General features: G+C 42.9%; 4 protein-coding genes across 4 annotated transcripts; 1 reads left to right on the top strand and 3 right to left on the bottom strand.

The window, feature by feature from the left end:
- Positions 1 to 3,171: 3,171 nt before the first annotated feature.
- LOC311109038 (solute carrier family 22 member 17-like) lies at positions 3,172 to 13,443 on the top strand. The gene is made up of 10 exons (XM_084151821.1): positions 3,172 to 3,628; positions 4,518 to 5,045; positions 7,320 to 7,423; positions 7,839 to 7,993; positions 9,218 to 9,383; positions 10,806 to 10,921; positions 11,039 to 11,144; positions 11,769 to 11,992; positions 12,796 to 12,907; positions 13,098 to 13,443. Exons 2-10 carry the CDS (start codon positions 4,578 to 4,580, stop codon positions 13,372 to 13,374), a joined length of 1,728 nt encoding a protein of 575 aa, XP_084007947.1. The 5' UTR covers positions 3,172 to 3,628; positions 4,518 to 4,577; the 3' UTR covers positions 13,375 to 13,443.
- A 15,069-nt stretch (positions 13,444 to 28,512) lies between these two features.
- On the bottom strand, positions 28,513 to 39,555 carry LOC311109228 (sialic acid-binding Ig-like lectin 13; the record flags this gene model as incomplete). Its single annotated transcript, XM_084152071.1, has 7 exons — positions 28,513 to 28,761; positions 29,140 to 29,197; positions 29,310 to 29,403; positions 37,446 to 37,712; positions 37,849 to 38,154; positions 38,827 to 39,213; positions 39,549 to 39,555. The coding sequence occupies 7 exons, from the start codon at positions 39,553 to 39,555 to the stop codon at positions 28,513 to 28,515; spliced, it is 1,368 nt and encodes a 455-aa protein (XP_084008197.1).
- Positions 39,556 to 49,024: 9,469 nt separating this feature from the next.
- LOC311109080 (sialic acid-binding Ig-like lectin 13) lies at positions 49,025 to 53,064 on the bottom strand. Its single transcript, XM_084151885.1, has 7 exons — positions 52,979 to 53,064; positions 51,768 to 52,154; positions 51,334 to 51,639; positions 50,931 to 51,197; positions 49,867 to 49,960; positions 49,697 to 49,754; positions 49,025 to 49,318 (listed from the first exon to the last, which is right to left on the bottom strand). The coding sequence occupies exons 1-7, from the start codon at positions 53,025 to 53,027 to the stop codon at positions 49,040 to 49,042; spliced, it is 1,440 nt and encodes a 479-aa protein (XP_084008011.1). The 5' UTR covers positions 53,028 to 53,064; the 3' UTR covers positions 49,025 to 49,039.
- Positions 53,065 to 58,455: 5,391 nt separating this feature from the next.
- Positions 58,456 to 60,625, bottom strand: LOC311109229 (B-cell receptor CD22-like; the record flags this gene model as incomplete). The annotated part of the gene is made up of 4 exons (XM_084152072.1): positions 58,456 to 58,704; positions 59,083 to 59,140; positions 59,253 to 59,346; positions 60,340 to 60,625. The coding sequence occupies 4 exons, from the start codon at positions 60,623 to 60,625 to the stop codon at positions 58,456 to 58,458; spliced, it is 687 nt and encodes a 228-aa protein (XP_084008198.1).
- Between the last annotated feature and the right edge of the window lie 11,464 nt (positions 60,626 to 72,089).

The raw sequence follows: 72,089 nt of genomic DNA on the forward strand, positions 1-72,089 counted from the left end.
AAGATAATGTCTGTTCTAACCTCTTCTTCGCTTTTACCCAGTATATATAATCTTCCCAAGATAGGGGTGGCTCCCTCTACTGTCCAATCCCCTGTCTACAACACACACTTCCTGTCTGTTGTATGTGGCGTCACACTAAAACATTCCCTCTGACACTAAATAAACATCCTTTCAGTTCCACTTAAAAAAACATTAACAAAGTCATAATCTTAATACACTACAGTTACGTTACAGCCTTATTCTAAAATGGATGAAATCGTTTTTTTAGAAATATGACATTTACATAAGTATTCAGACTCTTTACTCAGTACTTTGTTGAAGCACCTTTGGCAGCAACTACAGCCTCGAGTTTTCTTGGGTATGACGCTACAAGCTTAGCACACCTGTATTTGGGGAGTTTCTCCCATTCTTCTCTGCAGATCCTCTCAAGCTCTGTCAGGTTGGATGGGGAGCGTCGCTGCACAGCTATTTTCAGATCTCTCCAGAGATGTTGGATCGGGTTCAAGTCCGGGCTCTGGCTGGGCCACTCAAGGACATTCAGAGACTTGTCTCGAAGCCACTCCTGAGTTGTCTTGGCTTTGTGCTTAGGGTCGTGGTCCTGTTGGAAGGTGAACCTTTGCCCCAGTCTGAGGTTCTGAGCGCTCTGGAGCAGGTTTTCATCAAGGATCTCTCTGTATTTTGCTCCGTTCATCTTTCCCTCGATCCTGACTAGTCTCCCAGTCCCTGCCGTTGAAAAACATCCCCACAGCATGATGCTGCCACCACCATGCTTCACCGTAGGGATGGTGCCAGGTCACCTCCCTGACCAAGGCCCTTCTCCCCTGATTGCTCAGTTTGTCCGGGTGGCCAGCTCTAAGAAGAGTCTTGGTGGTTCCAAACTTCTTCCATTTAAGAATGATGGAGGCCACTGTGTTCTTGGGGACCTTCAATGCTGCAGAATGATCAATGGAAACAGGATGCACCTGAGCTCCATTTTGAGTCTCATAGCAAAGGGTCTGAATACTTATGTAAAAATTGTATTTCTGTTTTATATTTTTTATAAATTACCAAAAATGTCTAAAGACCTGTTTTTGATTTGTCATTATGGGGTATTGTGTAGATTGATGGGAAAAAATAATTGAATACATTTTAGAATAAGGCTGTAACATAACAAAATGTGGAAAAATGGAAGGGGTTATATTATATTATATATTATTATTATTATATAAGGGGTCTGAATACTTTCTGAATGCACTGTAAATCTACCCAAAACACTGACCATTTCTCTCAACCAGTGGCATATGGGCATTTTTGTTGAGCGCTGATGATGCCTTTTTATAAGCAGTGCCCACTTTTTCAAAGGCAGGGGCGCAAAATATTTTGCTTGTCCATTCCCAGCATGCCTCTCCAGGGTGCTGCTGGAGAGATGCATCTCTGCAGCGCTCCACCAACGTTCAGTCAGTAAACGTATCTAATATAAATTATGCAGCAGATATAGGATATGGTAGAAAGAGTATGTGGCCTTTTCTGTAGCCTACAGACTGGAGATAAAATGTATGACAATGTAATGAGACTGACACTTTTTACATCATGCAGGTTTCTCCAATCAAATAGCCTAACCTAAATGGCGCTCAATCAAATAAGAAATGCGCTGTCATGTTAACAAACAACATACCCTAAAAACAGGACAGGACAAAGTAAAATGGACAATAACAACTGCGGTCCAGGAGTTTCACCCCGTTGTCATGATCAGTGGTTTCAAGTTTGTATCAGTCAATTTTTGACAAGCTGATCATAGTGAAAAAGAAACTACTTTGGCATTTCCCTCTGTGTAAACATTTTAGTCGTTTAGCAGACACTCTTATCCAGAGCGACTTACAGTTAGTGAGTGCATACATTTTTCATACTGGCCCCCCGTGGGAATCGAACACACAACCCTGGCGTTGCAAGCGCCATGCTCTACCAACTGCGCTACAGGAGGGTCAGATAACTCCAAATAAAGTTGGGTAGCTGATATTCAGAGCTTAAGTAGCCAAATTGATTAGTCACAGGAATCAGGACTAATAAAGCCAATGTAACGTACTGTTTTACAAACGGTGGGCCCACCACATGGATGGGCATTCATAAAACTCAATTGCGGGCCGACATAGTAGGCTACACCCCAGTAAGCACGAGCCAACACCTTTGAAAAAAATTATACTTCTACCCCTTTTTTCTCCCCAATTGGTAGTTACTGTCTTGTCCCATCGCTGCAACTCCCCTGCAGACTCGGGAGAGGCGAAGGTCGAGAGCCATGCGTCCTCCGAAACACGACCCTGCCAAGCCGCACTGCCTCTTGACACACTGCTCGCTTAACCCGGGATCCAGCCGCACAAATGTGTCGGAGGAAACACCATCCAGCTGGCGACCAAAGTCTACTTGCAGGCCAACACAAGGAGTCGCTAGAGCGCGATGGGACAAGGAAATCCCGGCTGGCCAAACCCTCCACTAACCCGGACGACGCTGGGCCAATTGCGCGCTGCCTCGTGGGTCTCCGTGACCACTGCGCCACTCCGGAGGCCACGAGCTGATGTGTTTTGGACTTTTTTTGGTACAGTTCCGGACCGGCCTTGATTTCCACATCCAAGGACATTGGTTTTTGGTCCGGTCTGGGCCAAATCTGAACCAATCATAGATGTCTGTGTTTGGTTCAGATTTTGTCCGGTGTGGACCAGCCTTGATTTGGGCCAAACATAGACGTCTATAAATTACTTGTTTTTAAATTTCATTCAGAGCCAAAAATGAGCCTGATTTCAACATCCAGAAGATATTCGTTTTGCGGGGGGGGGAGGGGGGGGGCAGAAGGCAGAAGTAGAATGCCACAGTATGCCCAAGGGTAGAGGCACGAAGGGAATATCTACAATATGCTCTCCATGCAAATTACAAAAGAATCTGGACAGTCCTCCCATTATACAACGCATAATGCGCGCTCTTTCAACCTTGACAATAATCTATGATTTATGGCCCCACCAGGCGGCAGATGGCTCAATGTGCAGTGAAAGAGGGGGACGTCTCAACGATTACACCCGATTTCTCACGAGTCTGGAGATCGCTTCTCCCATTGCAGTTTTCCCACCCCCTCTTTCTCCCAGAGACAGAAATGGTCGGTTCGCCATGTTCAGCCAGACAGCCAGCAGTTCTGTGACCCGTCCCCTTTAAGATGATGTCAGAAATAATCATTTATTATTTAATGACTTTGTTTAATGTCGGCGGACATTACGTTAGCAACAACGTTAGAAATCAGGGACCGGTAGAAGTCGAGCATCAACCTTTCTGCCACAGCAAAACGGATTGCTTCCTAAAGTAGGCTTCAGTGGGTGTCAATGTTGAAGCCCTACGTTGTCTTCTCTGACAGGACTTTAGTTTCCAGTGCTTCATATAACACTACCCTGGGACAGCAGCCTATATGTCACAGGTTGGAATAATAGACAAAGCCGACAGAGAGAAGACGCATAGGAAGAGTAAGGGAATGCGGTGAAATCTCAACTCAATTCCGAACACTGTAATCTTTATCCCCTTCAATGTTCTGGCTTGACCAATGGACAATGGGCAATCGTTAACCCAGTGGATTTATTATCATATCCGACGACTATAATAATACTGGAAAGGGGTACGTCATTCATTTTACTGCAACTGTCCCCATGCCACGCAGCCTGTGACCATATTGTGTATTTACAAAATCATGTGTTTTGCTGTCTGCCCCGGGCAGATGCGTGCGTGCGTTTGTTTCAGGGACCGAATATGTCACCACCATGCCAGTTTTATTCATGTTACAATGTTACACAGTAATGTTACGAATTTTTTTATTTTCTGGTGATTCGTGTGTTGCTCTGTGTTACCTCTTAAAATATGCGTTAGTTATTTTCCTTCCGTGTAGTACTTTCCCCTGTCTGAAAAACCTCATGTAACATTCCTTTAGCAGTAGCCTAGTTCCTGGCCTTTCCAATATAATGGACCATGCACATATTGGCTGATACTGGGCCTTTATGGCTGATAGTATAGACGTGTCCAAATACCTTCCTTGATCTTGGGCGATACGATACAGCGGTACAACGTATTTCCTACACGTGTATAGTCATCCTACACGTGTATAGTCATCCTACACGTATATAGTCATGCTAAACTTGTGTGTTTTTACCCAGCAATAGAATGGTTATATCCACCATTTGAATAATAGGCTAAACATTATTTAATGCGGTTGGCATTGCTCCCTCTAGGCTCTTTTATGGGATTGATTGGAGATGTCATTTGCCAGGCTTTATGATTAATAAAGTATGCACAATGAAAGTTGTAAAACTGACTGTTCAAGTCTGTAAATAAATAAAAAAGAAGCTCCATTCACTGAGCTAATTCTGCAGGTGCACTGTATACTGTAGCTAATAATATATACAGTTGAAGTCGGTCTATTTCTTACTTACTGTAGCTAATAATATATATGGGAGGAAGTAGTCATGGTGAATCCAGGCATGTCAATATTTGTGTATGTTTTCCCTCCACAGATATTTCCCATATTTCCCAGTCCATCTAAGAAGTGACCACAGCCTCTCTGGTCCTCAGTCATGACATCACCTGAGTCTACCCTCCCCTCCCCTTCCCCCTGTCCGCCTCCCCCTTCCTCCCTCCCCTCCTCTCCCACTCCCTCCTCTCCCACTCCGTCCTCCTCCCTCCCGCCTCCCCCCTCCCTGCCTCCCACGGGGGAGGTGATGGTCCTGGCCCTAGGGAGGAAGAAACAGAGGATGCTGATCTGTCTCTCCATCCTCCCCAATCTCTTCCTGGCCTTCCTTCTCTCCTCGGACGCCCTGCTTACCTTCACCTCACCGCACCACTGCCGCCTCCCGGGACCCTTGCCTGCCCCGCAGATCCTTAACGCCTCCCTGCCCTGGGAAAAAGGGGACAGAGTGGGGGACAGCGGGGGGCTGTCTCAGTGCAAGCAGTTTATCAACGGTACCCAGTCCGGGGTGGAAAACTGTGAAGCTGGCTGGAACTACAACGTCACAGAAGGATTGAGGATTAACGTTGTTACTGAGGTACCTCAAGGAACTTCGTCCGCTTCATTGTTTTCTTGATTAGTTTTGTAATTCCCGGTCTCAGCATCCAAGTGGCTCCTAGCGGAACAGGGAATGATTGTTTAACAACGGTATAATGAATTACTCAGTGAAGTCCTGATACCTTTACATGCAGTGTAACGTAAAACTGTAATTTATACAGTAATTTTGGGTATTACCATTAGTAAAATACTCTGAAACGTTTTACTGTAGCATACTGTCAATTATGGTGCATTGTGGGAAAATGTTGTGGGTGGGGAAAGAATGGCTGTATTTCGAATGGTACTGTAATTCCATCCCACAGAATACAGTACCATACTGTATCTTTGGAGCGCCTAAAACCTTTTGACCAAAACTGGGTTTCTGGCTCATTAACATATTTTGAGGCATGCCTTGTAAGGCTATATTTGTAGCACCCGTTAGTGAGAATGCTGTACCAATTTAACTCCTATGTGTTATAGTGCCCCCATCAATTTGTATAGGGGACATGATTGGAGTGGCAGCAAGTCTTAAGCATTAAATGGTTGAGCGTTTTGCCATGTTCTTTTGGTCTGATTTGCCCTGTAGTCACTGTCAGCTTGGAAGCCTTTGTTCAGGCCTCTAGAAGTGCAAGGGATATCAAACACCACATATTTATAGATATGCTGTACTGTGTATCCCTTGTAATTACATTAAAATACTGTGAAATACAAACCACTCCCCTCAATGAAATTCATCCATTGATCCATTCATTATGATTACAGTAGCATTTACTTTTTTACAGTATAATACAATAAATGTTACAGTATTGTACTGTGTCATTACACAGTACTTGCTTTGATACCGTAATTAGATTACAGTAGGTGTACTGTAATATGAAAAACAGAAAATGTACTTGCCAATGAGCTGCCTGTAAGTAACTGTCAAATTCACGGCAACCCATTTAAAGTGTGGTAAAAAAAATGCTTTCACCATTTAACACAGCTTTGATGAAGTAGGCCTATGTTATAAACAGTCACGGCACCCACAGGGTCAGAAACAGTAGTAGAGGGAGGTCATGGGAAATGTACAACCAAACTCCTCCTGCCTTTATTCATTTAATGATGTGTTCTACATTGCCTTATGACGCTCCAGGCCTAATGTCTTTAGCAGAACTCTTGTTCAATGTCCACCACACCCAATATTTCCATGGAGGTCTTAAGCTCTCGATTGGTCCACTGTGTTTTCCATGAAGGTCTTAACCTCTCGATTGGCCCACTGTGTTTTCCATGAAGGTCTTAACCTCTCGATTGGCCCACTGTGGACTCACATTCTATTTGTTTTGAATTCCATGCATGGTGACGCGGGTGGCATACTCAACGTTTCTGTAAGCTTTTCTGTGGGCCTGTTGCCCTCTGTGGTTAACTGAACATACACTGGTCTCAAGGAGTCCTTCTAACTGAAGAGACAGACTACTGCAGTGGTTTTTCCATGTGCCTATAGACGGCAGGGACAGACTACTGCAGTGGTTTTTCCATGTGCCTATAGACTGAAGAGACAGACTACTGCAGTGGTTTTTCCATGTGCCTATAGACGGCAGGGACAGACTACTGCAGTGGTTTTTCCATGTGCCTATAGACGGCAGGGACAGACTACTGCAGTGGTTTTTCCATGTGCCTATAGACTGAAGAGACAGACTACTGCAGTGGTTTTTCCATGTGCCTATAGACTGAAGAGACAGACTACTGCAGTGGGTTTTCCATGTGCCTATAGACGGCAGGAATATAATTCAGTCACTCTTTTCATAGACACAAGGCCAGATTCAGTGGTTGGTTTCAGAGTATATTTTTACCTTGTCATGATCCACCAGTATAACACCACTGTGCTTTCCATGGAGGTCTTAACCTCTCGATTGGTCCACTGTGTTTTCCATGGAGGTCTTAAGCTCTCGATTGGTCCACTGTGTTTTCCATGGAGGTCTTAACCTCTCGATTGGTCCACTGTGTTTTCCATGGAGGTCTTAACCTCTCGATTGGTCCACTGTGTTTTCCATGAAGGTCTTAAGCTCTCGATTGGTCCACTGTGTTTTCCATGAAGGTCTTAAGCTCTCGATTGGTCCACTGAAAGGAAATGATTTAAATCACATTTCAATATACTGTAGTTTGGTTGTAATTACTTTTTCTGTATGATCTGGAACAATGTCCTATTGATGGAGTGATTGTGCATAACATGTTTAACTCTCTCTTCCCTTTCTGTAATCTTCTGTTGATTTCCCACCTCTTTGCTTTCCTCTACCAGTGGGATTTGGTGTGTGGTCAGTACTGGCTGGTCCCAGTCGAGGAGGTGTCCTTCATACTGGGCGTTCTGACAGGATGCCTGGGACTGGGCTTTGCAGCTGACAGGTGAGACGAGCTGAGAAATACAAAGGAAAATACAAGGGTTAGACTGGGGGGAGACCTCTTGAGGATTTAAAGTGAGATGAACAAATTTAATTAGACAATATTCTGTTCATTAAAGGTCGTTGAATGAATGAGGCTTTCGGCGACTGAGCTGAGCTGCACCTGAATCCAGAAATGTGGTTGAATTAAAATTGTTTAAGTATATTTCTAGATGTCCCTAAAAAGCTATGTATTTACATGGAAATTACCTTTGTTATTTAGTAGCTTAATCCAGGACTTTTAACTGTGTTTTTAAACCTCTGTTTTTACAAGGCCTTTTCCTGGATTCAATTTCCATGAAACCGGCCCATAGCGTTCAGAGGCCATTGCTTATGCATGACTTAAACAGAGCTTTGTCTCTTCTCTATGTTTTCCTCAGACTGGGCAGGTTGAAGACACTGCTCATTTCGCTGACCCTCTCAGTGGTATTTGGGGTGCTTGTGTGCGTCTCTACCTCCCCCCCTTTTTTTATTGTCATGCGCTTTTGCCTGGCTGCTGCTAGCGCTGGTGTCTACCTCACGCTTTACATCACACGTGAGTAGTCTCCAGATACTGGTGCTATAGTTAGGGCCTTTACATCACACGTGAGTAGTCTCCAGATACTGGTTCTATAGTTAGGGCCTTTACATCACACGTGAGTAGTCTCCAGATACTGGTTCCATAGTTAGGGCCTTTACATCACACGTGAGTAGTCTCCAGATACTGGTGCTATAGTTAGGGCCTTTACATCACACGTGAGTAGTCTCCAGATACTGGTTCTATAGGTAGGGCCTTTACATCACACGTGAGTAGTCTCCAAATACTGGTTCTATAGTTAGGGCCTTTACATCACACGTGAGTAGTCTCCAGATACTGGTTCTATAGTTAGGGCCTTTACATTACACGTGAGTAGTCTCCAGATACTGGTTCTATAGTTAGGACCCTGTGTATTGCGCAATCACGTGACATAGCATGATTCTATTCTATATTTCAAGCCTTATCCAGAAATGAGATTTACTCCAAAAATGAAAGCAATTTTCGGAGGATGGTGCTGGACCATCTGCCATAAGGAGAAAAAAGGACTGTTTGATACATTTAAAGTTCAAATCCAGGCATGTCACATGATTGCTCAAAACACAGGACCCTTGCCACAGTTCCAAAGGCTGTCACGTTCGTTCATAGACGGGTCAGACCAAGGCGCAGCGTGATATGCATACATGTTTATTTTAACCGAATAAACAACGACAAAACAACAAACTAAACGAAACGTGAAGTCCCAAGGTACACAAACAACATACCTCACACGGAACAAGATCCCACAACCCACTAGTGCCAATAGGCTGCCTAAGTGTGGTCCCCAATCAGAGACAACGAGCCACAGCTGCCTCTGACAGATATACACCACATAGAAAATCATACCCTGACTCAACAAATAAGAGTCCCCAGAGTCAGGGCGTGACAAAGGCTCTAGAGTCAGGGCGTGACAAAGGCTCTAGAGTCAGGGCGTGACAAAGGCTCTAGAGTCAGGGCGTGACAAAGGCTCTAGAGTCAGGGCGTGACAAAGGCTCTAGAGTCAGGGCGTGACAAAGGCTCTATCAATAGCATCAAAACACTACTGCCATGATGACCACTGCTGATCTTTTCAAACCTGACACCACACAGAAAATAGCATCTTAAAACCATTTTGAGGATACTTTAAAGACCAAACTTGTTTATTAATCGTTCAGCACTGTTGTGTCTGTAATCATTCATTGTTTTGTCTGTGTGTTTGATTGACAGGTCTTGAACTCTGTGACCCCTCACTACGTCTGCTGGTCACCATGGTAGCAGGACTAACTACGGTTGCTGGAGAGCTGCTGTTGCTGGGTGTTGCTCTGGGTTGCCAGTCCTGGAGGGGCTTACTTGGAACTGGGGCTGCACCGCTCTCTCTGTTCCTCACCTATGGGTGAGTGTGTGTGTGTGTGTGTGTGTGTGTGTGTGTTTGTTTGGGGGGATAGTAGCTTATTGACAAGGGAAAGAGGAATATGGTATTCATTTGATTAAAGACCTAAGTGCAAACTGACTTGCTGACTCCAGCATTGTATTGATTTCAATCCCCCTGTTTCATTCAGCCATTAACTGAAGTCAGAATACATTAGCATTTGGCTTCAAGGTGCAGTGTCCCTCCCAGAGTCCTCATTACCTTTTATTTTAAATAGCAAATTTAACACAGAGCAAATGAAATAACAACTTTGACGTTCCAGGGGAGAAAATAGCTTGGTATGGATCCTAGGTTGAAGAACCTAATAATTCCATGTGGATGCTAACTAGCTGTTACGAACCCCGTGGCTCTAAACATCTAGGGTGGATGGACATGAGACCCGTAACATAAATTCATGTAAATTATAAGTGTGGCATGGAACAGTGAGAACAAAAATGACACAACAACCATGAACTACCGTCAAACATAAAGTGTTTATTTCTGAACACACGGTAAAGGTTTGGGAAAAAGGGCTGAGCCGGACCCAAGAAATGAAACAATAGTGTAAAACACCCCTGAACTGATCTTGCCTGCCTCAAGAACCGCTAGGCTACTGCTACCATACAAAAATACAGTGGGTGGTCCGCTCAGGTCTAACTAGTGTTTATAGACAGATTTCTTCCTACGGGTAATGTACGCCCAAGGGCAACTAGCTTAAACTCCCCTTTTCCCAGAAACACACAACGCTACCAAACAGGGTAATCAGCAATTAAATAAGTACGCAGGATACAACAGTATCCACACTCAGGTAAAGAAATATATTCTAATAAAGTTACCAATAGGGTAACCAACAACTTAGTGCGTACACAACACACAGGACACCACCGTGTCCATACTCACATAAAGAAATAATTTCTAATAAAGTTACCAACAGGGTAACCAACAACTAAGTGCGTACACAACACACAGGACACCACCGTGTCCATACTCACATATGGCAAAAATCTCTCTCTATTGCAACACACACAAGTTTGGTTTTTATAAAATGGGATGTGTGATTGAACAAACGAGTAACAGGTGGTGCAATTCACAGGAATGTTCTCTGATTGGTCCAATCAGCAGACACCTCAACGACCACCAATCAGGAACATACAGGACACCTGTGATTAGGGCAGAAAGAGTAGAAACACACAAAAACACAGGATACCTGTATCCGTAACACTAGCATAGCTGGTCCCATTGTTTAGAATTCTTTCTAAGAACAGCCCTTAATCAGGAGTCATCACACGGTAATCCCTGGGTTCTCATGCCTTATGGCTTCATTACAATCCTATTTTAACCGTTGTTATCCTCAACCTAGAAGGAAAGCTAGGGGGAAATGACATTCAAATGTTTGTTTTGTTTCAGTATTCCAGGGGTATTCCCTGAGTCTCCTCGCTGGCTTCTTCTCTCTGAGAGATCAGCTGATCTGAATTCCTTCAGTGAAAGAAGACATAGAGAGAGGGATGAAGAGAGCTTCACAGGTGTGTGGCAACCATTTTGTCTTTTCATGAGATGTATGACTTTTGATTGGGGGGGAAAAAAATGTCTCTGCTGATGCCTCCAGTGTGACATTTGTGGTGTTGTTGTCATGATATCAGAGCTGGACTCGGAGCTATCTCCCTCTACTCGCCCACACCTGTCCTTCCCAGAGCTCGTACACAGCAGGAACATCTGGAAAAACATCTGTGTGCTCGGCTTCACCTCGTAAGTCACCTAACTGTGCTGTTTGAAGCTCCCCTCACACTTTTAAATAGCTGCACACGTAGTAGTAGTAGTAGTAGTAGTAGTAGTAGTAGTAGTAGTAGTAGTAGTAGTAGTAGTAGTAGTAGTAGTAGTAGTAGTAGTTAGTAGTTAGTAGTAGTAGTAGTAGTAGTAGTAGTAGTAGTAGTAGTAGTAGTTAGTAGTAGTAGTAGTAGTAGTAGTAGTAGTAGTAGTAGTAGTAGAATAAGATATTTAGGGATGTAATAATGTTATATGATGTACTGTTTTATCTTTTATTTTATTTCTAATGTAAGTGCCTTAATGTGTTTGGACCCCAGGAAGAGTAGCTGTTGCCAATGGGGATCCCTAATAAATACAATTACAAATACAGTACATTAAAGTTTTTAACTTCTTTGTGTAACTACACAGTAACTACACCGGTTACTAGTGAGAAGTAATGACATTTTGGTAACCAAACATATTACCATGTATGCTACCTATAGTGTAATATAAAGGTTTGCCCTTGCTTCTATCAACATTTTACTGGTAGGAACCCAGAGGATTCATATAGTAGTTGCCAATCAGACCATGATTCTCCCTCTCCATCACTCTCCTGTTGTCTGTCAGGTTCATTTCCCATGGCATTAGTCACTGTTACAGCTCGTTCCGCGGTGATGTCAGAGGCACTGCCCCCAGCTTCTATTGGACCTATCTGCTGTCTGTCTGTGCGGGAGGAGGGGCCTGGCTGTTGTTATGGGCAACCGTGAACAGGTGTGGTCGCCGTGGTATCCTGCTCCTCGCCATGACGATGACAGGGCTGGCATCTCTGATTCTCCTCGGACTGATGGAGTGTAAGTTGGCGTTCAAGGTAGAAGTTGCCCTTAAAGCTAGAATCCTTAGTTACTACACCCATTTTTTGACTTATAAATTAATGATTAATACCAATTGATTCTTTAAGAATATAACTAAAATGCCTCATGAGCTTAGTTCAACTGTCGTACCCCATCAGAACCCAAAATATAAGCTTGTTTTACTCCAATGTTTGTAAACAATGTAAACAAACACTGTATAGCCTTAAAACATGGTTCAAACTATAATTCCGATAATGGTCAGTCCTTGCATCCATAGCTTTGTCTATGCATTTGAGTGGTTCCATTTCTCCAGGTCCATCCCTCTGCTTTTTACCGAAACAGAGATGGGGTGGCTGGCCGCTTTGTTATTGTTTCAAATGCGAATTGGCCCTTTAAGCAACATAATGCTTTGGAGAAAGTAGATATGGTCCCTTCACCGCTGATACAGGATCAGGTATGTTTTCATCCACTAAAACATATAATCCTGTGTCAGTGCTTAAGGGCCAAATTCTACCTACTCCTAACCTTGAATACACAGAGAGTAAATGTAATTCAGTTCATAGGAGAACATATGTCATGACGTAGTTACGACTCCATCATTTTCTCAATTGACATTGAAAACAGGAAGCACAGGTTCTCTTTTCATGGCCCCACCTTGTGGCTGAATGGTGGTATATCAGTTCCTGTAGGACACTGCCGTGGCAGGAAAGTCAAAGTCGCGTCTCAGTTTCAGCTGTAATCAGCAGTCGGTCAGTCTGTGGAGTTAAGTAATAAGTTAACTCTCCCTCCTGTTCCTCTCTCAGATCTAAGTGAGGCGGCCATCACTGTGTTCTCTGTGATGGGTCTGTTCTCCTCCCAGGCCGCTGCCTCTCTCTGTGTCCTCTTTACAGCAGAGATCATGCCCACCGTCATCAGGTAAGGACCAGCAACTCATAGGCTGTCACACCAGTCTTCCCCATCTAGGCTTGTTCCTTGTATTAGACATATTATTAGGCCTGATATTCATATTAATGGGTGTCATTTTTGGCTTCATCCTCATGATATCTCTCTTCCCTGATCTTTCCTCTTGGAGATCACTGACCTTTGAACTTTCCCTCTTGATCAGGGGCATTGGCGTGGGCACGGTGTTGGCCCTGGGCTGTGTTGGCCAGCTCACCTCGCCGCTCATGGACCTGCGCAACCACTACGGCTACTTCCTTCACCACGTGGTGTACTCCTCCCTGGCTCTGCTGGCTGTGCTCTCCATCCTGCTGCTGCCCGAGAGCAAGAGGAAACCGCTGCCCCAGACGCTGGCCGACGGGGAGCGGTACCGACGGCCCCCGCTGGGCCGGAGGAGGAGGGACAACGTGCCCCTGCTGGCCACCCCCAACCCAGAGACCTAGCACGTCACACACCAGTCATAACGCCAGCCCAGAGTGTCAGCAGGTCGCGGAGAGGTAGATGGAGAGGGAGAAGAGGGTCAGCTGTCTGCTGAAGATGGTTATGCAGAGCCCCCCCCCCCCCCCCCCCCACACCTTTCCCATAAGGCCTGTGTGTCAGGAAAGGGAGCAGCTGCTTTCTGCCCATGCTCCAGACAACCACCATCAGAGAGCCTTTTGATTTGTGTAGTATGGCATCACCCACAGCTCACAGAGGTAGAGGCAGGTATGCTATGGAAACTGTCCTGTAAATACCTACAACTTAGTTTCGTTAACTTTATGAATTCTGGGTTATCTGTTTATAAAAAACAGTAGGAGTTTTGTTTCTGGAAAGGTAATTTGTATTGCGCAAAAGCATGGTACTAAGCCAAGATGAGGGCACTTTCGACTACTGCTCTTAAAGGCATTGGGGGAAATTACATTGATTGATTGAAGATTTTTTTATGAGTAACGTTATACTTAACGGTAGTTTGGGGAAACTTTGTGAACTTGCATTAAATAAATACTAATAGGCTCCCTCCTCAAACCCAAGAGTCCTTACAATCAGTTGAATAAGAAAAGAGAGAAAATGACATTTGAATGTACTGTAGTTCCTCAGACTTGGTTGGATGTGATAAAATGATATGAATTCAATTTCCAGATGTGGCCTGGAGCCAGTACTGTTTATGGGTCATTCGTCTTGATGGTCTGGGCTCTCAGACCAGTCTTACTCTGGGCTGAAGACATAGGTAGAGAGTATAGGAAGAGTGCCTGTGCATTCAGAGTAGAAAACGTTGGGTAGATAGAAATGTATGGTAGAAAATGGACACACATTTATATATTGTATCAGTTCTATGCTAAATATTATTATTACAGTTTGCAGCATTGAATTATAGCCCCGTCCAGAAACCACCCCAAGCCCCCACCCCAACCACCCCAAGCCCCCACTCCCTAGGCACTGATCCAATAACAACCAACCGTGCTATTTTGTGTGTTTTTTCGCATTGTTTGTAACTTATTTTGTAAATAATGTTGCTGCAACTGTCTCTTATGACCGAAAAGAGCTTCTGGACATCAGAACAGCGATTACTTACCTTGAACATAGACAAATAATTTTTATTTTATGAGTCGGAGGAGAGGGATTTGCTCCAGACACCCGACAGGGCCCTCATCCCTGTCATTTGCAGTAGAAAGAAAGGGAGATATCTCGGAAGGAGATCGGGGTGCCTGGTAAGGAGCCGGCGATGAGTGGCTAATCTGCCTTTGCCATCGATACTATTGGCCAATTTACGATAGCTTGATAATAAAATGGACAAACTACAGGCACGAATATCCTACCAACGGGACATTAAAAACTGTAATATCTTATGTTTCACAGAGTCGTGGCTGAACGATGACATGAATAACATACAGCTGGCGGGTTACACTGTATCGGCAGGATAGAACGGCAGCCTCTGGTAAGACAAGGGGTGGCGGTCTATGTATATTTGTAAACAACAGCTGGTGCACAATATCTAAGGAAGTCTCGAGGTTTTGCTCGCCTGAGGTAGAGTATCTCATGATAAGCTGTAGACCACACTATCTACCAAGAGAGTTTTCATCTAGATTCTTCGTAGCTGTCTATTTACCACCACAAACCGATGCTGGCACTAAGACCGCACTCAATGAACTGTATATGGCCATAAGCAAACAGGAAAACGCTCATCCAGAGGCGGCGCTCCTAGTGGCCGGGGACTTTAATGCAGGGAAACTTAAATCCGTTTTACCTCATTTCTACCAGCATGTTAAATGTGCAACCAGAGGAAAAAAAACTCTAGAACACCTTTACTCCACACACAGAGACGCGTACAAAGCTCTCCCTCGCCCTCCATTTGGAAAATCTGACCATCATTCTATCCTCCTGATTCCTGCTTACAAACAAAAACTAAAGCAGGAGGCACCAATGACTCGGTCAATAGAAAAGTGGTCAGATGAAGCAGATGCTAAGCTACAGGACTGTTTTGCTAGCACAGACTGGAATATGTTCCGGGATTCTTCCGATGGCATTGAGGAGTACACCACATCAGTCACTGGCTTCATCAAGAAGTGCATCGATGATGTCGTCCCCACAGTAACTGTACGTACATACCACAACCAGAAGCCATGAATTACAGGAAACATCCACACTGAGCTAAAGGGTAGAGCTGCCGCTTTCAAGGAGCGGGACTCTAACCCGGACGCTTATCAGAAATTCCGCTATGCCCTCGGACGAACCATCAAACAGGCAAAGAGTCAATACAGGACTAAGATTGAATCGTACTACACCGGCTCCGACGCTCGTCGGATGTGGCAGGGCTTGAAAACTATTACAGACTACAAAGGGATGACTATGTGATCACACTCTCCGTAGCCGATGTGAGTAAGACCTTTAAACAGGTCAACATTCACAAGGCCGCGGGGCCAGACGGATTACCAGGACATGTACTCCGAGCATGCGCTGACCAACTGGCAAGCGTCTTCACTGACATTTTCAACCTCTCCCTGTCCGAGTCTGTAATACCAACATGTTTCAAGCTGACCACCATAGTCCCTGTGCCCAAGAACACTCAAATCAACACCATTATCATAGAAACCTTAGACCCACTCCAATTTGTATATCGCCCCAACAGATCCACAGATGATGCAATCTCTATTGCGCTCCACACTGCCCTTTCACACCTGGACAAAAGGAACACCTATGTGAGTATGCTATTCATTGACTACAGCTCAGCGTTCAACGCCATAGTGCCCTCAAAGCTCATCACTAAGCTAAGGACCCTGGGACTAAACACCTCCCTCTGCAACTGGATCCTGGACTTCCTGAAGGGCAGCCCCCAGGTGATAAGGGTAGGTAACAACACATCTGCCACGCTGATCCTCAACACGGGGGCCCCTCAGGTGTGCGTGCTCAGTCCCTTCCTGTCTTCCTGTTCATTCATGACTGCATGGCCAGGCACGACTCCAACACCATCATTAAGTTTGCAGATGACACAACAGTGGTAGGCCTGATCACCGACAATGACGAGACAGCCTATAGGGAGGAGGTCAGAGGCCTGGCCTTGTGGTGCCAGGACAACAACCTCTCCCTCAACGTGATCAAGACAAAGGAGATGATTGTGGACTACAGGAAACCGAGCACGCCCCCATTCTCATCGACAGGGCTGTAGTGGAGCAGGTTGAGAGCTTCAAGTTCCTTGGTGTCCACATCACCAACAAACTAACATGGTCCAAGCACACCAAGACAGTCGTGAAGAGGGCACGACAAAACATATTCCCCCTAAGGAGACTGAAAAGATTTGGCATGGATCCTCAGATCCTCAAAAGGTTCTACAGCTGCACCATCGAGAGCATCCTGACTGGTTGCATCACTGCCTGGTATGGCAACAGCTCAGCCTCCGACCGCAAGGCACTACAGAGGGCAGTGCGTACGGCCCAGTACATTACTGGGGCCAAGCTTCCTGCCATCCAGGACCTCTATATGAGGCGGTGTCAGAGGAAGGCCCTAAAAATAGTCAAAGACTCTAGCCACCCAAGTCAAAGACTGTTCTCTCTGCTACCACATGGCAAGCGGTACCGGAGCGCCAAGTCTAGGTCCAAGAGGCTTCTAAACAGCTTCTACCCCCCAAGCCATAAGACTCCTGAACATCTAATCAAATGGCTACCCAGACTATTTGCATTGCATTCTTTTTGTATTCTTTCTTAAAACTGCATTGTTGGTTAAGGGCTTGTAAGTAAGCATTTCACTGTAAGGTCTACACCTGTTGTATTCGGCGCATGTGACAAATAACATTTGATTTGATCTGAAAGGATTGGCTAGGTACAAGCAATCCACCCATCTAATCAGGCAGCATGGTGAAGCTATTACGATATTGCTTATACCTATCTGATCCATTCATATCCATTCAGATCCATTCAGATCCATTCAGATCTCCACACGGGTCTAGGGGGTAAGGCTAAGGGCTGATTCCAGACCTGGGCTCTGTATTTCTCTTTAACTATAATAGAGTGAAACCTGTTTTGTAGTGATGGTGACGTGCATAACAGGCGCCTTGTTGCCAGGATTTGGTACCGTATTATTTGAAACATTCAGGACCTAGCTGTTTGATGGGTTTTTTTAACAGGTTTTTGTCGCTCTTCCTGAGAGGGCCTTGACTGGATCTACTCCAGAACCTTCTCTAGGCAGAGGGCAGAGGTGTGGGTGGGGGGGTACTGAATGGGGCTTGAAGACAGGGAGTTAGGAAAGGGAAAATAAACACCTCCCCCTGCAGGTCTTTGGTAATTTCTAAACAAATCTAATAATAATATGGATATTACTGATGATGATAATAACTATGAATAACTTGACAACAGTAATAAGTTGTTAGACATTGCTGGTTCCTTAAGATTATCTATTAAGCAATAACAGCAATGTAATTATGTTAATAACTCTAACCTGATTGAATTGGAAAATAAAATGTTAAGTAAACAATGGGTTGTGGTGGGTCTTGTCTGTGTATTGATGGACGAAGAGGGTCCTGTCGTCAGGAAGCTAACAGATCATCATATTGATCTAGTATATTATTACCTTTAAGATTGTATCATTGACTTTTTTTTATGCACCCCCAGAAAACAACGTCGAGATTTTTCACAGTGTTTCTGATAAAGATGGTACGAGTTCCGTAAATCCATTAGGGACGCAAAAAAATGATACAAATCGATTTTCGACAACTCAGACTCGCAACGCATGTGGCAAGGACTACAGGCTATCATGGACTACAAAGGCAAATCCAGCTGTGTGGTTCCCACCGAAGCCTCCCTCCCAGACTACCTTAACACATTCTATGCTCTCTTTGAGGCAGACAATACCGAGCCATGCAGGAGAGCTCCCGCTGCTCCGGACGAACAGGTGCTTTCGCTCTTCAAGGCTGACGTAAGGAAAACTCTCAAAAGAGTGAATATAGTTCAGCATTCAACACTATTATTCCCTCCAAGCTTTTAGTTTTGTGTCTGAGCACTACCCTCTGCAACTGGATCCTGGACTTCCTGACGGGCAGACCACAGGCTGTGCAGATTGGCAACAACACCCCCTCCACACTGACTGTTAACACAGGGGACCCTCAGGGGTGTCCTCAGCCCTCTGCTGTACTCCCTGTTCACCCACGACTGTGTGGCTTTGCACAACACCAACTCCATTATCAAGTTTGCTGACGACACCACGGTTGTAGGCCTGATAACCAACAACGACGATTCAGCGTTTAGGGAGGAGGGAAGTGAACTGGCATTGTGTTGCCAGGCCAACAACCTCTCCCTCAAAGTCAGCAAAACAAAGGAATTGATTGTTGACTTCAGGAAGCAGAGGGAACACGCCCTGATCCACATAAACGGGACTGCAGTAGAGAGAGTCAGCAGTTTTAAGTTCCTCAGCATCCACATCACCGATGATTGACATGGACCAACAACACCACCGCTGTTGTCAAGAGGGCGCATCCCGCTCTAGCGACTCCTTGTGGCGGGCCGGGGGCATGCACACTGACTTCGGTCGCCAGTTGTACAGTGTTTCCTCCGACACATTGGTGCAGCTGGCTTCCGGGTTAAGCGAGCAGTGCGGCTTGGCAGGGTCATGTTTCGGAGGACGCATGTCTCTTGACCTTCGCCTCTCCCGAGTCCGTACGGGAGTTGCAGTGATGGGACAAGACTGTAACTACCACTTGGATATCATGAAATTGGGGAGAAAAGGGTGTAAAAAGTACAAAGAAAGAGGGCGCAACAGCGTCTCTACTTCCTAAGATGGCTGAAGAAATTTGGCATGCCATTCCGGGTCATCTCCAAACACTACTGCTGCACCATCGAGAGCTTCCTGAACAGCTGCATCACGGCCTGGTACGGGAATTGCTCCGTCCATGACCGAAAGGCCCTCCAGTGGGTGGTGAAGACGGCCCAGTACATCACTGGGGCCGTGTTCCCAACCATCCAGGACATCTACTTGAAACGGTGCCTGAGGAAGTCCAGCAGCACCATCAAGGACCCCACACACCCCAGCCACGATCTGTTTACTCCCTTACTGTTGGGCAGACAGTATTGAAGCATGATGTCTGATACAAACAGGCTTAGAGACAGTTTCTATCTACAAGCCATCAGACACACACATCACAACTGCTGTTACCAGACTCTAATTTACTATTGTTAATACTGCACAATTTAAACACTTGCCGCCCAATCCCCCCTTCCCTGATACACATGTAAATATTGTACTATAAATTGTGCCTTCCTGTATTATACTATGCTAAATATATATATATACAGTGAGGGAAAAAAGTATTTGATCCCCTGCTGATTTTGTACGTTTGCACACTGACAAAGACATGATCAGTCTATGATTTTAATGGTAGGTTTATTTGAACAGTGAGAGACAGAAAAACAACAACAAAATCCAGAAAAACGCATGTCAAAAATGTTATAAATTGATTTGCATTTTAATGAGGGAAATGAGTATATGACCCCTCTGCAAAACATGACTTAGTACTTGGTGGCAAAACCGTTGTTGGCCAGGTCAGACGTTTCTTGTAGTTGGCCACCAGGTTTGCACACATCTCAGGAGGGATTTTATCCCACTCCTCTTTGCAGATCTTCTCCAAGTCATTAAGGTTTCGAGGCTGACGTTTGGCAACTCGAACTTTCAGCTCACCTCCACAGACTTTCTATGGGATTAAGGTCTGGAGACTGGCTAGGCCACTCCAGGACCTTAATGTGCTTCTTCTTGAGCCACTCCTTTGTTGCCTTGGCCGTGTGTTTTGGGTCATTGTCATGCTGGAATACCCATCCACGACCCATTTTCAATGCCCTGGCTAAGGGAAGGAGGTTCTCACCCAAGATTTGACGGTACATGGCCCCGTCCATCGTCCCTTTGATGCGGTGAAGTTGTCCTGTCCCCTTAGCAGAAAAACACCCCCAAAGCATAATGTTTCCACCTCCATGTTTGACGGTGGGGATGGTGTTCTTGGGGTCATAGGCAGCATTCCTCCTCCTCCAAACACGGCGAGTTGAGTTGATGCCAAAGAGCTCCATTTTGGTCTCATCTGACCACAACACTTTCACCCAGTTCTCCTCTGAATCATTCAGATGTTCATTGGCAAACTTCAGATGGGCATGTACAGTGGGGAAAAAAAGTATTTAGTCAGCCACCAATTGTGCAAGTTCTCCCACTTAAAAAGATGAGAGAGGCCTGTAATTTTCATCATAGGTACACGTCAACTATGACAGACAAAATGAGAATTTTTTTTCCAGAAAATCACATTGTAGGATTTTTAATGAATTTATTGGCATATGATGGTGGAAAATAAGTATTTGGTCAATAACAAAAGTTTCTCAATACTTTGTTATATACCCTTTGTTGGCAATGACACAGGTCAAACGTTTTCTGTAAGTCTTCACAACACTGTTGCTGGTATTTTGGCCCATTCCTCCATGCAGATCTCCTCTAGAGCAGTGATGTTTTGGGGCTGTCGCTGGGCAACACAGACTTTCAACTCCCTCCAAAGATTTTCTATGGGGTTGAGATCTGGAGACTGGCTAGGCCACTCCAGGACCTTGAAATGCTTCTTACGAAGCCACTCCTTCGTTGCCCGGGCGGTGTGTTTGGGATCATTGTCATGCTGAAAGACCCAGCCACGTTTCATCTTCAATGCCCTTGCTGATGGAAGGAGGGTTTCACTCAAAATCTCACGATACATGGCCCCATTCATTCTTTCCTTTACACGGATCAGTCGTCCTGGTCCCTTTGCAGAAAAACAGCCCCAAAGCATGATGTTTCCAACCCCATGCTTCACAGTAGGTATGGTGTTCTTTGGATGCAACTCAGCATTCTTTGTCCTCCAAACATGACGAGTTGAGTTTTTACCAAAAAGTTATATTTTGGTTTCATCTGACCATATGACATTCTCCCAATCCTCTTCTGGATCATCCAAATGCACTTCAGACGGGCCTGGACATGTACTGGCTTAAGCAGGGGGACACGTCTCGCACTGCAGGATTTGAGTCCCTGGCGGCGTAGTGTGTTACTGATGGTTGGCTTTGTTACTTTGGTCCCAGCTCTCTGCAGGTCATTCACTAGGTCCCCCCGTGTGGTTCTGGGATTTTTGCTCACCGTTCTTGTGATCATTTTGACCCCACGGGGTGAGATCTTGCGTGGAGCCCCAGATCGAGGGAGATTATCAGTGGTCTTGTATGTCTTCCATTTCCTAATAATTGCTCCCACAGTTGATTTCTTCAAACCAAGCTGCTTACCTATTGCAGATTCAGTCTTCCCAGCCTGGTGCAGGTCTACAATTTTGTTTTTGGTGTCCTTTGACAGCTCTTTGGTCTTGGCCATTGTGAAGTTTGGAGTGTGACTGTTTGAGGTTGTGGACAGGTGTATTTTATACTGATAACAAGTTCAAACAGGTGCCATTAATACAGGTAACGAGTGGAGGACAGAGGAGCCTCTGAAAGAAGAAGTTACAGGTCTGTGAGAGCCAGAAATCTTGCTTGTTTGTAGGTGACCAAATACTTATTTTCCACCATAATTTGCAAATAAATTCATTAAAAATCCTACAATGGGATTTTCTGGATTTTTTTTCCTCAATTTGTCTGTCATAGTTGACGTGTACCTATGATGAAAATTACAGGCCTCTCTCATCTTTTTAAGTGGGAGAACTTGCACAATTGGTGGCTGACTAAATACTTTTTTTCCCCACTGTATATGTGCTTTCTTGAGCAGGGGGACCTTGCAGGCGCTGCAGGATTTCAGTCCTTCGCCGCGTAGTGTGTTACCAATTGTTTTCTTGGTGACTATGGTCCCAGCTGCCTTGAGATCATTGACAAGATCCTGCCGTGTAGTTCTGGGCTGATTCCTCACCATTCTCATGATCATTGCAACTCCACGAGGTGAGATCTTGCATGGAGCCCCAGGCCGAAGGAGATTGACAGTTATTTTGTGTTTCTTCCATTTGCGAATAATCGCACCAACTGTTGTCACCTTCTCACCAAGCTTGGCGCTGGTATTGTAGCCCATTCCAGCCTCTACAATCTTGTCCCTGACATCCTTGGAGAGCTCTTTGGTCTTGGCCATGGTGGAGAGTTTGGAATCTGATTGATTGATTGCTTCTGTGGACAGGTGTCTTTTATACAGGTAACAAACTGAGATTAGGAGCACTCCCTTTAAGAGTGTGCTCCTAATCTCAGCTCGTTACCTGTAATAAAGACACCAGGGAGCCAGAAATCTTTCTGATTGAGAGGGGGTCAAATACTTATTTCCCTCATCAAAATGCTAATCAATTTATAACATTTTTGACATGCATTTTTCTGGATTTTCTTTATTTTATTCTGTCTCTCACTGTTCAAATAAACCTACCATTAAAATTATAGACTGATCATTTCTTTGTCAGTGGGCAAACGTACAAAATCAGCAGGGGATCAAATACTTTTTTCCCTCACTGTATATTCAACTGAGCCATTTACTTTATGTTCGTATTCTTATCTTTTAGTATTTGTTATTGTTGTTGTATTGTCGAGAAGGAACCTGCAAGTAAGAATTTCGTTGGACAGTGTATACCATGTGTATCCTGTGCATATGACTAATAAAACGTGAAACTTGAGATGACATGACTGATGGCCAGATTGTGTTTGTGTGACACCAACGTCATTTCAGTGTTATTATTTGTCGGACTGGAATGGCGTTATCATATTTTCCTCTCAAAACATTGCTGAAACCAGCTCATAACTGCTCTTGTGAACCAATAAGAACAAAAGTGACACACAAAAAAGTTACAATATGTTAATGTGCCCAGAGACAAGCTGTTTACTTCAAATATATGCGGCATGATGAGACATGGGTCTACATTCAATGTGGGGCTAATTAGATGGACAAACCGGATAAGGCAGAAAATATCTTACATTCCTGGACACTAGTCACAGTGCACTTGATTCCGACCGGAGTTAAGCGCGCTTAAAACACTTTTCCCTCTATGTGTATTCTGACCTTGAATTTAAGCATGAGAATAGTGTGCTATTCACCTGCTATTCGTCATGGGTGGAGATTGAATAAATGAAGGTGTGGCGGTGTGTCTACAGATAGGCTGTATTCTGACATATACTTCATTTCCTAATAATTCCACCACCTTTACGCGCGAGGAAACCATGAATAAGGTCTAGCGAATCTACCGGTTCCAACTGGAAAAAGCATCTACTTTATTTTTTCCGATCGAAACAACACCATTCTCCATGCATTGTAATTTACAACATGATAAGAGCTATTGATAAGAGCTAGGTAAATGAGTAATCCGTTTGGATTAGGGAATTGTAAATATAAATGACACTTGTTTTGGATATATTTTACCTTATAATCACTGGAGAAAAATGTGAAACCAGTCATAAGGCAGCAAACTAAAGCATATTAACATATCAACTTTCCCACCGTAACATTTATGAAATGTGGTATTTTATTAGGATCCCCATTAGCTTTTGCAAAAGCAGCAGCTACTCTTCCTTGGCTCCACACAAAACATGAAACATTACATAATACAGAACATTAATAGTCAAGGACAGAAGTACATATTGTATTTATTTTTTAAAGGCACACATAGCCTACATATCAATACATACACACAAACTATCTAGGTCAAAAAGGGAGAGGTGTTGTGCCGTGAGGTGTTGCTGAGGTGAAATGCTGTGCCATTATGTGTAATTTAAATTGTACAGCCTTTTAATTTGCAGGGATGGTCACTCTCGAATGTTATTATTACAGGCTACCCCGACTTTCTCTGTTTCCTATTTCTATCATGTTAAATATTAGCCACGACCGTCAGTAGGCCTAATAACAACACATATTCAACAGCCAATTTATCGTTAGTTCCCTTCAGTTGGTATAGTCCACATTATCAATCCATTTAATTACATTGTTTTGTTAACCTTCATTTGCTTCCTGTGTAAACGTCGTCATGGCCGTTTGGTTGTTGCTGACAATCAGGGGCGGTGTGTTCAATAGGGCGATATGGGCGACGCACTGCCAAACGGGAAAAGGAAGGGATTTTTTTTCTAATTAATTATATCACGGCAACAGTAGTTATCAGTGTTGTAATCTAGACGTCTGATCTGCCACAGTGCCACACTGCCACTAAATGTCCAATCAGGCTAAAGTCGTGCTTCAAATGCCCCCCCCCCCCCTTTTGGGGCGATTTCAGTCAGGTTGAAAATCGCCCAGAAGTCTGTCATAGACTCCCATGTAAAATCTATTTTTTTCAAATTTCAGAGCTTTCAATACAATCTCTATGGGTTTCTGAGGGCTTGCACTTACGCGCTTTCGTCATACGTAACATAACCATGAACGTAACTAAGAAAAGAGCGGGTAGCAGCGTCTCTGTTGCGACCTGCAGTGTGTGTGACGTTTGGTGTGGCGTTATCTTATGTTTTTAATCTTATGTTTTTAATTTGTACACTTAGTGGCGTTATTTTATGTTTTTAATTTGTACACTTAGTTTACAAACATTCTGCCAACCATGGATTTCCAGTGGTGGGGTCACGGTGTTGGACTGATCTTGTTGATCGTGTACATACCCGCTACGAACGGACTAAATAATGAAAACGCTGCTGGCAGCGGAATCCAATACAGCAGGGAGTTTTTACTACAATGCAACTCAAATACGAACGCGATGGATATCCCAATGGCCCATCTAATACCTGATTGTCTGCGAGTGGATTACAAACCCAAATGCAAACGTGGAAAACGCGGGGGAATCAGACAACGACTTAAAAAAAATTAAGAACAAACTTCCCTTACCCACCACCTTGCTGATTAATGCCCAGTCACTGAGGGGGAAAGCGGATGAGTTGTCAGCGAATCTGCGCTTCCAACACGAATATCGGGAGGCCTGTTTGCTGGCATTTACTGAGACTTGGCTGGATGACAGAGTCCCGGACAGAGAAGTGGAGCCGGCCGGCTTCACCCTGGTCAGAGCGGACCGCGATCTGACAGTCACAGGGAAACTTCACGGCGGGGGCGTCTGCCTGCTTGTCAGCGACCAGTGGTGTAAATCGATCCTGGTAAGAGAGCGACTCTGTACCCCCGACATTGAACTGCTTTCTGTGTCACTGCGACCTTACTATCTGCCCCGTGAGTTCCCCCAATTGTTTGTTACCGTTGTGTACATTCAACCAAAAGCTAATATAACAAAGGCATCAGAGATTATTTATAATCTGTCACAGAAACTGGAATCCATCTCCCCCGACGCACCCACATTTATTTTAGGGGATTTTAACAACTGTACCTTGCACAAAGTCTTGCGCACATACCATCAGTATGTGAAATGTCACACTAGGAAAAATAGGACTCTTGATTTGTGCTATGGGACAATACCAAAGGCGTTCTCTGCCACCACCAGACCTCCTCTGGGGACATCAGACCACAATGTGGTCTACCTCAGGCCAATTTACTGTCGCCTCCTGGAGAGGGAGAAACCCACAGTTAAAACTGTCCAGATCTGGAATGACAACAGTATCACTTGGGGTGTTTTGACTGTACAATGTGGGAGGTATTTGAGGACAGCAGCTCTGATCTGGATGAACTCACAGAGGTTATTTCAGACTATGTAAACTTCTGTGTTGAGTCAGTTGTGCCTACTAAGACCTGTAAAATCTTCCCTAACAACAAGCCTTGGGTATCAAAACATCTAAAATCACTACTTGATAGGAAGAAGGCAGTTTATGCTGGGGGTGATAGACAGGCTTTAAGAGATGTACAACGTGAGATAAAAAGACAGATACTGGTGGACAAGTTTTGCGGAGTGTTTGAGTTAGCTTTGCGAGGCAAAGATGAAACTGAGGGCTCCACCAACCCTGGTAAGCCAACACTTTTGAGATCAGTCAATAAATGCTTCTGGTATTGACTTATATGCTGCCCCTGTCTTCATGTTGTTGCTGGACATATCTTTTTTTAAATGTGTGTAGGTCACCTAAATCATCAGAAAAATTGCCCCCCCTGAGAATTTTTTCAGGAGCCGCCACTGCTGACAATCATTAGTAATAGTTGATCATTTATATAAAAAATACATTCAATGGTTATGGAACGGAGCTCAGACCAAGCCTTAACAGTTTGAACCGGACGAATGGCGCAGTTACCCCCAACAGGTGGAGGGAGAGCTGAAGGCTCTGGAGGACAAGGTCAGGAATGAATTGAATCAGAAGGGAATGTTTGAAGAGAGAAAGCTATGACTATTGGACACTACATTACACACTGATGCTGCAATATGTTGGGGATGGGGATAGGGTGGGACTGATAAAAACAATCACTGACAAGCACATTGCAATTTTGCATTGAGTATATGTGGATATTTAACCCAAAGGTTCTAAAATGTAAGAACATACAATGAAACGAGGTGTCTGCATGCAGTTCATGCTACCACACACTGTCAGTGGCTATATGAGTAGATATTAGGTGATAGAGCAGAATCAGTGTTTAGCAGACCCATGGGGCGGCGCACAATTGGCCCAGCGTCGTCCAGGGTAAGGGAGGGAATGGCCGGCAGGAATGTAGCTCAGTTGGTAGAGCATGGCGTTTGCAACGCCAGGGTTGTGGGTTCGATTCCCACGGGGGGCCAGTATGAAAATTTAAAAAAAGAATGTATGCTCTGTATAAGAGCGTCTGCTAAATGACTAAAATGTAAATGTAAAAAATGTACCTTACTGACATCTTGCAATGAAGTATAAAGGCATTGGATGTTTACAAGCTATAGCCCAAAGACTCATATCTAATCATGACAAGCTTTAATATCCATATTAATTTCAACATTTCTTGCAGAATGTTACCTCAATATCCTTTTATTTGCTCACTAGTCCCTGGGATTACTGAATGGCCATTGGCTACGAACATGTGGAGGAAATACATCTGGTTGGCTCAGGGGGAAAGATTCATTAGCATTTCTTCTCACTTTTGTATTATTTCCAATAAAAATGATTATGATCTAATGAGACATGCAACATGTTGGACCAATAAAACTGAGATTTCATGGAAATTTAATGTAAAGGTTTTTATTAGTGCAATTAATAAACAACATCAATTTCGCCTCAATTGTGTCTCTTGATCAACACTCAACATAAAAACTGACATAACTCCCCAAAATATATACATTAAAAATATATATGTAATGGAATATTTAAGATGAATAAAGTTCACATTCAGGAAAGAGTGATTAACATAATGTTTGCAATATTGATATAGTTTCCCTTTCTGTAACACATGATTTCCAGTATTCTGTTTCTAACACTTGGGATGATGGTCACTAGAATCAATGCTGCATGTTATGGATTAAAAACATAACTGTTGATAGTGATTGACTCCAGACTGGAGGTCCAAGGACTGAGGACACACAGATTGATTTATAATTGACTTTATCAATGATTTCTCTTCTCTTTTGTTCAGAGAGGCACAAATATCATACCCCCAAGACATGCTAACCTTTCACCATTGCAATAACATGGGAGGTTAGCATTTTGGGGGGGGGAGTATGATATTTTCTCACTCATCATTTTTCACAATTCATTTAGGATTATGCGTCATCGTGGTAGCATCCACATTAATGTACAGTAGAAGTGTTTAGAAACATATTGTATTCTTATTTACAATAAAAGTGACTGCAAAATGACACAATACATTATTTACCATGAATTTCTATTGGGCACAAAATAATCTGAAACACAACCAAAACAAACAGCAAATGCATCCAACGAGTGTGTACAGTCACAAGCTTGATGTTGTCATTGTGTGCTAATATGGGACTAAATACTACACTTTTTACTACTTTAATACACATAAGTGAATTTGTCCCAATACTTTTGGTCCCCTAAAATGGGGGGACTATGTACAAAACGTGCTGTAATTTCTAAACAGTTCACCCGATATGGATGAAAATACCCTGGAATTAAAGCTGACAGTCTGCATTTTAACTTCATAGTAACTGTTTCATTTCAAATCAAAAGTTCTGGAGAACAGAGACTAAAAAGTTAAATAAATGGCACTGTCCCAGTACTGTTGGAGCTCAGTGCACACAATACATACTGTATATACCCCAAATACTGAAAATGCACCTCTTTTATCTCTTAAAGCCCATCTATGTAGTTAAGGTGTGGTTCCTGGGGCCCTCTCCTGGTCACATTGACTTCAGCGTACTCACTCTCCTGCCCCTGGACCCTGTTCCCATCCTGGGCTGCAGCTGCGGTCTCTTTGGGCCGTAGTTTGGAGAAGTCTATGTCACCATAGTGGATCTCTTCAGGCTGGTCTTCTGCAGGTTCCTCTGGTTTCTCTCCGGCTGTGGTCTGGTTAACACACACCGTCCCAACCGGGGAGTTCTGTGGAGAGAACACAGAGAGAGGAACAGGTGTAAAGTTCTAAGCTCAGTCATTTGTAAAACTCTAAAGTCAGCAGGTTACACAACACATACTGAGGGGATGTCAATGACAATGTCAATTAAACTGACAGAAGAAAATAATTACATTTTGACAACAAATGAGCTCCAATCTACAGAAAACATTGTCAAAGTCCAACAGCTATTCTGTTATCATTTGATGTTCTCACAAGACGTAGCATTGCTATCAGTGTGGTCATCTCCCCGTGAACTTCCTCTAAAATGATGTTAACCTCATGGCTTTGGGTAGTTTCATCATTAATTCAGTTCTTCCTTAGATACACTTTGTAGATGTGTTATGAAAGTTGAGTCTTATACCCACCTGTCCCTGTGGATTGTCCGTCCTTTCAAGTCCATCGGGGAGCCTAGAGTTTCTCCTCCTGGAATACATTTAGAAAGGTATTCTGAATGCACTGAGAGGGTTTTCATATGCAAAAGGACAAACACAACATAAATAAATAGTTTTGAATTGATGCCAGGAATAGTTTTTACCATCCAAAAAGACAGACCAGGCTGATAAGCAGAAAGACCCCCAGAGTTCCTGCTGCAACCCCAAAAACCATTGGGTTAACAGGCTCTTCTTGTCCTGAAAATACAGCACATATTATGGTCATTTCTAACTAAAAGATCACTAAAGTACACGACATGAACAAAAGTATGTGGATACCTGCTCGTCAAACATCTCATTCCAAAATCATGGGCATTAATATGGAGTTGGTCCCCCCTTTGCTGTTATAACAGCCTCCACTGTAGCATTAAGATTTCCCTTAACTGGAACTAAGGGTTCTAGCCCGAACCATGAAAATCAGCTCCAGACCATTATTCCTCCTCCACCAAACTTTACAGTTGGACCTATGCATTGGGGAAGGTAGCGTTCTCCTGGCATCCGTCAAACCCAGATTTGTCCGTCGGACTGCCAGATGGTGAAGCAGGATTCATCACTCCAGAGAACCGGTTTCCTATTCTCCAGAGTCCAATGGCGGTGAGCCTTACACCACTCCAGACGATTCTTGGCATTACGCTTGTTGATCTTAGGCTTGTGTGCGGCAGCTCGGCCATGGAAACCCATTTCATGAACCTCCCCACAAATAGTTATAGTGCTGAAGTTGCTTCCAGAGGCAGTTTGGAACTCGGTAGTGAATGTTGCAACTGAGGTCAGATGATATTTACGAACTATGCGCTTCAGCACTCAGCTGTCCCGTTTTCTGAGCTTGTGTGGCTTACCGCTTCGCGGCTGAGATGTTGTTGCTCCTAGAACATTCCACTTCACAATAACAGCACTTACAGTGGACCGGGTTAGCTCTGGCAGGGCAGAAATTTGACGAACTGACTTGTTGGAAAGATGGAATCCTATGACAGTGCCTCGTTGAAAGTCACTGAGCTCTTGAGTAAGGCCATTCTACTACCAGTGTTTGAGTATGGAGATTGCATGGCTGTGTGCTCGATTTTATACACCTGTCAGCAACGGGTGTGGCTGAAATAATCAAATCTACTAATTTGAAGGGGTGTCCACATACTCTTGTATATACAGTGTATATCTAATCTAAGATTGTGCCCAACGTGCCTGTTTTACCTTTAATAGCCAGCTCTCTTCCTCTGACTTCCCACGGCCGTGACTATTTCTTGCTTCACAGTAGTACAGTCCTCCATCACCAACAGTCACATTGAGGGTGTAACTCAGTCCAGATGCTACCTGTGTTGGCAATAGGCAATATGGACTTTCAGCTCCCTCCAAAGATTTTCTATTGGGTTCAGGTCTGGAGACTGGCTAGGCCACTCCAGGACCTTGAGATGCTTCTTACGGAGCCACTCCTTAGTTGCCCTGGCTGTGTGTTTCGGGTCGTTGTCATGCTGGAAGACCCAGCCATGACCCATCTTCAATGCTCTTACTGAGGGAAGGAGGTTGTTGGCCAAGATCTCGCGATACATGGCCCCATCCATCCTCCCCTAAATATGGTGCAGTCGTCCTGTCCCCTTTGCAGAAAAGCATCCCCAAAGAATGATGTTTCCACCTCCATGCTTCACGGTTGGAATGGTGTTCTTGGGGTTGTACTCATCCTTCTTCTTCCTCCAAACACGGCGAGTGGAGATTAGACCAAAAAGCTCTATTTTTGTCTCATCAGACCACATGACCTTCTCCCATTCCTCATCTGGATCATCCAGATGGTCATTGGCAAACTTCAGACGGGCCTGGACATGCGCTGGCTTGAGCAGGGGGACCTTGCGTGCGCTGCAGGATTTTAATCCATGACGGCGTAATGTGTTACTAATGGTTTTCTTTGAGACTGTGGTCCCAGCTCTCTTCAGGTCATTGACCAGGTCCTGCCGAGTAGTTCTGGGCTGATCCCTCACCTTCCTCATGATCATTGATGCCCCACGAGGTGAGATCTTGCATGGAGCCCCAGACCGAGGGTGATTGACCGTCATCTTGAACTTCTTCCATTTTCTAATAATTGCGCCAACAGTTGTTGCCTTCTCACCAAGCTGCTTGCCTATTGTCCTGTAGCCCATCCCAGCCTTGTGCAGGTCTACAATTTTATCCCTGATGTCCTTACACAGCTCTCTGGTCTTGGCCATTGTGGAGAGGTTGGAGTCCGTTTGATTGAGTGTGTGGACAGGTGTCTTTTATACAGGTAACGAGTTCAAACAGGTGCAGTTAATACAGGTAATGAGTGGAGAACAGAAAAACTAACAGGTCTGTGAGAGCCGGAATTCTTACTGGTTGGTAGGTGATCAAATACTTATGTCATGCAATAAAATGCAAATGAATTACTTAAAAATCATAATGTGATTTTCTGGATTTTTGTTTTAGATTCCATCTCTCACAGTTGAAGTGTACCTATGATAAAAATTACAGACCTCTACATGCTTTGTAAGTGGGAAAACCTGCAAAATCGGCAGTGTATCAAATACTTGTTCTCCCCACTGTAAGTGCTATGAACATTGACATTTTCTAATGAACCTTCTACTTTTGCACAATTTGTTTCAGTCACTTGAGACATTGCAGAGGTGGCCTTAGCCATGTTTCACCAGTTTCAAATGAAATGGGCCTCAGCTGCCCACTGACTGATTCTTAACACAAAGTGGGGGGAGGGGGGAGGGGTAAATCCCTTTTTGGGGTTAGGACAAGACAACAGCTTTTTGAAACGGGACCCCAAATCGCTGAAAGGTGAATTTGTCTCCCAGTGTCTTTTGAAAAGCAGACTGAACCAGGTTTTCCTCCAGCATTTTTCCTGTGCTTAGCATAATAGCAGTTTATGTAGAGGGGGGGGGGGGGGGGGTAAATGTCCCTTTTTGTGGGTAGAAGAACACCTCAACAGCATGTTGAAACAGGCCCCCAAATTGCTAAGTCCTCCCCTGATACATCAATAAATTTAATAAAGGAAACTTTAGGTAATATAACCATCTCCCTCTTCCCTGTCTCCCAGGCTTCAATGGGTATGTATGTGGATTTTTTTTTTTTATTGAGCTAAATCATAAACCAAAATCCACTATTAATTTTACACAAGACAGAAAAAGAAAGTTAACTTTGAGTTCGATACAAAACACATTGTTCTCACATAATTTTTCAAACTGATAAACAGACTTGGTATGAAACAAAGTAACTGTAATTGTATCTGACTGATTCTCACACACCACTCAACTTCTCCTTCAATAACTTCCTATATTTCTTGCTTCACTTCCTCTTTGAAGTCTATTTGCAGAGCAGAGCCTGGTGGGCTGGATGCCACATAGAAACACTCTTTTCACGCCACTTCGATACGGAATGGACATTTTCGTAGTTTTCAGTCGTTTTCAAGTTAGGAGGATTACAGTTAAGGGTTATGGTTAGTGAAAATGCTCTCCTAAACAGGGCCGGACTACGGCATTTGGGGCACCGCGGCACAACCCCCCCCCCCCCCCTTTACTTACTGCATTTCAACCCATTTCGCCATGGTGCAGAGAGCATTTCAACCCATTTTGCCATGGTGCATAGAGCATTTCAACCCATTTTGCCATGGTGCAAAGAGCATTTCAACCCATTTTGCCATGGTGCAGAGAGCATTTCAACCCATTTTGCCATGGTGCAGAGTGCATTTCAACCCATTTTGCCATGGTGCAGAGAGCATTTCAACCCATTTTGCCATGGTGCAAAGAGCATTTCAACCCATTTTGCCATGGTGCAGAGAGCATTTCAACCCATTTTGCCATGGTGCAGGGATAAGTATTTACAGTTTTATAATGCTATTCTACACATTTTGTCATGAAGCTGACAGAAAATGTTGCAGCTTTAAAGCTAATTTCCTGCTATTCTACACATTTTGCTATCATATGCTGTCTGGGGCCATTCAGTAATCCAGCCCTGCTCCTGACCTGCTACCAAAATCACTTCTTATTGAAGTGGCTTGAAAAGAGTGTCCCGGGTTCCACAGGAGAGAGCCAGCGACCTGCAGGGCATGAGCGGCAAGGTGGACATGGTCGCCCTTTCAGTAATGTCTAGATGGGATACAGCTTTTGTCAAATTGATGTCAAAAGTTGAATTTGTTTAGCATTTTAGCTAATCATAACTCTTTCTCTTACCTTAATCTAATTTTCCTAACCTGCCACATTAATTATCCGAACCTGCTGCATATGTTCTCCTAAACCTGCTAGTAAAAGTCAATGTTGACAAAAGCTGTATCCCTTCTAGACAAAAACCTCATCAAACTTTTGGGAGAAGGAGACCCAGGAGCCGAGGGCGTACTTTACCCTGCAGTTGAGAGCCAACCTCCCCCAACAGGTGGAGGGAGAGCTGAAGGCTCTGGAGGACAGGGTCAGGAATTGAGAGGTGGAGGGACCAGATGATTCAGAGAGAGAAGAGAGAAAGTATGGACTATTGGACACTACACTATGCTGATGCTGCAATATGGTGGGGATGGGGATATGGTGGGACTGACAGAAAAGGGACTAACAAGGTCATTTCAGTTTTGTGGAAACTGCTTTGCCTATATGTGGGTAAAATGGATGAAATTACAATGAAACGACTTGTCTGCATGCAGTTCAGGCTACCACTCACTGTCAATGGATATATGAGTAGGTATTAGGTGATAGATCAGAACCAACATTTAGAATGGTGAATCCAGGTTAAATCTATGATGCCTTATTGATGTCACTTGTTTAATCCACTTCAATCAGTGTAGATGAAGGGGAGGAGACAAGTTCAAGAAGGATTTTTAAGCCTTGAGACAACTGAGACATGGATTGTGTATGTGTGCCATTTATAGGGTGATTGGGCAAGACAAAAAAGTGTAAGTGCCTTTGAACAAGGTGTGGTAGTAGGTGCAAGGCGCACCGGTTTGTGTCAAGAACTGCAACACTGCTGGGTTTTTTCACACTAAACAGTTTCCTGTGTGTATCAACAATGGTCCTCCATCTAAAGGACATCCAGCCAACTTGACTCAACTGTGGGAAGCATTGGAGTCAACATGGGCCAGCATCTCTGTGGAACGCTTTCGACACCTTGTTGAGTCCATGCCCCGATGAATTGAGGCTGTTCTGAAGGCAAACGGGGGTGCAACTCAATATTAGGAAGGTGTTCCTAATTTTTGGTATACTCAGGGCCTACAGAAAGTATTCATACCCCTTGACTTATTCCACATTTTGTTGTGTTAATGCCTGAATAAAACATTGATTGGTTTTCTCACCCATTTACACACAATACCCCATAATAACAAAGTGAAAATATGTTTTTAGAAATGTTTGGAGATTTATTGAAAATGAAATACAGAAATATCTAATTTACATAAGTATTCACACCCCTGAGTCAATGCATGTTAGAATCACTTTTTGCAGCGATTACAGCTGTGAGTCTTTCTGGGTAAGTCTCTAAGAGCTTTGCACACCTGGATTGTACAATGTTGTCTTAGTAATTAACTCTGGTGTATATTTGGCCCTGTGTTTTAGGTTATTGTCCTGCTGAAAAGTGAATTTGTCTCCCAGTGTCTTTTGAAAAGCAGACTGAACCAGGTTTTCCTCTAGCGTTTTGCCTCTGCTTTGCTCTATTCCATTTATTTTATCCTAAAAAACTTGATGACAAGCATAAACATAACATGGTGCAGCCATCACCATGCTTGAAAATATGAATAGTGGTATTCAGTTATGTGTTGTGTTGGATTTGCCCCAAACATAACACTTTGTATTCAGGACATATAGTTAATTTCTTAGCAAAACGTTTTGCAGTTTTACTTCAGTGCCTTATTGCAAACAGAATGAATGTTTTGGAATATGTTGATTCTGTAAATGTTTCCTTCTTTTCACTCTTTCATTTAGGTTAGTATTGTGGAGTAACAACAACGTTGTTGATCCATCCTCAGCCATTAAACTTTGTAACTGTTTTAAAGTCACCAATGGCCTAATGGTGAAATCAGTGGAGGCTGCTGAGGGGAGGACGGCTCATAATAATGGCTGGAACGGTCCAAATGGAATGGCATGAAACACATTACCACGAGCGAAACTGAGTTAGGAATGAAGCCTGTATCTTTTTAGTGACTGGGTGTATTGATAAACCATCCAAATTGTAATTAATAACTTCACCATGCTCAAAGGGATACACCCATCTTCCAATAGGTGCCCTTCTTTGTGAGGCATTGGAAAAGCGCCCTGGTCTTCGTGGTTGAATCTGTTTGAAATTCGCTGCTCGACTGAGGGACATTACAGATAATTGTATGCGTGGGGTACAGAGATGAGGTAGTCATTCTAAAATCATGTTAAACACTAGTATTGCACACAGAGTGAATCAATGCAACTTATGTGACTTGTTATGCAAATCTTACTCCTGAACTTATTTAGGCTTGCCTTAAGAAAGGGGTTGAATACATATTGACTCGAGAAAGTTCTGCTTTTCATTTTGTATTTTTTTTATGTCTAAAAACATAATTCCACATTATGGGGTATTGTGTGTAGGCCAGTGACACAACATCTCAATGTATTCCATTTTAATGAGATATGTAAAATGTTGGACCAATAAGACCAAAAGATTTCATGGGAATTTAATGTAAAGGCTTTGATTACAGTGCAATTAATAAACAACCATGAATTCAGTCCCAATTGTTCATCTGCTTTAACACTCAACATAAAAACTATATATAAAAAAAAATAGTTTATATTATTATTCTGGTAACTGCACAAAAGATGCAGAGAAACAGTGACTAGTAGATGTTAACACCATTCTGCCGTCACGTATACTTACTTCACCAACTTCCTGTCTTGTATCCGATCACTGTCTCTCCAACTAACTGTGTCTTCTCTCCTCAGTCATCATTGACTTTATATGGTCTTAAACTGCCTTCAGTAAGATAGTTGAACTCAGCAGTTCCTCTATACTGGAACCCATTAAACAATGCTCTGTGAACTCAACACTCAAAATAAATTGGCTCAAAATAAAGAGTAGCCTACATCATCGTATCACCACTATAGTAGCAGTGAAACACTTTTCATCCCAGAAAATTCGACAAATATGCAGATAATCAAAGAGCACACAAATATAAAAGTAACTAAAGTACCAATAGAAAACTGATACATAATGACATTAATCTACATAAACACTTAATACCTATTGGCAAAATACTTAAAATGCACCTCTTTTATTCACTTGTACATAAAGCCCATCTAGGTAGTTAAGTGGTGGTTCCTGGTCCCCTCTCCCGACCGTGGCCTGGTTAGAGAACACCGTACCAACCGGGGAGTTCTGAGGAGAGAACACAGAGAAAGGAACAGGTGTCAGGACAGACACTTCAGAAGAAGAATGACTTCATGGTTACAGTTGGTTATACAACACAGTATTCAATCAATTCTTCCTTAAATGCACATTCTAGATGGGTTTTAAAAGATGACTCTAACATTCCCACCTGTCCCTATGAACTGTCTGTTGTTTCAAACCCATTGGAGAGTCTAGATGTTCTCCTCCTCCTGGAAGACAAGAATAAATCATTTAGGTTTTCATATACAAAAGCACAAACAGCATGATAAATATGTTTGCATTGAGGCTTGGAATAGCTTATTACCATGCAAAGAACACGATCAGGCTGAAAAGGATAAGCAACGCCAAGGTTTTTCGTATAATCTCATAAACCTTTGGGCTAACAGGCTCCTCTTGCCCTGTAAATAAAGCACATATTGTATGGTCATCTGTTCCAAAAAGAGGAAACATTTTGCACATTGTCTAATATTACAAATTACACGTGTACTGTAGATGTACAGATGTAAGATCTTAATTTGACCAGTATTGTTGCAGCAAAATAATCCTGCAGCAAAAGGATTTGAACGTTTAGTCCATAATGTTGTTCCATTGGTGGTTAGGCTATTAGCTGGCCAAAATAAGGCTACATGAAAAGTGCAATACTATTAATACAACCATGTTTTGGTGCAGGTGTTCTGTGAATTTATGTAAATCACAAAGCTTATCTGCATTTCCCACGGTGCAAGAAACTTCTCAGCAACAAAATAGTAATCAATTTAAGATCCTACAACTGTATCATGCCTAGATACATATAGCAGGCATGCTTTATCTGGTCTGTTCCACAAAAACAAGTATATATCTTCTACATTATATCTATCTATCTCTATATTGTTCTTAATGTTGTGTCATATTGAATGTGCCACTGCTTCTACCTTTAATAGCCAGCTTCACTTCCTTTGACTTCCCAAGGCCGTGACTATTTCTTGCTTCACAGTAGTACAGTCCTCCATCACCAACAGTCACATTGAGGGTGTAACTCTGTCCAGATGCTACCTGTGTTGGTTTACCCCCACTGATCTGGAACCAGGTGAAGTTTGTCACAGGAGGGTTGGCTGTACTGCTGCAGGTCAGATTAACACAGCTGCCCACTAATACTGGACCAGCTGGACTGATGGAGGCTGAGGTGTCCTTAGGAGAGACTGAGGGAGAAGGGTTCATTTAGAATGTATCTGGATGTGGTATATTGAACAGTCTAATCAAAACCACTCTATGACAATCATCAGTGAAAACATGATAGAATGATCTATTCTACAGGAAACTGTGACTAAATCTTACATGAAACGTTAAGCATCATGGTATGTTCAGCTATCTTGTTGCTTGTCCCTACTGGGTAGACTGCAGTACAAATGATGTTCTTCTCATGATGAAGGTATGACGGAGTGAAGGTCACTATGGAGAGAACTGATTTGGTTTGGTCTGGATTCTCCTGCAGTTGGTTCTCAGGTGTGAACTGTGTTGGGAGAGTCCATATCAGCTCAGGGGGGTGTTTGGGACAGGGAGCGACAGCAGAGCAGTTCAAACTGACAGGGGTCCCTTCCTTCACCTCACCTGAGACAGTAATGATGGGACTGGGAGGCAAATCTGTAATACATTAAAAATAAATATATTTTACTCTGACAGACACACTGCCTACTTGGTCTTATTCTACTCATATCATTTTAGAAAAGTTTATAAAAGTTAAATAGTCTCTGTCTTCTTACCCCTGACATCTATATTACTAATAGCTACACTGTCCACTTGTTCTACTCTTATCTTTGATGCAAGTGTAGTGTCTTAGAGTCTGTGATGTGCTGACCTTTGCAAAAAGTGTGTTAGAGGAAAACTTGGCTCTAGGATTTTGCTGATGTTGCATATGGGGTAACAGATGAACTTTACTCTACTTTGCTGAAACATCTGGAAAGCATTACTAAAGTTCATGGAAAAATGATATGGGGAGAGATGTGGAAAAGGCCAGGGATTGGATTTTAGAATCACACCATATTACGTCATAAATGATATAAAACCATGTCTTGAACAATAGGAGGGAGGAATAGCGAATTACAGGATTGGCTCTTGCTGTTCTTAAGATATCTGCAGGTATCTGTAAATCTGACGCTGAAAACTCTTTGTTATAATAAACTTTTATAAACAAAGTACAGTGTCGGCGGACTCCTTATCATCACAGCATGGATCAGCAAAGGTGTGTCTTTTGGACACTACACAAGGAATCTAAACTGGATAAAATAGTTGGTAAACAGTTAAATTGTCTCTTACCCCTGACATCTATATTAACAGACTTGTCTGCGTCTGTTGCACGGTATGGTTGACTTTCAATCCTGAAAAAGTATTTATCAGAGTAACTGGTGGTTACATTGAAGAAGACTGTGGTGCAGTTCTTCTGGGACATGTTTCCAGTTATCTTCCCTTGATATCTGTTAACCGTCTTACTACTGTGAAATATCACATTGTCCTGACCTTTACCAAATTTTGTTGATCCTTTCAACCACACTCCATACGTAAGTATTTTGCTGTTAAATTTATAGTAATTTTGGTCAGGAATATAAAATGCACATGGGATTTGCACACAGGAGCCAGTCAGTACATCCAGTCTATCTGGCATTGTGGCGATCAAATCTCGTTGGCCAAAACAGGCCAAAACACCTGCAACATAAAGGACAACATCAGGGAGGTCATGTGATCTTTTCAGTACAGTCACTCTCTCCCAATATTCTGCCTCTGCAGCAAAACATATGAACTAATTTCAATGTACAGGTGATTCCTGATGTCGTGACTCCATGCCCTAAACTGGATTATGGACATATCTGGAGAAAAGAATGTTTGAATCCAGAATATTAAACTGTACTTATCAGGAGTCAACTGTACACTTTTCTACACATTGAGACAGATGGGAATATAGCTCATACCATGAAATATCATGACTTGTGCTTATTCCTCTGTCTGATTCATAACTAGTTGTTGCTGTGTGGAAGACTCACCTGACATAAAGAGGCCAATGAGAAAAAACATGTTCTCAGGACACTACTGATCACCTGAAACAGGACAAACACACACTTACTGGTAGAGTAGCTTAACTCACACAACACATTGCATTGAACCATCCCCATATCAAATACACTATATACACATAAGTATGTGGACACCCCAACAAATGAGTGGATTTGGCTATAAATTGAGCACACAACCATGCAATCTCCATAGACAAACGTTGGCAGTAGAATGGCAATGCTGAAGAGCTCAGTGTCTTTCAACGTGGCACCGTCATAGGTCCAATTTCTGCCCTGCTAGAGCTGCCCCGGTCAACTGTAAGTGCTGTTATTGTGAAGTGGAAATGTCTAGGAGCAACAACGGCTGAGCCGCGAAGTGGTAGGCCACACAAGCTCACAGAACAGGACCGCCGAGTGCTGAAGTGGGTAGCTCGTAAAAATCGTCTGTCCTCGGTTGCAACACTCACTAACGAGTTCCAAACTGCCTCTGGAAGCAACGTCAGCACAAGAACTGTTCGTCGGGAACTTCATGAAATGAGTTTTCATGGCGGAGCAGCCGCCCACAAGCCTAAGATCACCATGCGCAATGCCAAGAATCGTCTGGAGTGGTCTGAAGCTCGTCGCCGTTGGACTCTGGAGCAGTGGAAACGCGTTCTCTGGAGTGATGAATCACGCTTCACCATCTGGCAGTCTGACGGACGAATCTGGGTTTGACGGATGCCTGGAGAACGCTACCTGACCAAATGCCTAGTGCCAACTGTAAAGTTTGGTGGAGGAGTAATAAAGGTCTGGGGCTGTTTTTCATGGTTCGGGCTAGGCCCCTTAGTTCCAGTGAACAGAAATCTTAAAGCTACAGCATACAATGACGACTCTGTGCTTCCAACTTTGTGGCAACAGTTTGGGAAAGGCCCTTTTTCAGCATGACAATGCCCCCGTGCACAAAGCGAGGTCCATACAGAAATGGTTTGTTGAGATCGGTGTGGAAGAACTTGACTGACCTGCACAAAGCCCTGACCTCAAACCCATTGAAACCCTTTGGGATGAATTGGAACGCCGACTGCGAGCCAGGCCTAATTGCCCAACATCAATGCCCGATATCACTAATGATGTTGTTGCTGAATGGAAGCAAGTCCCCGCAACAATGTTCCAACATCTACTGGAAAGCCTTCCCAGAAGAGTGGAGGTTGTTATAACAGCAAAGGGGGGGACCAACTCCATATTAATGCCCATGATTTTGGAATGAGATGTTTGATGAGCAGGTGTCCACATACTTTTGGTCATGTTGTGTATGTCTTTCAGTTGTGAAGCTAAAACATGAACGGATAACAGTACTTTGAACATATTGAATCTCATTACTTGTAATTCATTTCCTAAATTTAATCTGAACATTAAAATGTAAAGATAAGATAGTGAAGAAGTCGACACTTGCCTTCCAATGATGTAAACGGTCCACAGGAGAGACTATCACACACCCATAGTGTGGTCTGACAAGATAAAGTGATGAAATATATGTGACACATCTCACATCTCATCAGTGACGTACTTCCTAATAAGTGTATGAGAAATTATTTTAAAAGAATAGTACAGTATTTGTATAACAGGATGCTTGAATAGTCTATGTACTGGGTGTCCTTATCAGCTGTGAAAACACTGTATGCATAAATAAGTGCTAAGAACATTTCCTAATTCCTAAACATTTTCTAATGAACCTTCTGCTCTGCTAATGAACCTTCTGTTTCTGTCACTTGAGACATTGCAGAGGTGGCCTTAATCATGTTCCACCAGTTTCAAATGAAATGGTTCTAAAGACAAATTATGTTTTATCCACTGATTCAACAGCTTTATATGGCCTATACATTTAATTAAATGTGACTTAATGGGGGTAGAAGAACACCTCAACAGCATTTTGAAACAGGCCCCCAAATTGCTAAGTCCGCCCCTGAGACATCTATAAATATAATAAAGGAAACTTTAGGTAATATAACCATCTCCCTCTCCCCTGTCTCCCAGGCTTCAATGGGAATGTATGTGGGATTAAAACATATAGTTAAATCATGAACCAAAATCCACTATTAATTTCTTTAAGACAAAAAAAAAAGTTACATTTGAGTTCGATACAAAACATATGGTTCTCACATAATTTCTTTACATGAAAATCAGACTTGGTATGTAACAGAGTAACTATAATTGTATCTGACTGATTCTCACACACCACTCAACTTCTACTGCACTAACTTCCTGTTTTTCTTGTTTCACTTCCTCTTTGAGGTCTATTTCCCCCCAGGAGTTTACTTACTACATTTAAACCCATTTTGCCATGGTGCAGAGAGAAAAATGTAGAGTTTTATAATGCTATTCCACACATTTTGTCATGAAGCTGATCAGAAATGTTGCTGTTTTTAAGCAAATGTCCTGATATTCAACACATTTTGCTATCATATGCTATCTGGGGCCGTTCGGTAATCGGGCCCTACTCCCAAAATGACTTATTGAAATTTCATGAAAAGAGCATGGCCGTGGTGCCACAGGAAGGAGCCAGCGACCTGCAGGGCCTGGGCGGCAAGGTGTACATGGGCACCCTTTTCGACGATGATGTGTAGATGGGATACAGCTTTTGTCAAATTAATGTCAAAAGTTGCATTTTTTTAGCATTTCAGCTAACCCTAACCCTTTTCTTTACATCAATCTAATTATCCCAACCTGCTACGTTAATTATCCGAACCTGCTGCATAAATTGCTTTAAACCTGCTAGGAAAAGTCAATTTTGTCAAAAGCTGTATCCCTTCTAGAAAAAAAAAACCTCTTCGACCTACCCAAGGCCTTCTGGGAGAAGGAGACCCAGGAGCCGAGGGTGTACTTTACCCAGCAGTTGAGAGCCGACCTCCCCGAACAGGTGGAGGGAGAGCTGAAGGCTCTGGAGGACAGGGTCAGGAATTGAGAGGTGGAGGGACCAGATGATTCAGAGAGAGAAGAGAGAAAGTATGGACTATTGGACACTACACTATGCTGATGCTGCAATATGGTGGGGATGGGGATATGGTGGGACTGACAGAAAAGGGACTAACAAGCTAATTTCAGTTTGGTGGAAACTGCTTTTCCTATATGTGGGTAAAATGTATGAAATGACAATGAAACGACTTGTCTGCATGCAGTTCAGGCAACCACTCACTGTCAATGGATATATGAGTAGGTATTAGGTGATAGATCAGAACCAACATTTAGAAGTATCTTACTGCGCTTTTCATGACATAGACTGACCAGGTGAATCCAGTTTAAATCTATGATGCCTTATTGATGTCACTTGTTAAATCCACTTCAATCAGTGTAGATGAAGGGGAAGAGACAAGTTCAAGAAGGATGTTTAATCCTTGAGACAATTGAGACATGGATTGTGTATGTGTGCCATTTATAGGGTGATTGGGCAAGACAAAAAAATGTAAGTGGCTTTGAACAAGGTGTGGTAGTAGGTGCAAGGTGCACCGGTTTGTATCAAGAACTGCAACACCGCTGGGTTTTTTCGCACTTAACAGTTTCCTGTGTGTATCAACAATGATCCTCCATCTAAAGGACATCCAGCCAACTTGACACAACTGTGGGAAGCATTGGAGTCAACATGGGCCAGCATCCCTGTGGAATGCTTTCGACACCTTGTTGAGTCCATGCCCCGATGAATTGAGGCTGTTCTGAAGGCAAACGGGGGTGCAACTCAATATTAGGAAGGTGTTCCTAATTTTTGGTATACTCAGGGCCTTCAGAAAGTATTCATAACCCTTGACTTATTCCACATTTTGTTGTGTTAATGCCTGAATAAAACATTGATTGGTTTTCTCACCCATTTACACACAATACCCCATAATAACAAAGTGAAAAAATGTTTTTAGAAATGTTTGGAGATTTATTGAAAATGAAATACAGAAATATCTAATTTACATAAGTATTCACACCCCTGAGTCAATGCATGTTAGAATCACTTTTTGCAGCGATTACAGCTCTGAGTCTTTCTGGGTAAGTCTCTAAGAGCTTTGCACACTTGGATTGTACAATGTTGTCTTAGTAATTAACTCTGGTGTATATTTGGCCCTGTGTTTTAGATTATTGTCCTGCTGAAAAGTGAATTTGTCTCCCAGTGTCTTTTGAAAAGCAGACTGAACCAGGTTTTCCTCTAGCGTTTTGCCTCTGCTTAGCTCTATTCCATTTATTTTATCCTAAAAAACTTGATGACAAGCATAAACATAACATGGTGCAGCCATCACCATGCTTGAAAATATGAATAGTGGTATTCAGTTATGTGTTGTGTTGGATTTGCCCCAAACATAACACTTTGTATTCAGGACATATAGTTAATTTATTAGCAAAACGTTTTGCAGTTTTACTTCAGTGCCTTATTGCAAACAGAATGAATGTTTTGGAAAATGTTGATTCTGTAAATGTTTCCTTCTTTTCACTCTGTCATTTAGGTTAGTATTGTGGAGTAACAACAACGTTGTTGATCCATCCTCAGCCATTAAACTTTGTAACTGTTTTAAAGTCACCAATGGCCTTATGGTGAAATCAGTGGAGGCTGCTGAGGGGAGGACGGCTCATAATAATGGCTGGAACGGTCCAAATGGAATGGCATGAAACACATTACCACGAGCGAAACTGAGTTAGGAATGAAGCCTGTATCTTTTTAGTGACTGGGTGTATTGATAAACCATCCAAAGTGTAATTAATAACTTCACCATGCTCAAAAGGATACACCCATCTTCCAATAGGTGCCCTTCTTTGTGAGGCATTGGAAAAGCGCCCTGGTCTTCGTGGTTGAATCTGTTTGAAATTCGCTGCTCGACTGAGGGACATTACAGATAATTGTATGCGTGGGGTACAGAGATGAGGTAGTCATTCAAAAATTATGTTAAACACTAGTATTGCACACAGAGTGAATCAATCCAACGTATGTGACTTGTTATGCAAATCTTACTCCTGAACTTATTTAGGCTTGCCTTAAGAAAGGAGTTGAATACATATTGACTCGAGAAAGTTCCACTTTTCATTTTGTATTTTTTTAATGTCTAAAAACATTATTCCACATTATGGGGTACTGTGTGTAGGCCAGTGACAACATCTCAATGTATTCCATTTTAATGAGATATGTAAAATGTTGGACCAATAAGACCAAAAGATTTCATGGGAATTTAATGTAAAAGTTTTGATTACAGTGCAATTAATAAACAACCATGAATTCAGTCCCAATTGTTCATCTGGTTTAACACTCAACATAACAACTGACACAATAACTTCTAAATAGATATAAAGTTAAAATAGATAATATTATTATTCTGGTAACTGCACAAAAGATGCAGAGAAACAGTGACTAGTAGATGTTAACACCATTCTGCCGTCACGTAGACTTACTTCACCAACTTCCTGTCTTGTATCCGACCACTGTCTCTCCAACTAACTGTGTCTTCTCTCCTCAGTCATCATTGACTTTATATGGTCTTAAACTGCCTTCAGTAAGATAGTTGAACTCAGCAGTTCCTCTATACTGGAACCCATTAAACAATGCTCTGTGAACTCAACACTCAAAATGAATTGGCTCAAAATAAATTCTACAAATATGCAGATAAGCACACAAATATAAAAGTAACTAAAGTACCAATAGAAAACTGATACATAATGACATTAATCTACATAAACACTTAATACCTATTGGCAAAATACTTAAAATGCACCTCTTTTATTCACTTGTGCATAAAGCCCATCTAGGTAGTTAAGTGGTGGTTCCTGGTCCCCTCTCCCGACCGTGGCCTGGTTAGAGAACACCGTCCCAACCGGGGAGTTCTGAGGAGAGAACACAGAGAAAGGAACAGGTGTCAGGACAGACACTTCAGAAGAAGAATGACTTGCAAAGAACACGATCAGGCTGAAAAGGAAAAACAACGCCAAGGTTTTTCCTATAATCTCATAAACCTTTGGGTTAACAGGCTCATCTTGCCCTGTAAATAAAGAACATATTATGGTCATCTGTTCCAAAAAGAGGAAACATTTTGCACATTGTCTAATATTACAAATTACACGTATACTGTAGATGTACAGATGTAAGATCTTAATTTGACCAGTATTGTACCAGGAGGAGGGGGAATTGGACCCCTTAACAGCATTTTGAAATAGGCCCCCAAATCGCTAATTCCGCCTTTGATACATTGGCAATTGCAACAATGGAAACTTTCGGCATTATAACCAATGTTAGTCAGAAAGGATCTTGTTCAAAGCACTTTTGTTTATCAGTGCTGGATTATGGTGGTATTGTTTATATGCAGGCCTCATCAAGTACCTTAACAATTCTTGACCCAGTGTATTATGGTGCTTTAAGATCACTCACCCATCACTGGGATTTGAATGCTATGGTGCAATGGACCTCTCTCTCCACCAGGAGGCTAAAACACTGGTACACTTTTGTGTGCAATGTATCGATAGGACAACTCCCTTTGTATTTCTGTTCCTTCTGACCAGATCAGTCACTCAATACAGTCTTCGTTCACAGTCGCTGCTGTCCTTGTCTGTTCCTAAGGCTAGAACTGAGATGGGGAAACAGTATTTTTCCCATAATGCCCCTTCATCCTGGAACATGCTTCAAAAGATATTAAAGTTCAGGGAGTTAGTGTCCTTGCCTGTTTTTAAGACTCTGATCGACAACACTGTTTGTGATAGCTGCAGTTGTTTCTAATCTTCAATTGTATCTGTAACTTGTGACTCTTTGTCTTTTGTGTGTATTTTGTATTTTTCTGTACTCTTTTATTTACACGCTGCTATTTCCCTGTTTTGCCTTCTTGCCAGGTCGCCCTCGCAAAATAGGTTTTTAACCTCAATGGGTCTTACCTGGTTAAATAAAGGTTAAATAAAATAAAATAAAATCTCCCTCTCCCCTATCTGCCAGGCGTGAATGGGAATGTGTGTGGTATTTTAACAAATATGTAGCTCAATCTTAAACCAAAATCCATCCAACTTGCCTAGTTAAATTTGAGTTCAGTAAATGATACCCAGTTCTCACATTATCTTTCAACACGTAAAATAGACTTTGTCAGAGACAGAGTAACTGTAATTGTAGCTGACGGATTATCACACACTCCTCAATTTCTCCTGCACACACTTCCTCTTTCATTGCTTCACTTCTATCTGCCAGGAAGAGCATGGTGGGCTTGGAGCCACACGAGGGAGCCATCGACCTGCAGGGCCTGGGCAGCAAGGTGGACATGGGCACCCTCTTCAACGGTCATGTCTAGATGGGAAACAGCTTTTGTCAAATTGACGTCAAAAGTTGATTACATGTTTTATTTTAGCTAACCATGAACCTTTTCCTTACCTTAATTTAATTATCCAAACTACTACGTTAATTATCCTAACCTGCTGCACAAGTTCTCCTAAATTTGCTAGGAAAAGTCAATTTTCACAAAAGCTGTATCCCTTCTATAAATAAACCCTCTTCAACCTGCCCAAGGCCTTCTGGGAGAAGGAGACCCAGGAGCTGAGGGCGTACTTTACCCAGCAGGTGGGAGCTGACCTCCCCCAACAGGAGGAGGGAGAGCTGAAGGCTCTGGAGGACAAGGTCAGGAATGAATTGAATCAGAAGGGAATGTTTGAAGAGAGAAAGCTATGACTATTGGACACTACATTACACACTGATGCTGCAATATGTTGGGGATGGGGATAGGGTGGGACTGATAAAAACAATCACTGACAAGCACATTGCAATTTTGCATTGAGTATATGTGGGTATTTAAATGTAAGAACATACAATGAAACGAGGTGTCTGCATGCAGTTCATGCTACCACACACTGTCAGTGGCTATATGAGTAGATATTAGGTGATAGAGCAGAATCAGTGTTTAGCAGTACCTTACTGACATCTTGCAATGAAGTATAAAGGCATTGGATGTTTACAAGCTATAGCCCAAAGACTCATATCTAATCATGACAAGCTTTAATATCCATATTAATTTCAACATTTCTTGCAGAATGTTACCTCAATATCCTTTTATTTGCTCACATGTCCCTGGGATTACTAAATGGCCATTGGCTACGAACATGTGGAGGAAATACATCTGGTTGCCTCAGGGGGAAAGATTCATTAGCATTTCTTCTCACTTTTGTATTATTTCCAATAAAAATCATTATGATCTAATGATGCAACATGTTGGACCAATAAAACTGAGACTTCATGGAAATGTAATGTAAAGATTTTATTACAGTGCAATTAATAAACAAACATCAATTTCAGCCTCAATTGTGTCTCTTGATCAACACAACATAAAAACTGACATAACTCCCCAAAATATATACATTAAAAATATATATGTAATGGAATATTTAAGATGAATAAAGTTCACATTCAGGTTAGAGTAATTAACATAATGTTTGCAATATTGATATAGTTTCCCTTTCTGTAACACATGATTTCCAGTATTCTGTTTCTAACACTCGGGATGATGGTCACTAGAATCAATGCTGCATGTTATGGATTAAACTCATAACTGTTGATAGTGATTGACTCCAGACTGGAGGTCCAAGGACCGAGGACACACTGATTATTATTTTATTCTGTGAAACACTGATTCTGTAGTAGCTGACAAAGCCACTGCCTTTTCTTTTGACTTCCTACAAGCCTCTCAGGCTGGTGTTGACAGAACATTTGTGTGTCTGATTAGGATATAAAGGGCTGGACTCCAATAGGCCAGTTAGACATTATCTCTGCTTCTAAGCTGGAAGTTGTCTCCCTGTTGCAACTTGTATTAATCCAGATTGATTTATGATTGACTTTATCAATGATTTCTCTTCTCTTTTGTTCAGAGAGTCACAAATATCATACCCCCAAGACATGCTAACCTTTCACCATTGCAATAACATGGGAGGTTAGCATTTTTTTGGGGGGGGGAGTATGATATTTTCTCACTCATCATTTTTCACAATTCATTTAGGATTATCCGTCCTCGTGGTAGCATCCACATTAATGTACAGTAGAAGTGTTTAGAAACATATTCTATTCTTATTTACAATAAAAGTGACTGCAGAATGACACAATACATTATTTACCATTCATTTCTATTGGGCACAAAATAATCTGAAACACAACCAAAACAAACAGCAAATGCATCCAACAAGTTTGTAGAGTCACAGGCTTGATGATGTCATTGCTAATATGGGACCAAATACTACACTTTTTACTACTTTAATACACATAAGTGAATTTGTCCCAATACTTTTGGTCCCCTAAAATGGGGGGACTATGTACAAAACGTGCTGTAATTTCTAAACAGTTCACCCGATATGGATGAAAATACCCTGGAATTAAAGCTGACAGTCTGCATTTTAACTTCATAGTAACTGTTTCATTTCAAATAAAAAGTTCTGGAGAACAGAGACTAGAAAGTTAAATAAATGGCACTGTCCCAGTACTGTTGGAGCTCAGTGCACACAATACATACTGTATATACCCCAAATACTTAAAATGCACCTCTTTTATTCACTTGTGCATAAAGCCCATCTATGTAGTTAAGGTGTGGTTCCTGGGGCCCTCTCCTGGTCACATTGACTTCAGCGTACTCACTCTCCTGCCCCTGGACCCTGTTCCTGTCCTGGGCTGCAGCTGGGGTCTCTTTGGGCCGTAGTTTGGAGAAGTCTATGTCACCATAGTGGATCTCTTCAGGCTGGTCTTCTACAGGTTCCTCTGGTTTCTCTCTGGCTGTGGTCTGGTTAACACACACCGTCCCAACCGGGGAGTTCTGTGGAGAGAACACAGAGAGAGGAACAGGTGTAAAGTTCTAAGCTCAGTCATTTGTAAAACTCTAAAGTCAGCAGGTTACACAACACATACTGAGGGGATGTCAATGACAATGTCAATTAAACTGACAGAAGAAAATAATTACATTTTGACAACAAATGAGCTCCAATCTACAGAAAATACTGTCAAAGTCCAACAGCTATTCTGTTATCATTCAATGTTCTTACAGGATGTGGAACTGCTTTCAGTGTGGTCATCTCACCCTAAACATTCTCTAAAATGATGTTAACCTCATGGCTTTGGGTAGTTTCATCATTAATTCAGTAATTGCTTAGATACACTTTGTAGATGTGTTATGAAAGTTGAGCCTTATTCCCACCTGTCCCTGTGGATTGTCCGTCCTTTCAAGTCCATCGGGGAGCCTAGAGTTTCTACTCCTGGAAGACATTTAGAAAGGTATTCTGAATGCACTGAGAGGGTTTTCATATGCAAAAGCACAAACACAACATAAATAAATAGTTTTGCATTGATGCCAGGAATAGTTTTTACCATCCATAAAGACTGATCAGGCTGATAAGCAGAAAGACCCCCAGAGTTCCTGCTGCAACCTCAAACACCATTGGGTTATCAGGCTCTTCTTGTCCTGAAAATACAGCACATATTATGGTCATTTCTCACAAAAAGATCTCTAAAGACAGTACATGAACAAAAGTATGTGGACACCTGCTCGTCGAACATCTCATTCCAATATCATGGGCATTAATATGGAATATAGAATGTAATTGTATGCTGTAGCGTTAAGATTTCCCTTCACTGGAACTAAGGGTTCTAGCCAGAACCATGAAAATCAGCTCCAGACCATTATTCCTCCTCCACCAAACTTTACAGTTGGCACTATGCGTTGTGGAAGGTAGCGTTCTCCTGGCATCCGTCAAACCCAGATTCGTCCGTCGGACTGCCAGATGGTGAAGCGGGATTCATCACTCCAGAGATCCGGTTTCCTCCTCTCCAGAGTCCAATGGCGGTGAGCTTTACACCACTCCAGACGATTATTGGCATTGCGTATGGTGATCTTAGGCTTGTGTGCGGCTGCTCGGCCATGGAAACCAATTTCATGAAGCTCCCGACAAATAGTTCTAGTGCTGACGTTGCTTCCAGAGGCAGTTTGGAACTCGGTAGTGAATGTTGCAACTGAGGTCAGATGATATTTACGAACTATGTGCTTCAGCACTCGGCAGTCCCGTTCTCTTAGCTTGTGTGGCATACCACTTCGCGGCTGAGATGTTGTTGCTTCTAGAAGATTCCACTTCACAATAACAGCACTTACAATTGACCGGGTTAGCTCAAGCAGGGCAGAAATTTGACGAACTAACTTGTTGGAAAGGTGGAATCCTACGACAGTGCCACGTTGAAAGTCCCTGAGCTCTTGAGTAAGGCCATTCTACTGCCAATGTTTGTCTATGGAGATTGCGTGGCTGTGTGCTCGATTGTATACACCTGTCAGCAACGGGTGTGGCTGAAATAACCGAATCTACTACTTTGAAGGGGTGTCCACATACTTTTGTATATACAGTGATTGTGTACTAAGATTGCGCCCGACGTGCCCGTTTCACCTTTAACAGCCAGCTTCTCTTCCTCTGACTTCCCACGGCCGTGACTATTTCTTGCTTCACAGTAGTACAGTCCTCCATCACCAACAGTCACATTGAGGGTGTAACTCTGTCCAGATGCTACCTGTGTTGTGTTACCCCCACTGATCTGGAACCAGGTGAAGTTTGTCACAGGAGGGTTGGCTGTACTGCTGCAGGTCAGATTAACACAGCTGCCCACTAATACTGGATCAGCTGGACTGATGGAGGCTGAGGTGTCCTTAGGAGAGACTGAGGGAGAAGGGTTCATTTAGAATGTATCTGGATGTGGTATATTGAACAGTCTAATCAAAACCACTCTATGACAATCATCAGTGAAAACATGATAGAATGATGTATTCTACAGGAAACTGTGACTAAATCTTACATGAAACATTAAGCATCATGGTATGTTCAGCTGTCTTGTTGATTGTCCCTACTGGGTAGACTGCAATACAAGTGATGTTCTTCTCATGATGAAGGTATGACGGAGTGAAGTTCACTATGGAGAGAACTGATTTGGTTTGGTCTGGATTCTCCTGCAGTTGGTTCTCAGGTGTGAACTGTGTTGGGAGAGTCCATATCAACTCAGGGGGGTGTTCGGGACAGGGAGCGACAGCAGAGCAGTTCAAACTGACAGGGGTCTCTTCCTTCACCTCACCTGAGACAGTAATGATGGGGCTGGGAGGCAAATCTGTAATACATTGCAGATGAAGATATTTTACACTAATAGCTAAACTGTCCACTTGTTCTACTCTTATCTTTGATGCAAGGAATCTAAACTGGACAAAATAGTTGGTAAACAGTTAAATTGTCTCTTACCCCTGACATCTATATTAACAGACTTGTCTGGGTCTGTTGCACGGTATGGTTGACTTTCAATCCTGAATAAGTATTTATCAGAGTAACTGGTGGTTACATTGAAGAAGACTGTGGTGCAGTTCTTCTGGGACATGTTTCCAGTTATCTTCCCTTGATATCTGTTGACCGTCTTACTACTGTTAAATATCACATTGGCCAGTTTGACACCAAACTGTGAGGAGTTTTTAATCCACCCTCCAGAGGTAAGTATTGTGCTGTTAAATTTATAGTCCTTTTTGTCAGGAATTTCAAATGCACATGGGATTTGCACACAGGAGCCAGTCAGTACATCCAGTCTATCTGGCATTGTGGCGATCAAATCTCGTTGGCCAAAACAGGCCAAAACACCTGCAACATAAAGGACAACATCAGGGAGGTTCTGTGATCTTTTCAGTACAGTCACTCTCTCCCAATATTCTGCCTCTGCAGCAAAACATATGAACTCATTTCAATGTACAGGTGATTCTTGATGTCGTGACTCCATGCCCTAAACTGGAGCATTCATCCAGCATTGAATCCAGACTATTAAACTATACTTATTAATGGGGAATATATTATCTATTATGCTGTGAGAGAAAGATCACGTATTTACCTGATTTGTTTAATATTAATAGTTAACAATTAATATGCTTAACAATAGCAGAGACATTTCTTAACTACCAATGCTGTGCTTTTCGTAAGGATGGTTCCCTCCAGCTGGTCTGGGCGTGTAGTCAAGGACATGGGATAGAGATAAACTTGAGGAACAGAGACCTGTATTGTTTCAATTTCTCGTTGCTTACACATAGCCACAAGAAGAAAACAAGGTGGCTCCTGATCTGCCAGGGAGGGGCGTGCATGTACGAAAAGCAGAGATTGTTTTGGACACTTTGCAGAACTTATGAAGAGCTACATTTCGCTGTTGACTCAATATTAACGTCTGCCTACAATTGCATAACTAAAGATATTTTACATATACTCAGTGTCTATGTCATTTTCTAAAGTTTAAAGTTTGTTTAAGAATAAGAGAATATCAGCACTGTGCAAAGAACCCTCTACATTATCAGGAGTCAACTGTACACTTTTCTACACATTGAGACAGATGGGAATATAGCTCATACCATGAAATATCATGACTTGTGCTTATTCCTCTGTCTGATTCATAACTAGTTGTTGCTGTGTGGAAGACTCACCTGACATAAAGAGGCCAATGAGAAAAAACATGTTCTCAGGACAAGCCATGTGAGAACTCCCACACTACTGATCACCTGAAACAGGACAAACACACACTTACTGGTAGAGTAGCTTAACTCACACAACACATTGCATTGAACAATCCCCATATCAAATACACTATGTGTACAAAAGTATGTGGACACCCCAACAAATGAGTGGATTTGGCTATAAATTGAGCACACAACCATGCAATCTCCATAGACAAACATTGGCAGTAGAGTGGCAATGCTGAAGAGCTCAGTGTCTTTCAACGTGGCACCGTCATAGGTCCAATTTCTGCCCTGCTAGAGCTGCCCCGGTCAACTGTAAGTGCTGTTATTGTGAAGTGGAAACGTCTAGGAGCAACAACGGCTGAGCCGCGAAGTGGTAGGCCACACAAGCTCACAGAACAGGATCGCCGAGTGCTGAAGTGGGTTGCTCGTAAAAATCGTCTGTCCTCGGTTGCAACACTCACTAACGAGTTCCAAACTGCCTCTGGAAGCAACGTCAGCACAAGAACTGTTCGTCGGGAACTTCATGAAATGAGTTTTCATGGCCGAGCAGCCGCCCACAAGCCTAAGATCACCATGCGCAATGCCAAGAATCGTCTGGAGTGGTCTGAAGCTCGTCGCCGTTGAACTCTGGAGCAGTGGAAACGCGTTCTCTGGAGTGATGAATCACGCTTCACCATCTGGCAGTCTGATGGACAAATCTGGGTTTGACGGATGCCAGGAGAACGCTACCTGACCAAATGCCTAATGCCAACTGTAAAGTTTGGTGGAGGAGTAATAATGGTCTGGAGCTGTTTTTCATGGTTTGGGCTAGGTCCCTTAGTTCCAGTGAACAGAAATCTTAAAGCTACAGCATACAATGACGACTCTGTGCTTCCAACTTTGTGGCAACAGTTTGGGAAAGGCCCTTTCCTTTTTCAGCATGACAATGCCCCCGTGCACAAAGCGATGTCCATACAGAAATGGTTTGTTGAGATCGGTGTGGAAGAACTTGACTGACCTGCACAAAGCCCTAACCTCAAACCCATTGAAACCCTTTGGGATGAATTGGAATGCCGACTGCGAGCCAGGCCTAATTGCCCAACATCAATGCCCGACATCACTAATGATGTTGTTGCTGAATGGAAGCAAGTCCCCGCAACAATGTTCCAACATCTACTGGAAAGCCTTCCCAGAAGAGTGGAGGTTGTTATAACAGCAAAGGGGGGACCAACTCCATATTAATGCCCATGATTTTGGAATGAGATGTTTGATGAGCAGGTGTCCACATACTTTTGGTCATGTTGTGTATGTCTTTCAGTTGTGAAGCTAAAACATGAACGGATAACAGTACTTTGAACATATTGAATCTCATTGTAATTCATTTCCTAAATTTAATCTGAACATTAAAATGTAAAGATAAGACAGTGAAGAAGTCAACACTTGCCTTCCAATGATGTAAACGGTCCACAGGAGAGACTATCACACACCCATAGTGTGGTCTGACAAAATAAAGTGATGAAATTCATGTGGCACATCTCACATCTCATCAGTGACGTACTTCCTAATAAGAGTGTGAGAAATTATTTTAAAAGAATACTACGGTATTTGTATAACAGGATGCTTGAATAGTCTATGTACTGGGTGTCATCATCAGTTGTGAAAACACTGTATGCATAAATAAGTGCTAAGAACATTTCCATTTTCTAATGAACCTTCTGCTCTGCTAATGAACCTTCTGTTTCTGTCACTTGAGACATTGCAGAGGTGGCCTTAATCATGTTCCACCAGTTTCAAATGAAATGGGCCTTAGTTGTCCACTGACTGATTCTAAAGACAAATTATGTTTTATCCACTGATTCAACAGCTTTATATGGCCTATACATTTAATTAAATGTGACTTAATGGGGGTAGAAGAACACCTCAACAGCATGTTGAAACAGGCCCCCAAATTGCTAAGTCCTCCCCTGAAACATCAATAAATATAATAAAGGAAACTTTAGGTAATATAACCATCTCCCTCTCCCCTGTCTCCCAGGCTTCAATGGGAATGTATGTGGGATTAAAACATATAGTTAAATCATGAACCAAAATCCAATATTAATTTCTTTAATTAAGACAAAAAAAAAAGTTACATTTGAGTTCGATAAAAAACATATGGTTCTCACATAATTTTTTTACATGAAAAACAGACTTGGTATGTAACAGAGTAACTATAATTGTATCTGACTGATTCTCACACACCACTCAACTTCTACTGCACTAACTTCCTGTTTTTCTTGTTTCACTTCCTCTTTGAGGTCTATTTCCCCCCAGGAGTTTACTTACTACATTTAAACCCATTTTGCCATGGTGCAGAGAGAAAAATGTAGAGTTTTATAATGCTATTCCACACATTTTGTCATGAAGCTGATCAGAAATGTTGCTGTTTTTAAGCAAATGTCCTGATATTCAACACATTTTGCTATCATATGCTATCTGGGGCCGTTCGGTAATCGGGCCCTACTCCCAAAATGACTTCTTATTGAAATTTCATGAAAAGAGCATGGCCGTGGTGCCACAGGAAGGAGCCAGCGACCTGCAGGGCCTGGGCGGCAAGGTGTACATGGGCACCCTCTTCAACGATGATGTGTAGATGGGATACAGCTTTTGTCAAATTAATGTCAAAAGTTGCATTTTTTTAGCATTTCAGCTAACCCTAACCCTTTTCTTTACATCAATCTAATTTTCCTAACCTGCTACGTTAATTATCCGAACCTGCTGCATAAATTGCTTTAAACCTGCTAGCAAAAGTCAATTTTGTCAAAAGCTGTATCCCTTCTAGAAAAAAAAACCTCTTCGACCTACCCAAGGCCTTCAGGGAGAAGGAGACCCAGGAGCCGAGGGTGTACTTTACCCAGCAGTTGAGAGCCGACCTCCCCCAACAGGTGGAGGGAGAGCTGAAGGCTCTGGAGGACAGGGTCAGGAATTGAGAGGTGGAGGGACCAGATGATTCAGAGAGAGAAGAGAGAAAGTATGGACTATTGGACACTACACTATGCTGATGCTGCAATATGGTGGGGATGGGGATATGGTGGGACTGACAGAAAAGGGACTAACAAGCTCATTTCAGTTTTGTGGAAACTGCTTTTCCTATATGTGGGTAAAATGTATGAAAATACAATAAAACGACTTGTCTGCATGCAGTTCAGGCAACCACTCACTGTCAATGGATATATGAGTAGGTATTAGGTGATAGATCAGAACCAACATTTAGAAGTATCTTACTGCGCTTTTCATGACATAGACTGACAAGGTGAATCCAGGTTAAATCTATGATGCCTTATTGATGTCACTTGTTTAATCCACTTCAATCAGTGTAGATGAAGGGGAGGAGACAAGTTCAAGAAGGATTTTTAAGCCTTGAGACAACTGAGACATGGATTGTGTATGTGTGCCATTTATAGGGTGATTGGGCAAGACAAAAAAATGTAAGTGCCTTTGAACAAGGTGTGGTAGTAGGTGCAAGGCGCACCGGTTTGTATCAAGAACTGCAACACTGTTGGGTTTTTTCGCACTTAACAGTTTCCTGTGTGTATCAACAATGATCCTCCATCTAAAGGACATCCAGTCAACTTGACACAACTGTGGGAAGCATTGGAGTCAACATGGGCCAGCATCCCTGTGGAACGCTTTCGACACCTTGTTGAGTCCATGCCCCGGTGAATTGAGGCTGTTCTGAAGGCAAAAGGGGGTGCAACTCAATATTAGGAAGGTGTTCCTAATTTTTGGTATACTCAGGGCCTTCAGAAAGTATTCATAACCCTTGACTTATTCCACATTTTGTTGTGTTAATGCCTGAATAAAACATTGATTAAGTATTTGTTTTCTCACCCATTTACGCACAATAACCCATAATAACAAAGTGAAAATATGTTTTTAGAAAAATTTTGAGTTTTATTGAAAATGAAATACAGAAATTTTGCATTTGCATAAGCATTCACACCCCTGAGTCAATGCATGTTAGAGTCACTTTTTGCAGCGATTACAGCTGTGAGTCTTTCTGGGTAAGTCTCTAAGAGCTTTGCACACCTGGATTGTACAACATTTGCACATCATTCTTAAAACAATTCTTCAAGCTCTTTCAATTTGGTTGTTAATCATTGCTAGACAGCCATTTTCAAGTCTTGCAATAGATTTTCATGCCGATCGAAACTGTAACAATGCCACTTATGAACATTCAATGTTGTCTTAGTAAGCAACTCTGGTGTATATTTGGCCTTGTGTTTTAGGTTATTGTCCTGCTGAAAAGTGAATTTGTCTCCCAGTGTCTTTTGAAAAGCAGACTGAACCAGGTTTTCCTCTTGCGTTTTGCATGTGCAAAAGTGTAATTAATAACTTCACCATGCTCAAAGGGATATTAAATGTCAGATTTGTTTTCTTTTTACCAATCTACCATTGGTGCCCTTTTTTGCGAGGCATTGGAAAAGCTCCCTGGTCTTTGTGGTTGAATCTGTTTGAAATTCGCTGCTCTACTGAGGGACCTTTAAGATAATTGTATGTGTGGGGTACAGAGATGAGGTAGTCATTCAAAAATCATGTTAAACACTATTATTGCACAGAGAGTGAGTGCATGCAACTTATTATGTGACTTGTTAAGCAAATCTTTACTCCGGAAAGAATTTAGGCTTGCCATAAGAAAGGGGTTGAGGAAAGGGGTTGAATACTTATTGACTTGTAAAAATGTTTTAAAACATAATTCCACATTATGGGGTATTGTGTGTAGGCCAGTGACACAAAGTCTCAATTTAATCAATTTAAATTAGATATGTAAAAGGTTGGACCAATAAAATCCAAAAGATTTAATTGAAGTTGAATGTTAAGTTTTATTTGTATGAATTAACAATATTAAAATCAGCCTAAATTGTTTGTCTTGTTTAAAACTCAACATAAAACTGACACAATAACTTCTAAATAGATATAAAGTTAAAATATATATTATTATTATTCGGGTAACTACACAAAAGATGCAGAGAAACAGTCACTAGTAGATGTTAACACCATTCTGCCGTCATGTAGACTTACTTCACCAACTTCCTGTCTTGTATCAGACCACTGTCTCTCCAACTAACTGTGTCTTCTCTCCTCAGTCATCATTGACTTTATATGGTCTTAAACTGCCTTCAGTAAGATAGTTGAACTCAGCAGTTCCTCTATACTGGAACCCATTAAACAATGCTCTGTGAACTCAACACTCAAAATGAATTGGCTCAAAATAAAGAGTAGCCTACATCATCGTATCACCACTATAGTAGCAGTTAAACACTTTTCATCCCAGAAAATTCTACAAATATGCAGATAATCAAAGAGCACACAATTATATGTATCAAAAGTACCAACAGAAAACAAATACACAACGACGATACTGTACGTAAAAACATTTACTACCCATTGGCAAAATACTTAAAATGCACCTCTTTTATCTCTTAAAGCCCATCTATGTAGTTAAGGTGTGGTTCCTGGGGCCCTCTCCTGGTCACATTGACTTCAGCGTACTCACTCTCCTGCCCCTGGACCCTGTTCCTGTCCTGGGCTGCAGCTGGGGTCTCTTTGGGCTGTAGTTTGGAGAAGTCTATGTCACCATAGTGGATCTCTTCAGGCTGGTCTTCTGCAGGTTCCTCTGGTTTCTCTCTGGCTGTGGTCTGGTTAACACACACCGTCCCAACCGGGGAGTTCTGTGGAGAGAACACAGAGAGAGGAACAGGTGTAAAGTTCTAAGCTCAGTTATTTTTAAAACTCTAAAGTCAGCAGGTTACACAACACATACTGAGGGGATGTCAATGACAATGTCAATTAAACTGACAGAAGAAAATAATTACATTTTGACAACAAATGAGCTCCAATCTACAGAAAACATTGTCAAAGTCCAACAGCTATTCTGTTATAATTCAATGTTCTCACAAGACGTAGCATTGCTATCAGTGTGGTCATCTCCCCGTGAACTTCCTCTAAAATGATGTTAACCTCATGGCTGTGGATAGTTTCAGCATTAATTCAGTACTTCCTTAGATACACTTTGTAGATGGTTTTTGAAAGTTGAACCTTATTCCCACCTGTCCCTGTGGATTGTCCGTCCTTTCAAGTCCATCGGGGAGCCTAGAGTTTCTCCTCCTGGAAGACATTTAGAAAGGTATTCTGAATGCACTGAGAGGGTTTTCATATGCAAAAGCACAAACACAACATAAATAAATAGTTTTGCATTGATGCCAGGAATAGTTTTTACCATCCATAAAGACTGATCAGGCTGATAAGCAGAAAGACCCCCAGAGTTCCTGCTGCAACCCCAAAAACCATTGGGTTAACAGGCTCTTCTTGTCCTGAAAATACAGCACATATTATGGTCATTTCTAACTAAAAGATCACTAAAGTACACAACATGAACAAAAGTATGTGGACACCTGCTCGTCAAACATCTCATTCCAAAATCATGGGCATTAATATTAATATGGAGTTGGTCCCCCCTTTGCTGTTATAACAGCCTCCACTGTAGCATTAAGATTTCCCTTCACTGGAACTAAGGGTTCTAGCCCGAACCATGAAAATCAGCTCCAGACCATTATTCCTCCTCCACCAAACTTTACAGTTGGACCTATGCATTGGGGAAGGTAGCGTTCTCCAGGCATCCGTCAAACCCAGATTTGTCCGTCGGACTGCCAGATGGTGAAGCAGGATTCATCACTCCAGAGAACCGGTTTCCTATTCTCCAGAGTCCAATGGCGGTGAGCCTTACACCACTCCAGACGATTCTTGACATTGCGCTTGTTGATCTTAGGCTTGTGTGCGGCTGCTCGGCCATGGAAACCCATTTCATGAAGCTCCCCACAAATAGTTCTAGTGCTGACGTTGCTTCCAGAGGCAGTTTGGAACTCGGTAGTGAATGTTGCAAGTGAGGTCAGATGATATTTACGAACTATGCGCTTCAGCACTCAGCTGTCCTGTTCTCTGAGCTTGTGTGGCTTACCGCTTCGCGGCTGAGATGTTGTTGCTCCTAGAAGATTCCACTTCACAATAACAGCACTTACAGTGGACCGGGTTAGCTCTGGCAGGGCATACATTTGACGAACTGACTTGTTGGAAAGGTGGAATCCTATGACAGTGCCTCGTTGAAAGTCACTGAGCTCTTGAGTAAGGCCATTCTACTACCAGTGTTTGAGTAAGGAGATTGCATGGCTGTGTGCTCGATTTTATACACCTGTCAGCAACGGGTGTGGCTGAAATAACCAAATCTACTAATTTGAAGGGGTGTCCACATACTCTTGTATATACAGTGTATATCTAATCTAAGATTGTGCCCAACGTGCCTGTTTTACCTTTAATAGCCAGCTTCTCTTCCTCTGACTTCCCACGGCCGTGACTATTTCTTGCTTCACAGTAGTACAGTCCTCCATCACCAACAGTCACATTGAGGGTGTAACTCTGTCCAGATGCTACCTGTGTTGGTTTACCCCCACTGATCTGGAACCAGGTGAAGTTTGTCACAGGAGGGTTGGCTGTACTGCTGCAGGTCAGATTAACACAGCTGCCCACTAATACTGGATCAGCTGGACTGATGGAGGCTGAGGTGTCCTTAGGAGAGACTGAGGGAGAGGGGCGCATTTAGAATGTACAGTGAGGGAAAAAAGTATTTGATCCCCTGCTGGTTTTGTACGTTTGCCCACTGACAAAGAAATGATCAGTCTATAATTTTAATGGTAGGTTTATTTGAACAGTGAGAGATTGAATAACAACAAAAAAATCCAGAAAAACGCATGTCAAAAATGTTATAAATTGATTTGCATTTTAATGAGGGAAATAAGTATTTGACCCCTCTGCAAAACATGACTTAGTACTTGGTGGCAAAACCCTAGTTGGCAACCACAGAGGTCAGACGTTTCTTGTTGTTGGCCACCAGGTTTGCACACATCTCAGGAGGAACCTTCAGCTCCCTCCACAGATTTTCTACGGGATTAAGGTCTGGAGACTGGCTAGGCCACTCCAGGACCTTAATGTGCTTCTTCTTGAGCCACTCCTTTGTTGCCTTGGCCGTGTGTTTTGGGTCATTGTCATGCTGGAATACCCATCCACAACCAATTTTCAATGCCCTGGCTGAGGGAAGGAGGTTCTCACCCAAGATTTGACGGTACATGGCCCCGTCCATCGTCCCTTTGATGCGGTAAAGTTGTCCTGTCCCCTTAGCAGAAAAACACCCCCAAAGCATAATGTTTCCACCTCCATGTTTGATGGTGGGGATGTTGTTCTTGGGGTCATAGGCAGCATTCCTCCTCCTCCAAACACGGCGAGTTGAGTTGATGCCATAGAGCTCGATTTTGGTCTCATCTTACCACAACACTTTCACCCAGTTCTCCTCTGAATCATTCAGATGTTCATTGGCAAACTTCAGACGGGCATGTATATGTGCTTTCTTGAGCAGGGGGACCTTGCGGGCGCTGCAGGATTTCAGTCCTTCACGGCGTAGTGTGTTACCAATTGTTTTCTTGGTGACTATGGTCCCAGCTGCCTTGAGATCATTGACAAGATCCTCCCGTATAGTTTTTATGATATATTTTCGGTACAGTCCAATGATATGTATTAACACTAGATGACTGACAGGGTCCGCTGTTTGGAAGCCACAGCACACCCATATTTTTACTCCTCTTTTGTAAAAAAGATTTTGGAAGCTATAGAAATGCAAATTTTGGAAGCTTAATGTCTACATTTGTTTTTGACAAGTATATTCTATTGCAGACAATGCAAACATTTGTTTTATATTGACCTGCAATACTTCCTTCAGCAGAGAGACCCTACCCTTGCTCCATCTAATGATTGCATCTTGCAACTCACTGAACTGGTATTATCCAATAACTGCTTCATCTTTGAGTCAGACTATTTCCTTTAAATTCGGGGTGTAGTCATGGGTTCCCCCTTTGCCCAACTATGCAAACCTGTATGTGGGACAATTTGAGGAAGCACTCATTTACAAAATAGAGACACACCCCCTACTTTCTAGAACATCCTCCTATGGAAGAGATACATAGATGTCTTTGTGCTCTGGGAAGGAAGTCAGCAGGAACTAAATGAATTCTAAACTCTGCTAAACGAGAGCTCTGAATATCTCAAGTTCACCATGCAGACTGATGAGAGAAAAATAATCTACCTGGATTTATGGATCCTCAAAGAGAATGATGCATTACATACAGACTTATACACAAAGCCAACAGACCGCAATACCTTGCTACGTGCGGATAGTATGCATCCTCCTCCCCTCAAGAATGGTCTACCATATAGCCAGTTATGCAGGGTTAAACAAATCAGATTTTGACAGCAATGCTAAGGAAATGACAGATAAATTCAAAATGAGAGGCTACAAGGACAAAACTCTTGATGCTGCAATGATGAAAATATCTCAAAAACCAAGAGAGGAATTGCTAAAAACTAAACCAAAGAAGAAAAACAACGCAACAGTGTTTTGCACTAAGTACACCAAGTGTTCAGAGAAAATGAAAGCAATCCTGAAAAAGCACTGGCATATTCTGCAATCAGACAAAGAAATTGCACACCTCTTCAAGGAACCCCCATGGGTGGTCTGTAAGCGTGGTCGCAATATTGGGGATAGCTTGGTGAGATCTGACCTGCCCCCTGAGCCCACTCAGACACTCCTGACACCCCATTCCAAATGGGAACTACAAATGTGGCTCATGCGCACAGTGCAATAGCACTACAAAAACATCCATCTTCAGACACCCACATACAGGTCGAAAACTCCCTGTTAGGGGTATTATCTCTGGCAAGACAAAGGGAGTAATCTATCTCATCACCTGTTCATGTTGGAAAGCCTACGTAGGACAAACGAAAAGACAATTAAAACAACGCATAGCTGAACACCGCAGCTCATTCACGTGTAAGAACACTTTGTTGAAGCTAACCATCCCACCTCCTCCCTCAAATACACAGTCATTTTCTATGAACAAGTCTTATAAATGAATATATTCTTTCTACAGCTTGTCAGCGTACACCCAATATGTTCCCCCTGTTGATGATGCTTATTATGCATTATGGTTGAACCAAAAGATTACATGTAACAACATTTAATGAAATTGGAAACAATTACATATATGTGAAATTAAATTAAACAATAATGTATGTTGATGCTAATGTTATGCTAAAGTTAATGATAACAATAGCCTAATATATTCAATATGCTGTAAACTATTGTCTTTTAACAGTTTCACTCAATTCATTCTATTTAACCTCATAATTATGACACACCCCTCACTATTGTCAATGGTTGCACTAATTGCGCTGTTTGTCTACATCACCTGGTTCAAACATTCATGACATTACCCTGAAGAAGGCACAGTAATGTTTTTAGAACTATTCAGACCCTTTACTCAGTACTTTGTTGAAGCACCTTTGGCAGCGATTACAGCATTGAGTTATCTTGGGTATGACGCTACAAGTTTGGCACATCTGTATTTGGGGAGTGTCTCCCATTCTTCTCTGCAGATCCTCTCAAGCTCTGTCATGTTGGATGGGGAGCGTTGCTGCACAGCTATTTTCAGGTCTCTCCAGAGATGTTCAATCGGGTTCAAGTCCGAGCTCTGGCTGGGCCACTAAAGGACATTCAGAGACTTGTTCCGAAGCCATTCCTGCGTTGTCTTGGCTGTGTGCTTAGGGTCGTTGTTCTGTTGGAAGGTGAACCTTTGCCCCAGTCTGAGGTCCTGAGTGCTCTTGAGAAGGTTTTAATCAAGGATCTCTCTGTACTTCGCTCTGTTAATCTTTGCCTCAATCCTGACTAGTCTCCCAGTCCCTGCCCCTGAAAAACATCCCCACAGCAATGATGCTGCCACCACTATGCTTCACCGTAGAGATGGTACAGGGTTTCCTCCAGACGTGACGCTTGGCATTCAGGCCAAAGAGTTCAGTCTTGGTTTCATCAGACCAGAGACTCTTGTTTCTCATGGTCTGAGAGTCTTTAGTTGCCTTTTGGCAAACACCAAGCAGGCTGTCATGTGCCTTTTACTGAGGAGTGGCTTCCGTCTGGCCACTCTACTATAAAGACCTTATTGGTGGAGTGCTGCAGAGATGGTTGTTCTTCTGGAAGTTTCTCCCATCTCCACAGAGGAACTCTAGAGCTCTGTCAGAGTGACCATTGGGTTCTTGGTCACCTCCCTGACCAAGGCCCTTCTCCCCCGATCGCTCAGGTTGGCCGGGCGGTCAGCTCTAGGAAGAGTCTTGGTGGTTCCAAACTTCTTCCATTTAAGAATGATGGAGGCCACTGTGTTCTTGGGGACCTTGAATGCTGCAGACATTTTTCTTACCCTTCCCCAGATCTGTGCCTCGACACAATCTCGTCTCAGAGCTCTACGGACAATTTCTTCGACCTCATAGCTTGGTTTTTGCTATGACATGCACTGTCAACTGTGGGACCTTATATAGGCAGGTGTGTGTGCCTTTCCAAATCATGTCCAATGAATTGAATTTACCACAGGTGGACTCCAATCAAGTTGTAGAAACATCTCAAGGATGATCAATGGAAACAGGATGCACCTGAGCTCAATTTCGAGTCTCATAGCAAAGGGTCTGAATTCTTACACAAATAAGGTATTTCTGTTTTTAATTTTTAATACATTTGCTACAATTTCTAAAAAACTGTTTCCGCTTTCTCTTTATGGGGTATTGTTGTAACGTAACAAAATGTGAAAAAGTCAAAGGGTCTGAATACTTTCCAAAGGCACTGTATGTATAGTGTGAAACTCTATTTGTTTTTGTATCTTCCAGTTTATTCTCTGTTAGTCAGCACCTCAGTAATTCTCTCTGGTTGTGACAGCTCATGCTTTTTATATGACCTGAACATTAAAAATAAAAAAGAAACATGTAAAGACATTAAAGTATTTTTTTTATAGAGTACTAATTTTACCGTCCCCTCTACAACAAAATACTTAAATACATGTAATTTTGTCCTTGAAACATATTATTTAAATAGTGTAGAATTTCATTAATTCTTATGGAGGATGCTTCTTCTGGGGGTACCAATATAGCGACCGGTGGTTTCAAAGCCTCTCATTGGCCGTTACATAGCATCAGCGATTTTTATTTATTTATTTCACCTTTATTTAACCAGGTAGGTCAGTTGAAAACAAGTTCTCATTTACAACTGCGACCTGGCCAAGATAAAGCAAAGCAGTGCGATACACATCATTGCTACAGTTTCTCCCAATAATAATAACATTAACTTATTTCAATGTACAGGTGATTTTTCAATTGGTTGGTATGTTGTCAAGGAGTGCGATGACGTGTGTTTGCGAGCAGATGACCACTAGGTTGATCCCGGTATGGGGATAGGGACAGTGGAGGAAGCTATACTGTTAGCAGCATACTGACGTTGGTTTCACGTGTAGAATTTCATTAATTCTTATGGAGGATGCATAATATTAATATGATAATAACATTAACTTATTTCAATGTACAGGTGATTTTTCAATTGGTTAGTATGTTGTCAATTAGTGCGATGAATGCTATGGTGCAATGGACCTCTCTCTCCACCAGGAGGCTAAAACACTGGTACACTTTTGTGTACAAAGTATTGATAGGACAACTCCCTTTGTATCTCTGTTCCTTACTGACCAGATCAGTCACTCAATACAGTCTTCGTTCACAGTCGCTGCTGTCCTTGTCTGTTCCTAAGGCTAGAACTGAGATGGGGAAACAGTATTTTTCCCATAATGCCCCTTCATCCTGGAACATGCTTCAAAAGATATTAAAGTTCAGGGAGTAAGTGTCCTTGCCTGTTTTTAAGACTCTGATCGACAACACTGTTTGTGATAGCTGCAGTTGTTTCTAATCTTCAATTGTATCTGTAACTTGTGACTCTTTGTCTTTTGTGTGTATTTTGTATTTTTCTGTACTCTTTTATGCACACATTTTTTTACATTTACATTTTAGTCATTTAGCAGACGCTCTTATCCAGAGCGACTTACAGGAGCAATTAGGGTTAAGTGCCTTGCTCAAGGGCACATTTACGTCATTTAGCAGACGCTCTTATCCAGAGCGACTCACAAATTGGTGCATTCACCCTATAGCCAGTGGGATAACCACTTTACAATTTTTGGGGGGGGGGGGGGGGTAGAAGGATTACTTTATCCTATCCCAGGTATTCCTTAAAGAGGTGGGGTTTCAAATGTCTCCGGAAGGTGGTGAGTGACTCCGCTGTCCTGGCGTCGTGAGGGAGCTTGTTCCACCATTGGGGTGCCAGAGCAGCGAACAGTTTTGACTGGGCTGAGCGGGAACTATGCTTCCGCAGAGGAAGGGGAGCCAGCAGGCCACAGGTGGATGAACGCCCTCGTTTGGGTGTAGGGACTGATCAGAGCCCGAAGGTACAGAGGTGCCGTTCCCCTCACTGTTCCATAGGCAAGCACCATGGTCTTGTAACGGATGCGAGCTTCAACTGGAAGCCAGTGGAGTGTGCGGAGGAGGGGGGTGACGTGAGAGAACTTGGGAAGGTTGAACACCAGACGGGCTGCGGCGTTCTGGATGAGTTGTAGGGGTTTAATGGCACAGGCAGGGAGGCCAGCCAACAGCGAGTTGCAGTAATCCAGACGGGAGATGACAAGTGCCTGGATTAGGACCTGTGCCGCTTCCTGTTTAAGGCAGGGTCGTACTCTCCGAATGTTGTAGAGCATGAACCTGCAGGAGCGGGTCACCGCCTTGATGTTAGCGGAGAACGACAGGGTGTTGTCCAGGGTCACGCCAAGGCTCTTCGCACTCTGGGAGGAGGACACAACGGAGTTGTCAACCGTGATGGCGAGATCATGGAACGGGCAGTCCTTCCCCGGGAGGAAGAGCAGCTCCGTCTTGCCAGGGTTCAGCTTGAGGTGGTGATCCGTCATCCATACTGATATGTCTGCCAGACATGCAGAGATGCGATTCGCCACCTGGTTATCAGAAGGGGGAAAGGAGAAGATTAGTTGTGTATCGTCAGCGTAGCAATGATAGGAGAGGCCATGTGAGGATATGACAGAGCCAAGTGACTTGGTGTATAGGGAGAAAAGGAGAGGGCCTAGAACTGAGCCCTGGGGGACACCAGTGGTGAGAGCACGTGGTGCGGAGACAGCTTCTCGCCACGCCACTTGGTAGGAGCGACCGGTCAGGTAGGACGCAATCCAGGAGTGAGCCGCGCCGGAGATGCCCAGCTCGGAGAGGGTGGAGAGGAGGATCTGATGGTTCACAGTATCAAAGGCAGCAGACAGGTCTAGAAGGACAAGAGCAGAGGAGAGAGAGTTAGCTTTAGCAGTGCGGAGAGCCTCCGTGACACAGAGAAGAGCAGTCTCAGTTGAATGACCAGTCCTGAAACCTGACTGGTTTGGATCAAGAAGGTCATTCTGAGCGAGATAGCAAGAGAGTTGGCTAAAGACGGCACGCTCAATAGTTTTGGAAAGAAAAGAAAGAAGGGATACTGGTCTGTAGTTGTTGACATCAGTGGGATCGAGTGTTGGTTTTTTGAGAAGGGGAGCAACTCTCGCTCTCTTGAAGACGGAAGGGACATGGCCAGCGGTCAAGGATGAGTTGATCAGCGAGGTGAGGTAGGGGAGAAGGTCACCGGAGATGGTCTGGAGAAGAGAGGAGGGGATGGGGTCAAGCGGGCAGGTTGTTGGGCGGCCTGCAGTCACAAGTCGCAGGATTTTATCTGGAGAGAGAGGGGAGAAAGAAGTCAAAGCATAGGGTAGGGCAGTGTGAGTAGGACCAGCAGTGTCATTAGACTTAACAAACGAGGATCGGATGTCGTCAACCTTCTTTTCAAAGTGGTTGACGAAGTCACCCACAGAGAGAGAGGAGGGGGGGGGGGGGGGGAGGATTCAGGAGGGAGGAAAATGTGGCAAAGAGCTTCCTAGGGTTAGAGGCAGATGCTTGGAATTTAGAGTGGTAGAAAGTGGCCTTAGCAGCAGAAACAGATGAAGAAAATGTAGAGAGGAGGGAGTGAAAAGATGCCAGGTCGGCAGGGAGTTTAGTGTTCTTCCATTTCCGCTCCGCTGCCCGGAGCTCTGTTCTGTGAGCTCGCAATGAGTCATCGAGCCACGGAGCTGGAGGGGAGGACCGAGCCGGCCGGGAGGATAGGGGACACAGAGAGTCAAAGGATGCAGAAAGGGAGGAGAGGAGGGTTGAGGAGGCAGAATCAGGAGATTGGAGGGAGAAGGATTGAGCAGAGGGAAGAGATGATAGGATGGAAGAGGAGAGAGTAGTGGGAGAGAGAGAGCGAAGGTTGCGGCGGCGCATTACCATCTGTGTAGGGGCAGAGTGAGTAGTGTTGGAGGAGAGCGAGAGAGAAAAGGAAACAAAGTAGTGGTCGGAGACATGGAGGGGAGTTGCAGTGAGATTAGTAGAAGAGCAGCATCTAGTAAAGATGAGGTCAAGCGTATTGCCTGCCTTGTGAGTAGGGGGGGACGGTGAGAGGGTGAGGTCAAAAGAGGAGAGGAGTGGAAAGAAGGAGGCAGAGAGAAATGAGTCAAATGTGGACATAGGGAGGTTGAAATCCCCCAAAACTGTGAGGGGTGAGCCATCCTCAGGAAAGGAACTTATCAAGGCGTCAAGCTCATTGATGAACTCTCCAAGGGAACCTGGAGGGCGATAGATGACAAGGATATTAAGCTTAAATGGGCTAGTGACTGTGACAGCATGGAATTCAAATGAGGAGATAGACAGGTGGGTTAGGGGAAAAGTTGAGAATGTCCACTTGGGAGAGATGAGGATTCCTGTGCCACCACCCCCCTGACCAGATGCTCTCGGGGTATGCGAGAACACATGGTCAGACGAGGAGAGAGCAGTAGGAGTAGCAGTGTTTTCAGTGGTAATCCATGTTTCCGTCAGCGCCAGGAAGTCGAGGGACTGGAGGTTAGCATAGGCTGGGATGAAGTCAGCTTTGTTGGCAGCAGAACGGCAGTTCCAGAGGCTGCCTGAGACCTGGAACTCCAGGTGTGGGGTGCGTGCAGGGACCACCAGGTTAGAGAGGCAGCAGCCACGCGGTGTGAGGCGTTTGTGTAGCCTGTGCAGAGAGGAGAGAACAGGGATAGGCAGAGGCATAGTTGACAGGCTGTAGCAAATGGCTACAATAATGCAGAGGAGATCGGAATGAAATGAACTAAACATCTGGAAGAGGAGAGAGCAGGGCCTCCCTCACCAAAACTTCCACCTCAGAAACTATAATTGTTTCACTGAACCACCCGAGCAAAAAACTCTCCCAACTTCCACCTTTAGAAATCAGAATTGTTGTGAACCACAGCGGTTCAATGTTTAAAGGAGTAGACTCAACCCACTTTATTCAGCTAGCTAACTATGACACCATAGCTAACTAGCATGCTAGCATCCAATAACACACAGTTTAGCACCAACACTTGGTCACAACAAACCACCAATAGTGTGTTAACACACTAAGCAGATAATTCGTGTCCGTGTCTAGTTCCTTTCATAACGCAGCAATAATTAAACGTTGGCTAGCTTAGCACAAATATATTGTATTTAGCTGCCACAGTACAGCACACAATGGCTACTGTGTTGACTCTGTTCGAAAAACGGCTAGCTAGCTAGCTTCGTGCTACACCGAAGACAATGCCAACCTACAGTAACTACCCACAACAGCCCACGATGCCTAACTATGACACCATAGCTAACTAGCATGCTAGCATCCAATAACACACAGTTTAGCACCAATACTTGGTTACAACAGACTACCAATAGTGTGTTAACACACTAAACAGATCATTCGTGTCCGTGTCTAGTTCCTTTCATAACGCAGCAATAATTAAACGTTGGCTAGCTAGCATAAGTATGTTGTATTTAGCTACTACAGTAACCTATAGTAGATAAATGCATACATGACTCAAAATCCATTTAGTACAAGGTTACAGTTTGTTTTAGACAGCACTGTGTGCTAATTTCCTGAAGAACCTTGTCTTCACTGTATTACTTCAATCAAAAAACAATTGTATTTCCTGTTCACACCATAGCAACATTTATTGATAAAGACAGCAACTAGTGAATGTGTCTGAATATTAGTACACATGTAGAAAACTGATAATCATTACATTCAGCTTCAAAACAGTAGTGCGACCGTGAAATTGTCTCTCTGATGCACCCGCACTGTCCTCACTTAAGTCCGTCGACGCTGACCGAGAGTAGCCGCCATTTTACCAGCATGGGAATTTTACACAAAAGTAATAATTTGCTAAACGAACTCAGTAATCTCAAATAAATTGATTATTTATTAAACTAAAATTAGAAAATTATGTACATTCACTCAGACAAACGAAAAATCTCTAGCTATGTGACTTGTAAAACACACGCTGCTATTTCCCTGTTTTGCCTTCTTGCTAAGCCGCCCTCGCAAAATAGGTTTTTAACCTCAATGGGTCTTACCTGGTTAAATAAAGGTTAAATAAAATAAAATAAAATCTCCCTCTCCTCTATCTCCCAGGTGTCACTATTCCGTCGTGGATGTGGTGGAGGAGTCAAGCGCAGGAAACAGAGGTTAAGTCCAACAAGACTTTTAATAGTCTCAAAACAAGCGAACAAACCCCGACCTCGAAAACACGAAGTGGCGAGGGAAAATTACGCACACGCGTAAAACACTAAACATGGAAAAATGACACGGAAAACAAACACGTATCATAAACACGGTGGCAACAGAATAACAACACACAACTACCCTAGATCACAACACGGAACTTATAAGACACGTAATCAACTCCCAAACAGACACAGGTGTGACAGACAGACAAAAGCAATCAAACACAGAAACATAGAGCGGTGGCAGCTAGTACTCCGGGGACGGCGAACGCCGAAGCCTGCCCGAACCAGGAGGAGGAGCAGCCTCGGCCGAAACCGTGACACCAGGCTTGAATGGGAATGTTTGTGGGATTTCAACAAATGTAGCTAAATCATAAACCAAAATATATCCAATTTACCTAGTTAAATTTGAGTTCAGTAAAAGATACCCAGTTCTCACATTATCTCTCAACACGTAAAATAGACTTTGTCAGAGACAGAGTAACTGTAATTGTAGCTGACGGATTATCACACACTCCTCAATTTCTCCTGCACACACTTCCTCTTTCATTGCTTCACTTCTATCTACCTGGAAGAGCATGGTGGGCTGGGAGCCACAGGAGGGAGCCATCGACCTGCAGGGCCTGGTCAGCAAGGTGGACATGGGCACCCTCTTCAATGGTCATGTCTAGATGGGAAACAGCTTTTGTCAAATTGACGTCAAAAGTTGATTACATTTTTTATTTTAGCTAACCATGAACCTTTTCCTTACCTTAATCTAAGTATCCTAACCTGCCACATAAATTATCCTAACCTGCTAAACAAGTTCTCCTAAATTTGCTAGGAAAAGTCAATTTTAACAAAAGCTGTATCCCTTCTATTTAAAAACCCTCTTCAACCTGCCCAAGGCCTTCTGGGAGAAGGAGACCCAGGAGCTGAGGGCGTACTTTACCCAGCATGTGGGAGCCGACCTCCCCCAACAGGAGGAGGGAGAGCTGAAGGCTCTGGAGGACAAGGTCAGGAATGAATTGAATCAGAAGGGAATGTTTGAAGAGAGAAAGCTATGACTATTGGACACTACATTACACACTGATGCTGCAATATGTTGGGGATGGGGATAGGGTGGGACTGATAAAAACAATCACTGACAAGCACATTGCAATTTTGCATTGAGTATATGTGGGTATTTAACCCAAAGGTTCTAAAATGTAAGAACATACAATGAAACGAGGTGTCTGCATGCAGTTCATGCTACCACACACTGTCAGTGGCTATATGAGTAGATATTAGGTGATAGAGCAGAATCAGTGTTTAGCAGTACCTTACTGACATCGTGCAATGAAGTATAACGGCATTGGATGTTTACAAGCTATAGCCCAAAGAATCATATCTAATCATGACAAGCTTTAATATCCATATTAATTTAAACATTTCTTGCAGAATGTTACCTCAATATCCTTTTATTTGCTCACTAGTCCCTGTGATTACTGAATGGCCATTGGCTACGAACATGTGGAGGAAATACATCTGGTTGGCTCAGGGGGAA

The sequence above is a fragment of the Coregonus lavaretus genome (genome assembly GCF_964263955.1).
Source record: "Coregonus lavaretus genome assembly, chromosome: 34".
NCBI lineage: Eukaryota > Metazoa > Chordata > Actinopteri > Salmoniformes > Salmonidae > Coregonus > Coregonus lavaretus.

Coding starts and splice junctions, on each gene's coding strand:
- LOC311109038 (XM_084151821.1), top strand. CDS start 4,578: ATGACATCACCTGAGTCTACCCTCCCCTCCCCTTCCCCCTGTCCGCCT. Junction 7,424..7,838: donor CTGGGCTTTGCAGCTGACAG/GTGAGACGAGCT, acceptor TGTTTTCCTCAG/ACTGGGCAGGTTGAAGACAC. Junction 9,384..10,805: donor TCTCTGTTCCTCACCTATGG/GTGAGTGTGTGT, acceptor GTTTTGTTTCAG/TATTCCAGGGGTATTCCCTG.
- LOC311109080 (XM_084151885.1), bottom strand. CDS start 53,027: ATGGCTTGTCCTGAGAACATGTTTTTTCTCATTGGCCTCTTTATGTCA. Junction 52,155..52,978: donor CATTGGCCTCTTTATGTCAG/GTGAGTCTTCCA, acceptor TTTATGTTGCAG/GTGTTTTGGCCTGTTTTGGC. Junction 51,640..51,767: donor TGTTAATATAGATGTCAGGG/GTAAGAGACAAT, acceptor AATGTATTACAG/ATTTGCCTCCCAGCCCCATC.